Below are 64,989 nucleotides of genomic sequence, written 5' to 3' on the forward strand. Positions count from 1 at the left end.
AGAACTCATACAGCAATTCAGCAACGTGGCAGGATACAAAGTCAATGTGCAGAAATCAGTGGCTTTCTTATACACTAACAATGAAAATACAGAAAGGGAAATTAGAGAATCGATTCCATTTACTATAGCACCAAGAACCATAAGATACCTGGGAATAAACCTAACTAAAGAGGTAAAGGATCTGTACTTGAGGAACTACAGAACACTCATGAAAGAAATTGAAGAAGACACAAATAGATGGAAGACCATTCCATGCTCTTGGATCGGAAGAATAAACATTGTTAAAATGTCTATACTGCCTAGAGCAATCTATACTTTTAATGCCATTCCGATCAAAATTCCACCGGCATTCTTCAAAGAGCTGGAGCAAATAATCCTAAAATTTGTATGGAATCAGAAGAGACCCCGAATCGCTAAGGAAATGTTGAAAAACAAAAATAAAGCTGGCGGCATCACCTTACCTGATTTCAAGCTTTATTACAAAGCTGTGATCACCAAGACAGCATGGTACTGGCATAAAAACAGGCACATAGACCAGTGGAACAGAGTAGAGAGCCCAGATATGGACCCTCAACTCTATGGTCAATTAATCTTTGACAAAACAGGAAAAAATATACAGTGGAAAAAAGACAGTCTCTTCAATAAATGGTGCTGGGAAAACTGGACAGCTATATGTAGAAGAATGAAACTCGACCATTCTCTTACACCGTACACAAAGATAAACTCAAAGAGGCTGCTGCTTTTTAAGGAGACCGCAGATCTGGGGAGAAGAGAATGGAACTAGGGTAAGTTAAATGCCACAGAGCTTGCTGTTCTTACTGAGATCCAGCTCTTTTATTTTTTTTCCACCTTAAACAAATGCTCAGATTATGGCAAGATATTGATTACTTTTCAGAGTTCTAGGAATATGGATTTTGACAACTTTTGTTAGTTTTCTAGATGCTTTTGTGGAAGAGTGGCTTTTTGGAGGTCCTCACTTTGCCATTTCAGAATTTTCTCTGCACAGGTGAGATTTCTAGAATGAGAAGGGACCTTAGTGTACAGTCTTTGAATGTGTGGTTAGGGCACAGAGAGCCCAGAGACTTGCTACGTAGCCACAGGAAATGTCTGACACTGGACCGCTGGTGCTTCTGCTCTGCCTCAGTCCCTCAGCTGCTCTCCCCCATCCTATAAGTCCAACAAACATTTACCGAGCATCCACTCTGCCCCGAAACTGTTAGGGATGGAGCCTGAGTGAGCAAGGCACAGCTGCCTCCAAAAACCTCAGTGTAACTGGGAGAATATTTGGATAAAGGAAATGAAAACTTTTGAATAAACTCCTTGGAGAATGGAGGAGGGAGCAACCAACTGGCTGAGAGTCAAAAAAAAATGTCACTGAAGAGTTGACATTCAGACTGGTTCTATCCCGTGTCATGAGATACTTCTTACAGAAAAAAGAAGCATCTATAAAAACATGACAGTGACAAAGGACCTAGTCCGTCTAGGAGATTGAGAGGAGCTCACTTGTTGGGCAAAAACATTAAAAGATGTGACTGATGAAGCGAGCAGGTTTCAGATCACAAAAGTTATCATACGCCCAGCCAAGGAGCAGGTCCACACATAAGGGCCTGCACAGTCCACACGCAGAGGGCGCCGTTCCCCTAGACTGCCCGCGAAGGCCCCCAGGGGTTGTAGAGTTTGGGCAGCCCATCAGAGGATTTATAATGATCTTATAGTTAATAGGGAGAATCTATTGCTCTGTGATCCAGCGAGGAAAAGATCAAATTGTCTAGAAGAAAAACTGTATAAATCACAAGTTTTTGCCTGAAAGGACTGTAACAGCATTACAACTACCATTTAATCTATTACATGCCAAGTGTATGTAGTGTACTATATATATAGTACTATATATATAGTATATATATTATATGTATATACACGTATACACGTGTATATATATATACGTATATATATAGAGAGACCCACATGCATATTTGGTATTCACAGTAACTACAAACACAAATATATATGGTCCTCTCAATTAAAGTGCTGATGTATCAGACAGTTGAGGATAACTTATGCTGCATAACCCAAAATCCCAAAATCTTAGTGGCTCAGAACAAAATAGGTTTGTCTTATTGCATGTCCATCATGAATCAGTTGGGACTCTGCATTATGTCTTTGGCACCTGGATGTAAGCTGACAGACCTTTATCTGGGACATTGCTGATCTCGTGGCAGAGAAGAAAGAAACATGTTGAGCTTGTGGAACTTCTGCTATTTTATTGAGCAAGTGACATGGCCATTCTTGGATATATCAAGACGGTTATCCATAACTGTTCCATGGATCCGAGTACCACAAGGAGAGACAACCCAGAGAGGGATAATGGCTCTTTTGATCAGTTTCATAATTTACCAAAGTAGGTATTATTTAATTCTATTTTTCAGATTAGGATACGAGTTGAAGAAAGTAAAGTAGCCTATTTAATTCACAGGCAGAAGTTAATAAATGGTAAAACCTTGAACTGAATTTAGGCATGGCCCGCAGTCCACCCCCTTGAATCTTTAATGTTGTTTTAGGTACCTCAGAGCCCTGTGATCTCTTTGGACCTTTGATGTATTTGGACTAAGAGAGACCTCTGTTCTGACCCTGACTGTTGCAACAGGCATCATCAATGATTCCATGCCAGCCCCTGAAAGTGGCCCTTTGCATTCGACCCTTTATTCTTGCTTAATTTCTTATCTGCTTTAAAGGCAGAGGGAAAAGTTCTTAACTTTTCAGAGCAGAACACACAGCTGATAGTGAATGCACAAAAACACAGTGTGACCCAAATAGTACAAAATACCCATCCAGGGACATCAGCCTATTCTTAAGAAATAAGCATGGGGAAAAGGAATAGGTGGCCCCATTTCAGAAAGCCACCTGGAAAATGGAACAGACACAGTGAGGTAAGAACAAGCCTGCACTCCTCCTACCTTGTTCCTGAAGGACTGTAACAGAAGTTGGCATGAGGACTGAGAAATAGGTCATTGGAATCAGGTGAAAAGGACAGAGGGGTAGTGGCAGAGATCTGATTTGGAGTGATAGGTCTAATCTAGCACCCGCCCATAATGATTCTACCTTATTTTATTAATTCACTATTTTTTGAGTCCTATCATGTTCCAGGCACTGTTCTTGAAAAAGACAGATACTATTCCTGCCCTCAAGGAATATATTAGTTAGCTACTGCTGAGTAACAGTGCATCTGAAAACACAGTGGCTTAAAACAATAACCATTTAACTCCTAAAGCTCTGGGTGGAAGTTTAGGCTGGGTTCGGCTGGGCAATTCTTGTCTCAGCTGGGATCATTCATGCGTCTGCATTCAGCTGCTGGATATGCTTGGGTCCAGCTCATCTCAGATGGTCTCAGCAGAGCTCTGGGGGTCAGCCAGCTGTCACCTAGGGATGCAACAGCAATGACTGGACTGTGTTTCTCATCCTCCATCGGGTTACACGGGTTTGTTGAAATGGTGGTAGTAGAGTTCCAGAGGAGCAGGCAGAAGCACACAAGGTTTCCAACTTGGGGAAAAAGACCTCCCATATGGTTTAGTCCAGTTTGGCAGGTGTTTTTGTGTTTGTTTGGATTGGGGTTTGACGTCAAATTCCATGGACCATCAGTGTTACTTGACCTTCAATTTTCTTCCCATTGTCTTCCCTCAGCAACTACATGCAGAATGAGCAAGATTCTGGCATTTCTGGTTCCCTACTATAAAATACTGTATCAGGGCTCTGTTGAGTTTAGGCTGGTAATATTTGACCATTCAAAAGCTGACCATCTGTTTGCCAGAAAAGTTCACACCCACCCCATAGTTAAACCCTTGAGGAAAGATGCCTGATAGAGGAATTGAGGCAAACAGATACACTTAAGGATGGAAGATAAATTCCACATTGTTTCCCAAACATGTTCCCCACATTTAATTGGTAGTGGTCACACTCTACTTGGTCCTGATTCCAAAGCCAGTGTAGTATTCCCTTAAGTAAACTACAGAAACTGCTTCCTTGTAGAAATGTGCATATAAATAGGGAGTACTAGCTGCCTGGCTGACTTCCCAGAGGGCCATTCTAGGGTGAGAGCAAGGTAAAGCTTGGATAGTGCCACCAAGTGTGACAGCGTTTGAGGGCAGCCTCTGGCTGCCCCAGGGTCCAAATTCTAACTCTTATCAAACATTTGGCACCACTGTGACCTGAGTCACCTCTACAGGCTAGAAGCAAATCCATGTCTAAAGAAGCAAGCAGGAAAAAGGCAGATTTCAGCTCTAATTTTTCTGATAAGCTGTATGGTTTCCAAATCACTCAAAGTCCATTCCTTTAGAGGAAGAATCATTATCTGCTTTTCATCTCCTGGATGAAAAGGTATATCATTCACAACATAACAGATCTGCTCAAGGCTCCATCAGAGAAAACAGCAAGGCTGGGATTTGGATTGTGCTTCCTCTTGAGTTCAATCATGTTCCATTTCATCACCTCCCTTCTGAGTAGGTGCCAGTGCCTTCAAAGACACCACACTTTTTGCTTTCCTTTCTCCTCTCCCTGCCCGACGACTTCAGACATCAGGACCGAGGGACTGCACAGAGTCGGTGGTTGACTGGGGAGATGGTGATGCCTGTTCTGTACTTTAAGCTCAGCTTCTCATCATTGGGGGCCCTGAAGGTAAATTTTTGCACAAGGGAGGTGAAGAAAATAAACAGCTCAGACTTGGCCAGCTGTTCTCCAAGGCATACCCGCTTTCCTGAAAGGCAAAAGCATAAGACAAGTCATCTTTCCATCTGGTGTGGGTGCCCATCCGGGACTGATATCTCCTACTTGTTGCAAAACCTAAGCAGAAGAAGGGGCTGGTAGGCCCCAGAGCTTTATGTACAGAGGCTCATTTAATCTGACAACCGTCCAGGCCAAAGTGTAAGTCTGGACTCAAAAACTCCCAATGCTTTCAGGGGTCAGGCAGCTGCCCCACAGGGTGAAGGCACAGGGTGTAGGACAAAAGAGGAGGGAGGCCTGGGTTGACCTCAAAAGTGGAACTGTTAGCTGAAAGGCTTTTCAAAAATCAGTTAGCAAACAACATTAGCAGACAGCAAAACAAAAAACTCTGTGTTGATTAATTTTTTCATTCCTTAAGACTGTAGAAAACTATAAGCCAATAAATTTCAGAGCAGAGTTTCTAAAATGCAAGATGTCTTTCCCTTATGTCGTGTTTTCTTCCCTCATGACTGTGGGTCTCGTGGCCATGGATGGCCCTCTACATTGGAGTTTTCTCGGGCTCTTTCCTTGAATAGTCCTTAAACATAGCAGTCCTTCTCCAGTGGGGATTTTGCTTCTAACGGGGGGGCGGGGGTGTCCCTTGCCGAATCCCTTGGCCCACAGCTGGCACCATTTCACTCCTTGTTATGTGAGGGAGGAACTGGAGGCAGAGGGAGATCCAGTTCAACTCCTTGCGCCTTCTAGCCACGTGATTTGGACATCGGGGGGAGTGTGTGTGTGTGTTTACAATGGGAACCTTATTTTAGGGGCACCTGGGTGGTTCAGTCAGTTAAGTGTCTGACTCCTGATTTCAGCTCAGATCATAATCTCAGGGTCATGAGATCAAACCCAGTATTGGGCTTAAGATTCTCTTTCTCTCCCTCTGTCCTCTACTCCTTAAACAAAACAAAACAAAACAAAACAAAACAAAACAAATAAACCCACACACTAAAAATGGGAACCTTATTTTATATGTTGTGTGGGCTACACACTAAATCCAAATAGATCAAAGAATTTAATAACTTACATTGAAAAACAAAGTAGGTTAACACATCACCTAGATAATAATAAACATTCTAGCTATAAAATAGCTTAGCATTAACTTCCTCTGGTTAATTCTCAAAAAATGGAAGAATACAATTTAAAAGACTACCTTTATTTTTTATATTTTATTTTTTTTTATATTATGTTAGTCACCATACAGTACATCATTAGTTTTTGATGGAGTGTTCCATGATTCATTGTTTGCAAATAACACCCAGTGGTCCATGGTATATGTACCCTCCTTAATGCCTATCACAAGACTACCTCTCAATAAAAACATTTTGGATGGTGGGATTACTAAAATAGCTTTCTGCATATTACAGTTCTTTACTGTGATACTTTCCATAGCATGCCTTTTATTCTGAAACACTTTTGAAGTACAGAAAACTTTCAAGAATAATACAAAGAACTTGTTTCTTCTGAGTTATTTATTTGAAAGTGCCTTGTCTACATTACCTATGAAATCTTTAGTATGGATTTCCTAAAATCGAGGACATTTTCTGACATAACTACAGTATAACCACAAATTCAGGCAAACATTGACACATTGCTATCATTTTGCCCCGGAGATCCCCAATCAGATTTTGCTATTTGTTCCAATAATGCCCTTTATTGGAAAAGGACCAGTTGAGTATCAACTGTTGCATTTGGCTGTCATGCAAGTGACAACTCAGCTGCCATGTCTGACATTTTTTTTCTTACTGAGCTTTTCACTTTAATTCCGTGCAGTATTGTATTAGTTTCAGATGTACAGCATAGTGATTCAACAGTTCTACACATTGCTCAGTGCTCATCATGGCAAGTCGCTCCTTAATCCCCATCACCTATTTCAGGCAACCCCCCACCTCCCTCCCCTCTGGTAACCATGAATTCTCTATAGTTGAGTCTGATTCTTGGTTTGTGTCTCTCGCTTCTTTTTTTCCATTTCCTCATTTGTTTCTTAAATCCCACATATGAATGAAATCATGTGGTATATGTCTTTCTCTGACTAACTTATTTCGTTTAGCATAATACCCTCTAATGCCATCCATATTGTTGCAAATGGTAAGAGTCCATTCTTTTTTATGGCTGAATGCTATTCGTGTGTGTGTGTGTGTGTGTGTGTGTGTGTGTGTATCCACACCAGGTCTATATGACTGGCTTTTTTGAAGACAACAAACAGATTACTTGGTGAATGCCTCTCATGTTTCCTCATGATTAGATTCAGGTCGTGAGGTCATGCATTTCTGATAGGAGTAACACCAAAGTGAGGCTGTGTTCTCATTTTCTTCTATTGGGTGGTACACAGTTTTGATTTGTCCCGTTATTGGTGGTGTTAGCTTTGGTCACTCGATTAAGGTGGTGTCTACCAAATTTTCCCCTGTAAAATGATTATATTTCTCTTTGTAACTAGTAAATACTTTAAGACTATGTTAATGAGCCATTCCTCACTGACCTTTCATCCACTAGCTTCCATTGCTATCTCTTGGCTAAATTATTTATTACTCTGATGGTTGCCAAGTCATGAGCTTTAAAATTCCATCATTCCTTCCACATCTATTAGCTAGAATTCTACTAAAGGAAATTCTTTCACTCATACCCACTTTTCTACCCATTTATTTATATCAGTATGAGTTCAGAGATTCCTATTTTTATTCAAAGTGTTATAATTTGTTATCACTATTTGTTTTGATGCTCAAGGTATTCCAGATTTGGCTATTAGCTGCCCATTCAAGCTGGTATTTCCTTAACTTTTGGGGCACAACAGTGTGTTTCAGGCTCATCTTACACTTTCCCTTTCCCACCCTAGAATAAGCCATCTTTCTAGAAGTCCAAATTCCTTTTAGTGGATAGTGATATCTAGAAACCAAGATCTGGGCACTGGCATGCTTGCTGATACCAGGGTTGTGCTGTCTCAGTGCACATCAGAGGCTAGAGCTGGGGAATCTGTATGTCTGCACTGCGAGTATATATTTAAATATATGTATATGTATCCATGCTTACATCTATATTTATTTCTATATCTGCCTACCTACCTACCAGAAATCTGAGTTCCTATCGATAAGCTCTGGTTCCAACTCAACACCACAGAGTTCATTCTGTCTTCTCTCTTTCCCTATTTGTAACTTCCTCCCATTATTACCAATAGGTTTACTTTTTGGATCTGTATCCCTTGTATACGACCCATCACCACCACAGCCACCCTGCGCAGACCCCACCTCATCCCACTTGTGCTCGGACCCCCACTCTAGGGTCCTCTTCCTTGCAGCAACCTCCTGCAGCTTCACTACTGCCATCTCTCTTGTGTGTGTGTGTGTGATAACTTACTTTCTCCCTCAGTAATACATATTCACCACAGACTTCTTTTTCAAATGCATGAAAAAGAAAGGCATAAAGAAGATGATAAAAGATGTAGAAGATGGTTATAATCCCGTAATCCTTACAAGAGCCCTTGTTAACATTCTGACATATTTCCTCATGGTCCTTATGGGGATCCCCCTAGAAACTATAACTATAACTATATATAACTATAACTTGTATAATTCTCTGTAGTTAATTCTCTGTGCTGCATGTGCTACTTTGTATTTTCCCATGTAATCAAATACTCTTGAAAACACATTAATGTATGCATGCCTCCATTTTGTCCTTTGCCTAGAAGGGGCCGTTGAGGAAATAAAATTAGGTAACACCTGCAGAAGTGTTGAGTAAATGTAAACGTGCATTATTTGGGGCCTGTGTTTCCTACCAGCATGTGTCTCATTCATCTCTGTTCCCTCTGTCTTTCTCTCTTTACCCATCACACGTAGCATGATGAGCAAATTTGTTAAAATGGTACCTAGGCAGCTGTCCTGTGAGTACTAAGATTCTCCTAGAAGAATCCATTCATGATGACAAAACCAGACCCAGATAGTCAGAAACCAGTAGTAACCAGCTGTGGGTAGTGAGCAAACTCATCTCACAGAGCTAAATTTTTCCCCCTTGTCACATCCATGAAATAATCTCTCCTCGAACTGTATCATGTGGCCAGCTGGGCAACGGTACTAAGAAGAGGACAAGCAGGAGTTTTCAAAGCATGAAAATGAGGACTGCTTGCTTTCAAAGCTTCCGCCCGGATCACAGGAAACTGGCATCTCCTTGGTACTCCCACCACCTGGCTGTCACCAACTAACAAGGTCGATTACTTCACTGGTAAAATGAGAGAGATGACCTAGGTGTTTTGGGAAAAGTTCTTCCTAACCTCATCCTCTATGACCAAACGATCTTATTTGAAAAATAAGGAACCAAACTCTTGCCTTTCCTGAAGCTGCCTGCTGCCATGTCAGATCAACCTGGAAGGACTTCAGTGAGGAAAAGAAAATAGGAATTTGCCAAAATAGCTTCACAATATTCCCTCGTTATGTACAAGTAGTAATTTCACACATGATCTTTCCCAAGAAAAAAGAAGGGACCGTCCATATCTCTCTTAGGGATGCTCTCTCCAGAAAGTGCTAGACCAAGAAGCAGGAAAAGCAACTGTGTGCCAAAGATGGGAGTGGGGTGGGAAAGAAAAAAAACAGTGTGCTGACATTTTCTTAACTCGTTGGATTTTTTAGATTTCTGTTTCTTCTGTTCAGCTAACTCACATTCTGTCATCCCTCCTGTGGGAATCCCCAAATTGTTTGCCTTCTTTGAATTTCATTCTCCTCCATCACAGGGATAAAACTGACTGCAAACTGGCTCTAATTCCCCTCTTCTCCATGTACTCACATGATCTGTAATGTGACTTCATACCCTTTCCCACCAAAAATTATAGTTTTTTCCACTCCCTTAGGTGGGACTGAGTTTATGACTTGCACTGGCCAACAGAATGCCGTGGAAGCGACAGAATGTTGGTCCCCAGCCTGAGCCTTAAGAGACAATTTATGCTTCCATTCTCTCTCTCAGGATCTTAACACCAACATGTAAACAAACCAGGCTAGCTGCTACAGAATGAGAGGTAATGTGGAAAGCTTTGTTGTTTCAGCTGTGGTCATCCTAGATCAGCTGTTCAGCCAGCTGACCTCCTAAACACACAAACAAACTCAGCTAAGACCCAGCAGAGCTACCTCGCTGAACTATAGACTTGTAAGCAATAATACAGTTTTAATAACTTATTGTCTTAAGCCACAGAGTTTGTGGACTGTTACACATGCGTATGCTAACTGATAGGTGTGGGATGAATTCTTAATCAAAGTGGAAGGGCCTTTAAGTGGGACGATGAGTTAGATTCCAGTTGTGGTGAAGAGAACAGTAGACCAGAAGTATAAAACCTTGAGTCTTGAGCCCCTGTTCTGCCAATTTCTGGGGCACGGGATCTTGGATAAGAAACCTCTCCCTTATTCTTCATTTCCTCATATTAAGAATGGAAATACAGCTCACTTTCCTGTCTTAATTATTAATAACTGGGTTGCTGCAAAGATTAAGTGAGATCATGTGCTTGCAAATGAAGTCTGTAATTAAGAGGGTATGATAAATTCTCAATAGCAGGGCACCAGTGAGGCAAGAATAATTATAATCCTTGAAATTTACAGCTGGGACTTGGTACTGAAATACAAACTTTGAAGCTACTGTAGACAGAAGACTGGAAGATATTCTTACATCTCATAGCAGCTTTCCTATTAGGGAGGACTTGTCCAATGTGGGCAAAGATGACATAAATGAGGTGAAGTAAGACAAAGAAGATCTAATCAGAATCCGTCCAGATACACTCAGGGTGGTGTGCCCCTTGAGCTTCAGGTCATACCACTTGGGTTCAAATTCCAGTTCCTCCCCTTGGAAGCCTTGGTGTCATCAGCAAAATGACAGTGGACCACACATTCAATTTCTATTTATTTTTAAGTCAATGATAAGCAGACTATCGTGTATTCCATTAGTGAGGGCTCTGTGTAACGTGTAGCAGGGAGAAGAGGAGGGGGAGGGCTAAGAGAGGGACTCTAGATGCAGACACTCCTATTTGTTTATAACTCACCTACTGAGAATGGCAGAAAGGTCTCCCTTTTCTTAAACTGTCCATTCTCCAGAAAATGCTCCGGATTGAACGTGTCGGGGGTGGCCCATTCTGCAGGGTCCCTGTGCAGTGCAGTCAGATTGGTCAGGATCGTGGTGCCCTGGAGAAGGCAGCAAAGACTCAGGCAAGGCTTGACCCACACAACACACCTACTCAGAAGAGTAGCAGTCCCCTGACTCCCACACCAGGGGCTGATCACACCCCACCCCACGGACTCCCTCCCCCTCCCCAACTCACTGTCTTTCGAGCCCAGTCCCTCTCCCACTCACCCTGGCCCCTGCTCTTTGTGATGGGACAGCTTAAAGTGATGGGCTTGCGGGGCATTTGACCAGGGAAGTGTAGATTCTATTGTCTGCAGAAGGGATCTTCCTACAGGGACATATCCATCAACAAGAGAATAACACACAGCTGGCTAGTCAGTACTGTCACATGAAAATCACCCAGCCGCTCAGGGAAGTGACAACTGCGGCAGCTCTATCCAGGTAAAAGATATCTCCTTCATCTCATTTTCTCCCATTCTCTTCCCTCCAGGGTCTGGTACACTCCATAGGAGGTTGAATAATAGAATCAGGTACGTCGGTGAAAGGAACCACTATCCATTCAGGTACATAGCAAGAAACCCAGGAGTCTTCCATATTGCCTTCATTTCCCTTTTTTTGCCTTCATCCAATCCTTCAGTGAGGATGCTCAATTTTTCTTTAAATGTCTCTTGATTCTGTCGCCTCCATTCTATGCCCACCCCTGCCTCTTACCCTGGGATACCAGCTGCCTTGCTTATACCCCTGCAGGAGCTATCCACCTATGCCCATAACCTCTCCCCTTTTGATCTGCTCCACACTCTAAAAGCAGAGTGAGCTTTGAACAGAATTTAGTGATGCCACACCCATCCACACACCCACATCTTGAATACCTTTCAGTAGCTTCCCACCACCCTTAGCTGAGAGACCCAACTGCTGACCACCCCCCACCCCCCCACCGTTTGGACCGCTCTCCTTCTACCTGCGCTCACACTACAGAGGCCTCCTTTCAGTTTCTCAAAAATGCTATGTTCCTACTCACTTCCAGGGCCTTTTACAAGCTCTTCACCTTGCCTGGAATTCCTTTTTTCTTTATCACTGAGCTAACACTCAATCATCCTTTAATCCTCAGCTCAAACACTTCCCTTTGGAAGCCCTCTACTCCTAGTTCCAGCTGGCCTGTATCTTTATGGAAACCAGCGAGTTCTCCCAGCCGAGCATTTATCATGGTTTGTAAGTATATACTTGCATGATTACTTTATTCAGAGATGTTTTCCTACATGGGGGCCTTTTAGATGCTTAATGGACATTTATTAAATTACTAAAGAAATAATGGCTATTTTGAGCATTTTCTAAACACTACATGAATGATCTCATTTTATCTCCACCTCTGGAGTAGTTTTAAAGTTGTACGGATAAGTCAGTCAAAGCTCTATGAGACATGAAGTGACATGCCCAGAGTCATGCAGTGGAAGGAGGTAGAGCCATGATTTGTTCAAGGTCTAGTTTATGTCAAAGCCATGGCTCCATACCTCTATAAGATACAGTCAGTGAGATTTCTCAGTTACCATGGTCTTTATTAAAGCTGATATTAAAAATCAGTGGTAGAACGACTCTGTTGAGCTAAACAAATTGCTAGAAAAATGCAAACAGCACCTGTGAAATAACTTAGACCTCAGCCTTCACCCATAAGATGGCAATCAGTAAGAAAACAGTGAATGGAAACAGCTGTAGGAATAGGTATAGGAATGGGTAAGCGCCTCCGGTTCTGTCCCCAGGTAAGACACATGCAGAGGGACCTAGACAAATTGGAATGGATCCACAGAAGCTGATCAAGACCTTAAGTAAAGGAACTCTTATGTGCAGTGTGCAGAGAGGACACCAGGGGGCCGAGCTGTCGCGGAGATCTTAAGACTGGTGGGCAGCTTGAGAACAAAGTTTCCTTTGTGAGGAAATTGAATCAGTAATCAAAAATCTCCCCACAAACAAGAGTCAAGGACTGGATGGTTTCCCAGGGGAATTCTACCAAACTTTTAAAAAAGAATTAATACCTATTCTTCTGAAACTGTCTCAAAAGAAAAGAAATAGGAGGAAAACTTCCAAACTCATTCTGTGAGGCCAGCATTACCTTGATCCCCAAACCAGACAAAGATAATAATAAAAAAGAACTATAGACCAATATCACCGATGAACATGGATGCAAAAATTCTCACTAAGTTGCTAGTAATAGGATCCAACAGTACATTAAAAGGATTATTCACCACGACCAATTGGGATTTATTCCTGGGCTGCAAGGTTGGTTCAACATCGGCAAATCAATCAATGTGATACGATACATTAATAAGAGAAAGAACGAGAACCATATGATCCTCTCAATAGATGCAGGAAAAAAAAAATTTGACAAAGTACAGCATCCTATCTTGATAAAAACTCTCTGCCATGTAGGGATAGAGGGAACATAATATCATAAAAGCCACATATGAAAAACCCACAGCAAATATCAACCTCAAGAGGGAGAAACTGAGAGCTTTTCCTCCAAGATCAGGAACATGGCAGGGATGTCCACTCTTACGACTATTGTTTAAAATGTACTGGAAGTCCCACCATCAGCACCAGACAACAAAAAGAAAGAAAATGCATCCAAATCAGCAAAGAAGAAGTCAAACTTTCACTCTTCGCCTATGACTTGATAACTCTATGTAGAAAACCCAAACAACTCCACCCCAAAATTGCTAGAACTGATCATGGGGATTCAGCAAAGTCACAGGATATAAAATCAAAGCATAGAAGTCAGTTGCATTTCTATACACTAACAGTGAGACAGAAGAAAGAGAAATTAAGGATCCCATTTGCAATTGCACCAAAAACCATAACTTCCCTAGGAACAAGTCTAACCAAAGTGGTAAAAAATCTGTACTCTGAATACTATAGAACACTTATGAAAGAAACCGTGGAGGACATAAAGAAATGGAAAAACATTCATGCTCATGGATTAGAACGAATATTGTTAAAATGTCTATGCTACCCAAAGCAATCTACAGATTCAGTGCAATACCTATCAAAATGCCATCAGCGTTTTTCACTGAGCTGGAACAAACAATCCTAAAATTTGCATGGAACCAGAAAAGACCCCAAATAGCCAGAGGAATATTGAAAAAGAAAACCAAACCTTAGGGCATCACAATGCCAGCCTTGAAGGTCTATTACAAAGCTGTCATCATCAAGACAGCATGGTACTGGCACAAAAACAGATGCTTAGATCAATGGAACAGAACAAAGAACCCAGAAATGGTCCTTCAATGACTCTGTGGTCAACTAATCTTCAACAAAGCAGGAAAGAATATCCAATGGAAAAAGTACAGTCTCTTCAACAAATGTGCTGGGAAAATTAGACAGCCGCATGTAGAGGAATGAAACTGGACCATTTTCTTACATCATACAGAAAGATAAACTCAAAATGGATGAAAGACCTCAATGTGAGACAGGAACCCATCAAAATCCCAGAGGAGAACATAGGCAGTTACCTCTCTGACCTTGGCGGCAGCAGCTTCTTGCTAGACACATCTCCAAAGGCAAGAAAAACAAAAGCAAAAATGCTTTATGGGGACTTTACCAAGATCAAAAGATTTGCACAGCAAAGAAAACAGTCAACAAAACTGAAAGGCAACCTGTGGAATGGGAAAAGATATTTGCAAATGTCTTATTAGATAAAGGGCTAGTATCTAAAATCTACAAAGAATTTATCAAACTCAACAGTCAAAGAACAAATAATCCAATCAAGAGATGCACAGAAGATCTGAACAGACCTTTCTCCAAAGAAGACATATAAATGGCCAACAGACACATGAAAAAATGTTCAACATTACTGGGCATCAGGGAAATACAGATTAAAACCACAATGAGATACAACCTCACACCAGTCAGAGTGGCTAAAATGAATAACTCAGGAAACCAGATGTTGGTGAGGATACAGAGAAAGGGGAACCCTCCTACACTGTTGGTGGGAATGCAGGCTGGTGCAGCCACTCTGGAAAACAGTATGAAAATTCCTCAAAAAGCTGAAAATAGAGCTACCCGACAACCCAGCAATTGTACGACCTGCTGTTTATCCAAAGGATACAAACCTAGTGATTTGAAAGGGCACATACACCCCAATGTTTATAGCAACAATGTCCACAATAGCCAAAATATGGAAAGAGCCCAGATGTCAACAGATGAGTGGATAAAGGTGTGGTATATATAAACAATGGAATATTAGCTATCAAAAAGAATGGCATTTTGCCATTTGCAGCAACGTGGATGGAACTAGATGGTGTAAATGGTCTCAAATGTCCCTTCATTCTTCAATATTCTATAACCCCATGATTATGAGGCAGAATTTTCCACGTCTGGCAGGGCCCTAGAAACTCCCGCCTGGCAAAGCAAAGGGCCCCACGACAAAGTCTGACCAAGAATTGCTGCTTGTTGTATCCGCACAAAGATCCATAATGCACATCACACGGTTAAAAAACAAAAAACTGAGACATCCCACAGCAAAGAAAAGCCAGTCTTTGCCTAATCATACTTGACCATGGAATCCTCCTTCCCCTCCGTAATACCTGTTAATGTCTAGTTGAATTAACGTTCCAAAGACCACACATAGGGAAAAAAGCCAGTATTATTCAGGTGTAACACAGCACTCTTCACATGTAAACGATTCCCTAGGACAAGGGTATGGGTCACAGTTTCTACCATTTAAAAAGATGGGCTTGAGGATCTGAGGCCGGGAGTCCCTGGTTACCTTGGGCAGGTAGTATCCAGCAAGCGTGGTATCACCTGTCACTTCCCTGGGCACGTTCAGGGGGATGATGTTTGCCATTCTCTGCACCTCGTGGATGACAGCGTTGGTGTAGGGCATGGCCTCTCGAGTGGCTAAGCTCGGCAGCTGTGACTGACCAATCACCCTGTCGATCTCAGCTTGGACTTTTTCTGGAAAAGAAAGTTCTATTATTCTATTATTCCACAACCTTTCTTAAGCCTGATTAAGCTGAAGAACGAAATAATCAGGATTAAAATGACTAAAAAAAAAAAAAAAGAAAGACAAAAGGCTAAAACTATAGCAGGCATTATAGACTCTGGTTTTTCAGGAGATATTTCAGAGTGAAAAGTGGGCCTAGATTTAGATATATCTGGTTGCAAAGTCTTGCTCTGCAGCATTACTGCTGCAAGTTACTTGAACTCTTTGAGCTTCTGTTTTCTCTTCTTAGTGAGGATGATCTACATTCCTCTTAAGGAGATCTTGAGATTTACATGAACTAGTTTAGGTGAGCACCCAGCAAGTCAAAGAAAATGATAACCGTACCCCAATATACCTTTTTCCACTCTTTTTTTTCTTTTCTACAATAGTAGAGATTTTAGCAGGACTCCTGGTTGCCCAGCTATAGACTACATTTCCCAGATTCCCTTGTGACTAAGTGTGACCACATGACTATGTTCTGGTCGACAGACTCTGTGTAAAAGGGATGTTTTTTTTTTTCAATTTATTTATTTTCAGAAAAACAGTATTCATTATTTTTTTACCACACCCAGTGCTCCATGCAAGCCGTGCCCTCTATAATACCCACCACCTGGTACCCCAACCTCCCACCCCCCAAAAGGGATGTTTAATACTTAAAACATATCCTTAAAGGAAGAGTATGCATTTCCTTCTTCCCTTCTTCCCTACCTCTTCGAGGAAAGGCAGCCCTTTAGGTGAGCCATCTTTGAGAGTGCAGACAAGGGCATCATTCTAGATACAACAGAGCAATATGTTGGGAGGACCTTAGAGCCCAGAAGGCTCTGCAGTGTCCAGCTCAGGCTTTTTTACTTTAGAGAGATATAGATAAAGTGAATTTCTTTCTCACTGGCCATTTAAAACATTTTTAAACTTGTGGTAAAACATATGTGACATAAAATTTACCGTATTAACCATATTTGAGCATACAGCTTAAAGATTTTATATATATATATATATATACACTCATATGTGTGTATATATATACTATATATAAATATATAAATATAAAATATATAAAATATATAAAAATATATAAAATATACACATATAATATATATTATATATATAATATATATATGTATATGTATACATATATATATATATATATAAAATCACACTGTGCAACCAATCTCCAGAATTTTTATCTGGAAAAACTGAAACTGTACATCCATTAAACAACAACTTCTCATTTTCTCCTATCCTGAAGCCCTTGGAAACCACCATTCTACTTTCTGTTTCTATGTATTTGGCTACTCTAGAAACCTCATGTAAATGGAACTATCAGTATATGTCTTTTTGTTACTGTATTCTTTAACTTAGCATAATGTCCTGATGTTTCATCCCTGTTAGAGCATGTGTCAGAATTTCCTTCCTGTTTAAGACTGAATAGTTTTGTTTATCTAGTCTTCCATTGATGGACACTTGGGTTGCTTCTGTCTTTTAGTTGTGGTGAATAAAGTTGCTATGAAGATGGGTATAAACATCCATCATTTTAAGCTATTGTTATTTTAGAGACCTTATTACAGAAGCCAAATCTATAACCTAATGAGGTAGCTTTTCAACTTTTTGGAAAATATAATTCATAGTTCTAAAAGCATTTTACATCATGACTAAAGGCACATAAACACAAATATACACACATGTAAAACATACTTCTATGTATAATTATGGAAAGAAATAGTTTCATGAACAAACTTATCCTTACTACATGGCAAGTACTCTGATCTTTTCTATTCTATTTTTATTTTAGGAAAAAATGTTGGTCTTGGTCTACTAAATTGATTTTATATCCCATTAACAAACTGTTACCCACAGTTTGAAAAACTGTATCCTAATATCCCGTCTCTCATATGCTCAAACTCTTCTGGGTCCTAGAGGGAAAAAAAAAAAAAAAAAAAAAAAAAAAGATTGCAACCATCACTGCTTTGAATGGACAACAGTCTTTGGGGAAGATACATGAATAATGTGCAATCAGCACAGCAGTGGAGGCATATTATGGCATCTCTAGAGGAAGAAAATAATCCTAATAATACTAAAGTCATCTTTAAAGGAAGTAGTTTCCTTCAAGCATGAGGGAACATCTTAGAGGCGGTTGTATTTGAGCAGATTTCTTCAAGCGCCATCTGGTGATTTGCCATATAGAGAAATTGGGGAACTACATAAGTGGTAAAGGGAAGAGCAGTCCTGATGGCAGAGGCATAAATAAGGACAGTGCAAAACAACAACAACAACAACAACAAAAACCCCAAACCTCAAAACCAAAACAAAACAAAAACGAAAAAACAACCATGTAATTTAGTGAGACCACCATGCAGGGTGGGCGGAGCTGAAGCTGTACAGACAGAATGAGGCACATCAGAGGGCGTGATGTGCCAGACTAAGGAGTTTGAACATTATCCCTAGGGAAACAGAATACATTACTTACAAGGACGGAAGGCTATAACCAGATTTCATGTAAGGATGTCGTCTTTTCCTGGAACTCACCACAATGTCAATTGACTCCACTGACTCCCCTCTAGACTCTGGGTTTCCTGAGGGCAGGGACTTTGTTATATTGCTATGATGTGAACCCACCCGAATCCAACAGAAAAACTGAAGACGGTACCTGTTTTCAAGCATCACCTCATGATTGTCCTAGCTTTTCATTCTACCATGCTATCTTCTAGCCCCAGCTAGGGGGCAGTATGCTCCAGGAGGTACCATTCTGTCTGGGCCCAGGGACACTCCTGACATGCTCACCTTGGATTTCTGGGTTGAGGGCCAAGTAAAGCAGACCCCAGCGCAGTGTTGTTGAAGTTGTCTCGGTTCCAGCGAAGAAGAGGTCCAGGGTGCTATAGATGAGATTTTCTTCATGGAAACTTGATGTAGCATTGTCCCTGTTCTAGAAAGCACAATGTTTATTGGTTTATTCAGTTGGTTCCTGGTTGCTACAATACACAGGGGCTTCACCCTAGGGTGAGAACATGAAAGAAAAGATCCCTTTTGGCCAGCTCAAGAGGTAGAGGCTTATTATGCAATATCACTAGCATCCTCCTGCCCCAAGTGCTGGAAGCTTTTGTTGGCTTTGGTGGATGAAAATGAAGATAACTTTTTCGTTTATGCTTATAATTTGGGAGAATCTATTAGTACAGTGGAAAGAGAAACAGCTTAATAGAAAGACCTGGATTCCAATATTAGCTATATCGTTGTGAACTATCTGCATGACCCTGGGGCAAGTCACTAATTCTCTCTGCACCTCAGTTTCCTGTTTCAAAAAAGAGTAATGAAATACACATGCCCTTTAAGATGGCATTATGAATTACATGAGATATAAAGAGCATGTAACAAATATTCAACACATGCTTGTACTGATACCAGGAAGAATAAACTGAACTCCTCTTATGTAAAACAATTCTCATATTTCCCTGTTAATCTCTTCCTTTCTAGGTGAAGCCAAGAAAGGTTGATTCCATCAACCTCACAGCCCTCCATCATCTTTGTCCCCTTCCCCTGGAAGCTTCAATTTGTCAACAGACCTCTCAATGTGTGGCTCCATACCTGCAAAACATATAGAAAGGAAAGTCTCCTCCTCTGTGGAGAGATCAGTGCTTCTACTAATGTTATCCAATATAGTGAAATAAAAGAGGAGGTGGATAGAAATCCACCAATCTATCAACCCCAAGAGGAGGCTCAACTAAGCTAATGAGTGAAAGATTATGACACTGATGCCTGGATGTTCGTTGACCACAGGGTTTACTGTGCTGAAGGCAGTCCCCTCAGTGTGGCTTTTCCCTGCATCTTTCCTATAATATTGGAAAGTGGATGGTAGGAAGATCAGGGAGGAAGGCAAAAGTCCCACCCGGGCCCTGAGCTTGAACTCTGGCATCCAGCTTAGCTCTTCTTGTGTTCTGCGCTGGGGGCTAAGGGAAGGGGCAGTCAACTGGGCACAGGTCCAGCTAAAAATGAAAGAGTCCTTTGAAGATTATTTGTTAGTTTTCCTTTTATATATAGCTCCTTCAGATATGGGCAAAGCATGGAGAACAGAAAATGAACAGGTAGTGTTTGGGCATCTTCAAGGCCTCAAACCAAATATTGTTCAGCCCCTATCTTTATTTCTACTTACCTTGTCAATCCTGAGTAAATGCTGCTCTTATACGCTATGAAAGGCTGCCTCTATATTGACTGCCCTGTGGTAAATTAAGTAATGACCCACAGAGGTATCCATATCCTAATCTCTGAAACCTGTAGATGTTACCTTATATGGCAAAAGGGACTTTGTGGTTATGATTAAGATTCTTTTTTTTTTTTTTAAAGATTTTATTTATTCATTTGACAGAGAAAGAGAGATCACAAGTAGGCAGAGAGGGAGAAGCAGACTTCCTGCTGAGAGGAGAGTCTGATGCGGGACTCGATCCCACCACCCTGAGATCATGACCTGAGCTGAAGACAAAGACTTAATCCACTGAGCCACCCAGGTGCCCCATAAGTTAAGATTCTTGATGCAGGACGATTATTATGGATAATTCAGAGTAATTACAAGAGTCTTTATAAGAAAGAGGCAAGGGGGTCATAAAGATAAGATATAAGAATGATAGCAGAGAAGAGGCTACATACTGGCTTTGAAGATAGACAAAGTGGCTATAAATCAAGGCAGCCTCTAGAAGGAAAAGTCAAGGAAACAGATTCTTTCTTAGAGCCTCCGGAAGGAACCAGCCCTGCCAACACCTTGATTCTAGCCCAGTGAAACTGCTTTCAGATTTTTGACCTCCAGAACTGAAAAAGAATAGATCTGTGTTGTTCAGAAACCCCAGGTTTGTGGTAATTTGTTATAGCAGCAATGGGAGACTAGTATACCCCCATTTGCTCTTTAAGAACAAAGAAACAAGTTTGGTTCCCTCACCTTTTCTATTTCCTTGAGGTAAGCGTCAATAAAATCTCTTGGTTCAGCAGGATTCCAGTCTCTCCTGTGGGTTTCAGTCATATGAGCAATGAACAATTTCAGTTTCTCCCAGTTGCTAAAGAGTGTTTGATGAGGTCCAGGAAGAAAATTCATAATCCATGGAAAGAGATTGTAGAGCTAATTGAGAAAAACAAAACACTCATAGAGACAATCTAATGTCCATTTTTTAAGGCAAAATAATTGATCATCTCTGTCATTTATTTGCTCTTAAAATTTGGGTCGCCTTAACTCTTCTCTCTCATTCTCTTCTCACCTGCTGGCAAAGCATTTCAGCACTCCATCCGAAGTGTATCCACATCTCGCTGCCCCAGCCATACTGTCCCCTAGTACAAATCACCAGCATTTCTTACGTGGGTGCTGTGACAGCCTCCATCAGCTTCACCGATTCCATTCTTTTTTTTTTTTCCAATTTATTTATTTTCAGAAAAACAGTATTCATTATTTTTTCACCACACCCAGTGCTCCATGCAAGCTGTGCCCTCTATAATACCCACCACCTGGTACCCCAACCTCCCACCCCCCTGCCACTTCAAACCCCTCAGATTGTTTTTCAGAGTCCATAGTCTCTCATGGTTCATCTCCCCTTCCAATTTACCCAAAAGCACATACCCTCCCCAATGTCCATAACCCTACCCCCCTTCTCCCAACCCCCCTCCCCCCAGCAACCCACAGTTTGTTTCGTGAGATTAAGAGTCACTTATGGTTTCTCTCCCTCCCTATCCCATCTTGTTTCATGGATTCTTCTCCTACCCACTTAAGCCCCATGTTGCATCACCACTTCCTCATATCAGGGAGATCATATGATAGTTGTCTTTCTCTGCTTGACTTATTTCGCTAAGCATGATACGCTCTAGTTCCATCCATGTTGTCGCAAATGGCAAGATTTCATTTCTTTTGATGGCTGCATAGTATTCCATTGTGTATATATACCACATCTTCTTGATCCATTCATCTGTTGATGGACATCTAGGTTCTTTCCCACCGATTCCATTCTTAACCCACTCCCCACAGAGCTCCCAGAGGCATCATTTAATAGTTCAATCAGATCATTTTCCTCCTTGGCTCTCAATCCTCAAGTGACTTTCCATGACTCTACATCATTCTCCTGACATAGGCTCTGCATGCACCAGCCAACCCCTCCTTGCTCACACACACACACACACACACACACACACACACACACCCGTCTCCCTCTTTGCTATCGCTCCCTGCCATCCTACTCTCTCTTACCCACTCCAGTGTAGCACTGCTGGCCTCTATGATGACATCAAGGATGTTCTTGTTTGGGCCTTTGCATTTGCTATTCCTTCCAGCTAGAACGCTCTTCCTCTGAAATCTGTAGAACTCTAGCCCCTCATTTCATTAAAGTGCTGCTCCAAATATCACCACCCTGGAGGGGTCTTAAAACCTAATGATCCTATAAGAACCCCTGCCACCCTCTCTCCATTCCCTTATCCTGTTTTATTCTCCTTCATGGTAATTATCACTAATATGTGTGTGTGTGTAAGATACATATATGTGTTTCATGTGTATGTATTTGCCTGCCCTGCTATGACATAAGCTCCATGTAGGTAAGACATTTTACTGAAAGAAAGCACTTTTAAAAATATTTTCTCTAATAATATCTGGTAGAAAGGAGCAAGACAAAATGGAAAGTCACCTAGACTTAAAATGAGACAGATATAGGTCCGTTAGCTCTGCTGCTTTTTAACTATAATATTTTGGTGGTGGGATGATACAATTCATTGATCCTTAGTTTAAATAGCTGCCAGTGGGGCCCTGGGATTATTCTGGTGGCTGGATGACACGAGATCCATATAGCACCTAGCACAAAACCATGGGCCACTATCTGGATTTACTTACACATTCCCATGTCTGCTTGTATACACCATGATGCATCATTTCATTTTTAAAGGGTTTTTTCTTTTTTTTTAAAATTAACATATAAAGTTTATATTTGTCCATCAAGATGCCTGGCCTATTTTGAGACTCCAAGAAATAATTAATAACCTTACCCTACTGCCCCTTCTTACCCTCTCAGGAATTACTTTTCCTTGGGGAACATCATCTGGGTACCCACTGAACTCTTATGACTTTCTGTCTTAATAGGACTGGAGAACATGGAATTATTGAACTAGGACTGCTGTGATTAGAAATGAGAACAAGGAATTCAAAATAGCTTTGACAATAATAATAGCTCACATTCATTGCATACTTCAAATGTGTCAGGAATCACGCTAACTGCTAACTGCTAACTGCTAAAAGCTAACTGCTTTATTGGTTTTGAAGCGATGGGTCCATAAAGCTCCAGGCAAAGATGTTTGTCAGGAATAAATAAAAATAAATCCACTTTTAGATACTAGAGAGGTGGCCTTAACAGGGCCACTTCCCATAGAAGTGTCTTCCAAATCCAGGAAAGTGGTTGAGAGACCAAGAAGCTGAGCAGTTTCTGACAGACTCACAGACTCACAGACCCAGAGGGACAAAATGGAGAGCAGGGTCCGCCAAGGAAAGGGTGATGTTTGAACCCCAAAGGTCTATAGCCTATGGAATGAGAAGATTGATAATGTCAAGTGTGGATGGGCAGGTAAGTAGTGTAACTGCTTTGAAACCTTTAGACATCTTTTACGTCCAGGTATAAATTCAAGAGAAATGAGTGGGCATGTCCACATGAACAAGGGTACAAGAATGTTCACAGCAGCTATTCATAACATCCCCAAACTGGAAACAACCCAAATGTTCATCAATAGAGAATAGAGCAAGAAACAGTGGCATATTCATACCATGAAATACTATTCAGAATTTTAAAAAGAAAAGAGCAACTGACACAGATAATCTGCAAACAATCTGCTGAGGAAGAAGCCAAGCACAGAAGAGTACTTCTGGGGCCAGCAGAGTGGCTGGGTTAGGGAGGGACATGGAGGGGCGGGACCCAAAGGCAGTGGCAATATCCTGCTTTTAGATAAAATGACATGGATGTATAGGTATATAACATGGACATTTTATTCTTTGCATGCATGTTAGAAATGTTCTTTGTATATAGTCAATATTCAATAATATTATCAAAAAGCACTAAAGTCAACAGATTGATTTCAAATAAGTTTGAGGGCGCCTGGGTGGCTCAGTGGGTTAAAGCCTCTGCCTTCGGCTCAGGTCATGATCCCAGGGTCCTGGGATCGAGCCCCGCATCAGGCTCTCTGCTCAGCAGGGAGCCTGCTTCCTCCTCTCTCTCTGCCCGCCTCTCTGCCTACCTGTGATCTCTCTCTCTGTCAAATAAATAAAATCTTAAAAAAAAAAAAAGAGTTCAAATAAGTTTGAGTTGAAGTCAATTATAAAAGGTGATAACTTTAGCTTAAACAAAAAGATGATATTTAGTTGGAACCCATCTGTGTCTGACATCAGCTCCAGTATTCTTGTCCAAGATGCAGAAAGAGAACCCCTTACCTGGCATCTCATTGATGCCTCTAGACACGTGACCTCATCCAGCAACCTCAGCAATTCCTGAAACTGTTCATCCTCATACTCAAAGCGCTTCCCAAAGGTGATGGAGCAAATAATATTGGAAACTGCATTGTTCATCTTGAAGTGAGGGTTGAAAGGCTGTCCTGGAGGTGGAAGAAGAGATGAATCCTTTGATTCGCTTGTTTCTGTTTTCTACTGAGAGTCTGCTCTTCATGACATTTAACATAATGAGTATAGATTTGCCTGGGAGGCTCTGACCACAGCCCCCTACATAGGGTCTGACATACAGCGAGAACTCAGTCAATACCTGGGAAGTCATACTAATGACCAGCATTTAAAATCAGTAATGTGTTTAATACCAGTCTTCTTGTGCGTGACCCTAGAGCTCCGTGAAGGCAGGTTCATGATTGGTTGGTCAGTGTAATATTCTCAGTGCCTAGCATGGTGCTGTGCACAAGGTAGGTACTTAGGCACTTAGTAAGTATCTGTTCAGTGAGTGAATGAATGAGTCACAATCTCCTGCATCTGTCCTGGGAAACAACTCACCATTCTCTTCTTCTATTGCCTGGATGAGGTAATGGGCTTCCTCCTGAATGCGTTCCTCTATGCTTTTTCTTCCTAGACCAAAGTTTCTTAGTGTCGCCAGGGTAAACCTTCTTTGCTCCTTCCATGTTTGGCCATTGGACATGATCAATCCTGGGAAAAAAAAAAGCCAACATTATGATATTCTTATTCTGTTATGTAAATATATGGCAAATGGTATGGGACTACGTATTGGTGGGAAGACAAAGGGCATTAAGCCACTTGAAAACTATTCAGGGAAATAATCCCAAACTAGTGGATATAGTAGCTAGCCTCATTGCTGCTAATGCAGAGACCTGAGTGTTTTTACTGCACTATGTAAGTTAGCATTTATCAGAAACTTTATGAGATGGGTATAACCCTTACTTTGCAGGGTCACAATAACCAGCTGAAGAGGCATTTCAGGTCTGCTGGATTCCAAAGTCCATGCTTTGATTACTGGTCACATAAATATACTGAAATATTTGTTTTATGCTACATACTAAGAATGCACTCATGGATAAGATAAAATACACACTCATAAGGAGGCAAGGTTTTCAAGAACATCTTATCTAAACTGGACCTTGAAAGATAAGGAATGACTCAAGAAAGCAAGGAAGAGTGACTATTCCATGCAGAAAGAATAGCACACGAAAAGATAAAGGAAAAAAAATCTTGTTATATTCAAAAATTCATTTGTTTTACAACACAGATAAGGCCACCCTCCTTTCTTTTCTTCACCTCCAGAGAATACTCCAACTCCTCTGAGTGCCTGACTTTGGCCTCCACAATCTGCATGAGATAGCCATCTTTGTCAAATCCAGGGAAACTTTTCAACCTTACTTTTCTTGACCTTTCAGCAGTATGAGGGACTTTTCCCCTGAAGCCTTCCCTTCCAGTGGTGCTCAGGGCAGCACACCCTACAGATTTTCCTCCTTTCCATATCTATTGCTAGCTCATCCTCTTCTATCAAATTTTGAAATGATGGAGTTCTTCAAGATAAGCTATAAAGCCTCTTCTCTTCTTCCCCAAAACCCCATGCCTGGGAAATCTCATCAACTCCTAAATTTTTAAATAGCATCTATTGGGGCGCCTGGGTGGCTCAGTGGGTTAAAGCCTCTGCCTTTGGCTCGGGTCACGGTCCCAGCATCCTGGGATCAAGCCCCGCATCTGGCTCTCTGCTCTGTGGGGAGCCTGCTTCCTCCTCTCTCTCTGCCTGTCTCTCTGCCTATTTGTGATCTCTGTCTGTCAAAAAAATCTTTAAAAAAAAATTTTTTTTTTAATTTTAAATAGCATCTATTGTTAGTGAATATTTATTCCTGTCCCTGAGCTCCAAACACATACACCACTGTTTGACTGGCTTAGACTACATAAACGCCTTTCAAACTCAGCATATCCATGATTAGATTCATGATGTTCTCCATGCAACTCCACACCCAAGCTAAACATCTGTCCTACTCCAAATATTCCTCCTCTCTATTGTCTACCCACTTGGTGTCTGCATCACCTCATTCAGCTTTCGATCGCCACTTAGGTCATCATATCTTACTGGATTTACCCCTCTGAATACCTTAAATTCGTGAATCTTCACTGCTACTAACCTGGTCTAATCTACTCTATTGTCATTTATTGCCATCTCCCTAGTCTACACTGCAACCTTTTCTAACCTAAAATGCTACCATAGTCTCTTGCTCCCTGTATGCCATTTTCTACAGGGCAAACTACATAAGATTTTAAAATGTACAACATAAATATGGTGATTCCTTCATCTACTTAAAACCAAGAATTTCCATTTTTATTAGCATAAAACCCAACACACTTAACAAGAACTTGTGTGAACAATTCCTGGCCAAGCTCAAGAGGTCCCTATTCCTTCCGTTATCTCCATTTAATCCCTGCACTTGCCACACTGGCTACCTTTTACTTCCTCAAGTTCACTGATCTTCTTCCCACCTCAAGAACTTTTTCTATTCTAGTCTATATGCCTGATTGCCTCTTCATTTTGTTAACTTGATTATCATTTCTCTACATTAGCTTTCCTTGAATCCAAGGACTAGGTTAGATGCTACTAATAAATGCATCCTGTACATATCTTAATAAGACTGATGCTTTAAGTTATGAGAGCTAATTGATGCGGTCTTTCTGAATAGAATGTAAGTTACCTAAGGACACAGATTTTATCTGCACTATTCACTGTTGTGTTGGTAGTGCCTGTAGGTAGTGCCTGGTAGTGTTGGAAGATTAACTATATCAAAAAGGAATTGGGAAGCAACTGAAAGAAATGGTGCTTTGGTAGAGTAATAGATTTGAGTTATCCATTTAGATTTTTAAATGTTTTGCATTTATTATTTTTTAAAATGAATTTTCTAAAAAATAATTACTGAAAGTAACTTAAGAAATAACACAAAAACTTGAATATATATATATATATATAGCCAATAAAGAAACTGAAAAAACATTTAATTTATTTTCTATTTTGGGGGGGTTTACAGAGATTTTATTCATTCATTCATTCATTTATTATGTTCAGTTAGCCAACATACAGTAGTGTTTATATCTATTAACGACAATTTTAAGTATTCTTGCCAAAGTGTACTTTGGCACAGAATGGAAGGTTTAAGATGCTGTAACAGCCCTAACAAGAAAGCACTGAACTAGAGGCAAGAAGAGGGACTTACATAAGCAGCAGAAGGAAGCAGAGCTGCATCGATTTGCCTAGGGGAAGAGATTGGAGCAGGAAGCAGAAAGAGATAACGAAAATGCATTGCCTCTTTTTCTGCCATCACTGAGTAATGCAATTACTTGTTCATCAGTGTTTCCAGAGTGAGTTCAGGCAGGAGACCCAGCTTCTTCTAAATCCCTGACAGAACCTGCCAGGTTCTCTAAGAGGTGCCTTCAGTAGAGAATTGTGGGCATCCAGCATCCAGCTTTCTTTAATTTCCAAAATTTTATAATGGGCCTGCTCCATGAGAGTGTTGGAGAATTATAGCCACAGAGCCATCTTTAACAGATCATAGACTATCGAACACAGCCATCTTACATTGGTTAAGAAACTTACCTTTGCTCTTAAAGATACGTCTTCGGACAGGAGTCACAGGGCGGTTCACAAAGATTTGGTTCTGGTCGACAAGGACTTCTTTGATCAAGGGCAATCCAGTTACGACAACTACAGGTAAGTCACCAAGCTGCATGCTAAAAATGTTTCCATATTTCTTCACAAGCTGAAAAATAGTCACAACTGAATATGTACATGTCTGTGTGACCGGGAATGGAGGGGGTTTGTGTAGCTGGGGAAGATCTTGTACTGAGGAGGGTCTGTGTGTACCTTGGCATGATGGGAACATTTCATCTCTGTTTCCCTTTCCCCTCCTCTCTACTAGAGTTGGATTGAATCCACTATAGGATGCGGATGTTCTTTATAAATATTTATTCATATATTCAACCTATACAACTTGAGTGAGCATCCACTACTCTCCTAAGAACAAAGCATGAAGATGTAATAAAACAAACAAACAGGGCTTTATAAAAAGGATTTCTTGACTAATTTAGAATACCCAGAAAAGATGTTTTTGGAACTGCTAAAAATCTCAGGTTAAGCTGAAAGACTTCTAATGAACAATGTGCTTATACAGCCTAGAATCTCAGCTTGTACTGGGCCTGGACACAGGGCCCCATTAGCATTTACTGAAAGGAACTCTTCCAGAGTTTCGGCTCTACCAGCTCTCTGCCCATGTATATTTCTAGTCCAAAATAACTGGAGCAGAAACTTTCACAGCATAGTCAACTGTGTAATCATAGGTCAAATGACCTCCCAGAACCCTCTTATCCACTATGGTGGTGTCTAAAGAGAGAGTGGGAGGAAGAGAACGGAAGAGTGTGTGGTGTGTCACAAGTATGCACAAAATATGCAGGTATGTGCAAGTGAGCTGGATGAGAGTGAATGGCTACTAATCAAGGTATTTCCTGACTTGTTCCTACAAGAGATGACTCTCAGTAGACCCTACCCCTGCCTCTCGTTCTCACGTGCACTGTGCCCATAATCTTGCTGATCACTTTACAGGAGGTAAATGTGTAACACGCTGGGCACCTGAGAACGTTGTAGTGTAGAGCATGCTGCCCAATGTACAACAATCACCAAGTCACTACACAAACAAGAGAGCAAGAGAACAAAAGAGGTTAAAAATATGACTCAGGAGGCTAAAATAGGCTTAATATCAGAAAGGAAGATAGAAAAGAGAAAAGAATTCACACAGGAATTATAAAAGGTGAACGAAAGTAATAGGAGACAGGAAACTTAAGACAAATGGTCAAAATTCCAAATGTGGGATTAAGTACTTATGTAATAAGGTGGAACAAAATAAATTTTTAGAATGAAGAAAAATTAGAAGGGAGGGTTAGTGAGATAACAGCTTGAACCGTGATACCCACGAGGCAGACAACTGGGAGAGATTCTACTTCTTCTAAGTCCTTAAACTCAAAAACCCACAGAACAAAGACACAAAGGAAAATAAAAAGAGTAAAAGTGTAGCAATTCTCATTTCCCAGGCAGAACAGAAGGTTGACTCCTTCCAGATATGACCTGCCCTGAGCAGTGTGTGTGTGTGTGCATGCACACGTGTGTGCACACGCACATGTGTGCACAAATGCACATACCATCCTAATAGACAAAACAATGCATGCTGTTTCTATATGTTAATAAGGTTTAACACCTTTTCCCCAATATATGCATTATTTTTTAAAAAGATTGTTTATCTCTTCTAACCATTTTTTAATTGGGAAGTTCAACTTTTTTACTCACTGGTAGAAGCTCTAGTAAAAAGTTACAAATAGGAATATTTTTATTTTATTACACAGGAGTCTGGAGAGATATATACCAAATCTTATAGAGTGGCTGCTCAGCATGTTTGGGTATGTGTGGGGGGCTGGGTTGCCATAAGGAGGGGCAAGATTCTCTCCCTCTCACTAAATAGTATTCTTAAATATTTTCTTAATGTGTTTGTATTGCTTTTGTTTATTTTTATTTTTTAAAGATTTTATTTATTTATTTGTCAGAAATAGAGTGTGTGAGCATAAGCTGGGGGGAGTGGCAGGGAGAGGGAGAAACAGGCTCCTGCTGAGCAAGGAGTTCCATGCATTAGTCTATCCCAGGACTCTGGGATAATGACCTGAGCAGAAGACGGACACTTAACCCACTGAACCACCTAGCCATCCCTGTATTGCTTTTATAGTTCAGTATTTCTATCTGATAAAGAAAAAGAATGAAAGAGAGAAAGAAGAAAAGAAAAACAGGCCTAAGGAAATAAGGAATAAAGCAACATTAACGATGGGTTCCTACTCTATTCTGAGTCACAGAATCCTTTGAAAATCTAGTGTTAATATCCAGGATCTATAAAGAACTCCTCAAACTCAACACACACAAAACAGACAATCATATTAAAAAATGGGCAGAAGATATGAACAGACACTTCTCCAATGAAGGCATACAAATGGCTATCAGACACATGAAAAAATGTCCATCATCATTAGCCATCAGGGAGATTCAAATTCACATTGAGATACCAATTTACACCAGTTAGAATGGCCAAAATTAGCAAGACAGGAAACAACATGTGTTGGAGAGGATGTGGAGAAAGGGGAACCCTCTTACACTGCTGGTGGGAATGCAAGTTGGTGCAGCCACTTTGGAGAACAGTGTAGAGATTCCTCAAGAAATTAAAAATAGAGTTTCCCTATGACCCTGCCATTGCACTATTGGGTATTTACCCCAAAGATACAGATGTAATGAAAAGAAGGGCCATCTGTACCCCAATGTTTATAGCAGCAATGGCCACGGTCGCCAAACTGTGGAAAGGACCAAGATGCCCTTCAACGGACGAATGGATAAGGAAGATGTGGTCCATATACACTATGGAGTATTATGCCTCCATCAGAAAGGATGAATCCCCAGCTTTTGTGGCAACATGGACAGGACTGGAAGAGATTATGCTGAATGAAATAAGTCAAGCAGAGAGTCAATTATCATATGGTTTCACTTATTTGTGGAGCATAACAAATAGCATGGAGGACAAGGGGAGATGGAGAGGAGAAAGGAGTCGAGGGAAATTGGAAGGGGAGGTGAACCATGAGAGACTATGGACTCTGAAAAACAATCTGAGGGTTTTGAAGGGGTGGGGGGTGGGAGGTTGGGGGAACCAGGTGGTGGGTATTAGAGAGGGCACAGATTGCATGGAGCACTGGGTGTGGTGCAAAAACAATGAATACTGTTACGCTGAAAAGAAATAAAAAATTAAAAAAAAATCTAGTGTATGTCATGGATCTGCTCTTATATTAAAGAAGCTCCACAGTCTAAAGGAGCACACGGGAATATAATCAGTTCTTCTTTTTACTAATCTGTACAATAAGTCATTCAATGGGGGCAAGTTAGGAAACACATAGGGGGACCAGGCGCCAGGACAGGTTCCTGGGAAAAGAAAGGAGATAGAAGATAAGGCTCCTCGTTTGAGTAAGGAGATAGGGGACAAAGCTGGCAAGGCGATCTGAGCTAGATGGAGGAGGCCCTTCATGCCAGCTGAAATTGTTTAAGTCCTGTTTGTAACTGAAACTCTGGAGATGTTTGAATAGGAGACACAATGGAATTGAGTATTTAAGAGCTTGGACTGTGAAGTCCTACAAATGTTTGAATCCAATTGTGAGTTTCTGTGTGATTTAGGGGCAAGTTATCTGACTTCTCTGTGTCTCAGTTTCCAAATCCATAAAATGGAGGTTATGGCAGGATTAGCCATAATACTAATATCAATAATCAACTTCTGTATTGTTATTGATATATTTGGGAGCATATTTTAGCAAAGGGACTCTGGTAAGGTACTGACAAAGCAATGAAGGGGAAGAGGCCAGAGAGTGGGATAATGGAGCCCATCCAGTGAGGAGGCCAGAGAAGGTATGCCTGCTATACAACACAGTGGCTTTCCTTTAATTTCTTGCTATCAATTTTTTAAAAAAGGGAAGAGTGGTATAGCTACAGAAATAAGCATCAGCTGCTAGGCACTCTGACAACAAACTAATATTCATGGGGTTATGTGATTTTTTTAAACCATCCTAGAAAGCATTTTCAGTTTTCAGAAAAGGAGGCACAGAGATTTAGCACTGGGGGAATAAAGTTTGGGCTCTTTCTAACTCTTTCTTTAGTTTTCATCTTTAAATGGAAGGATGAAGATATTCTCCCTTCTTCTGAGTGATGGCACTCCCTAAGAATTGAGGAGCCACATGACTTCCCAATCAAGAATCACATTACCCAGCTTCTCCTGGTGTAGACAATGGTACAGGAGTAGTGGTGATGGAGAACACATGTTCCCCTTCTGGATCTCAGCCTTAAATGAAAGCTGCTTGCTCACTACCTTCCTTACTCCCCTTTCTACAGAGCAGAACTCAGACACAACGGGGCTGCAGGACCAGCGCTACAACGTAGAAGGAACTGGAGTTTTTGGATGATCTTGAGATATAAAGCAGCCTCTCACTCCTTGACTTCCTGCCTACATCTGAACTCATTTGTGGAATAAAAGTAAGTCTCTTTTTTACATTTTTTATACATCTTTTTTTTTACATTACTGCATTTTTAGGCCTCTGTTATAAACAGCTTAATGTGTATCTTAACTAATTCATTTATCCACCTTATCTACCATTCTCCCACCTTAGTCCAGTTAAGTTTTCTCTTATTTTGATAAATGCTCATCTAATAGGTCATATGGCTATGATAGAGAAAGTTTAGAAAATAGGGGAAATAACACAAAAAAAGTTCCCATTATGCCTTTTAAACAGGCTAGTTTCGTCACTGTGCTGTTGCTATGTTTTAGCTCATGCCACTTCCTCGGGTTTAAAAAAAAAATCTCCTGTCCCCTTAACTCCACATGGCCACTTGCCTGACATGCATTTAAAGCTCAGCCCAATTTATCCCAACATTCTACAAGAGTTTGTCTCTAGGGCTTCCCACTCTCTGTGCTCTCATCTCCTGATACCTCATTTGGTTACCATGAGTCTACACCACACATTTCATCATACACTGTTTTGTGTTGTGGCTGTCCTATGGTAAACACTTCATAAATGTGTGTTAAATCAATGAATCCATTATCCTCTACCATGAAAAGTCAAGTGGTCTAAGTAGAGAATGGGTGTAGGAGTCAAGAAGCCTTGGATCTCATTTTGCCATTATCTTTGCTGAATAACTCAAGCAAAAGACTTTATTATTTTCAGCCAGTTTCCTCAATGGCAAAATGGACCCACCCCAAGAGAATACCTGACTTGTGTGTGTTTTTTTTTTGTGTGTGTGTGTGTGAAGATTAATGAAAATGAACATCTAAATCCTTCTACAAGACCCAGCAAATCGTTGGGACTTAATGTTTCCCAATTGTTGGAATGTAAAATTCATTGTAACTGAATGAACCATTTGACTCCATTTGTTTTACAACCAAAAGTATAAAAAATGCGAACCTATATGGAGTAAAATGTAACAGTCTGACTTGATGAGAAAACACCAGACCATGGATTAGATCCTAGCCTCAGTTTCACTACTAGCCAGTTTTATGACAGGTAAATCATTTACCCTTTCTAATCAGCTCTATCTTAATGGTAAAAAAAAGGGCACAGATCAAATTTCCCTTCCAGACAAGATTGAGTAAAAGAATTTCCATTTTACTCCTACTAATCATTACTCTAATTAGCACAGCAAAAATAACTCCAAGAAAGTACTGTTTTCTCTAGCCAAAGTGACAGAAAAAGCTTGTCCAGGTAAGACAGAAACTTTTTAACCTTTCTCCGTCCCTATTCTGGAGACAACAGCATGAAAAAAGGTGTGATTCTCCCCCACCCTAATGGGTGCTGCATGAGTGGGAAACATGGATGGGAACTTGTCTTTACCCAACCGATCTTTGTAGTAATGAGGTGATGCCCCTTGCCTACCCAGTCTGTGAGCTGAACTGTAAATTTCACCCCCGAACTAGAGGGGTTAAGAGGAAGAATTCTTATTTCTACACTTTATCTACAGAAATAAGGAGATGTTCCTTCCCCATGGAGCATATATGGATAGATCTCTGACTTCCATCCTCCCTACAGTAAGAAAGAGGCTACCCTACCCAGAACTGGGGGAGGGGGTGGTCTTTTGTCCCCATTCTCATTCTCCCTAGCCTGTACTGATGAGAATGTGGAGATGGAGTCCTCTGTGCGTGGATAACACATAAGAGGGGAAGATTAGAAGCGCTGAAGAGGGTTTATAACTTAAATTGGCATTTGAGCCACAATCCACAAAAGTGAGCTTCTGACCATAAACAGGTTGACTCTCTATCACAATGGAAGAATTTACATGTCCCAAGTCATATAAAATACAACATGTCCAGGACATATTCCAGAATTACTCACCTTACCAAGAGCCAAGAAAATCTGTTTGAATGAGTTGATACCAATACTGAGATGACAGTGATGTTGGGATTATAGGAATAAGATGTTAAATCAGCACAATGTTTCAATAAACAATTACAAATATTCTTAAAAAATTTAAAAATAATTGGGGGGCACTTCACTGGCTCAGTCTCTTAAGCATCTGATTCTTGATTTCTGCTCAGTTCATGATCTCAGAGTCATGAGATTGAGCCCTCCATCAGGTTCCATGCTCAGCACAGAGTCTGCTTGGGATTCTCCCTCTTTCTCTTTCTCTCTCTCCCCTCCTCTTCTCTTCCTCTGCTCCTGCCTACCCTCATAATAAAAAATATGTTTTAATTAAAAAATCTTAAAAAAATAAAAAATTAGGAAATCTTACCAAAGAAATAAAAGATATATATAAGAACCAAAGGGAAAAATTAAAACTTAAAAATACAATAACCCAAACAAAAACCTCAATAAAGCAACTCAGCAGCAGAACAGAAATGAGAAAGGAACCAGTGAAACTGAAGACAGATCAATAGACTGTATCCAACCCGAACAACACAGAGGAAATAGATTGAAAAGAACAAATCTGACCCTCTGAAACCTATGTTAGAATAAGAAAAGATGTAACATTTGCACCATCACCATCCAAGAGTCCCAGAAAGCGAGGAAAAAGGATATGGAATTAAAAAAAAAATTGAAGAAATAATGACTGAAAACTTCTTGAATTTGCTAAGAGATCAAACTACAGATCTAATAACCCAATAAACTCAAAGAAATCAACACCAGGACATTCCATAATCTAATCTCTGAAAACTAAGAGCAAAAAAACTGGGGCATCTGGTTGGCTCAGTCAGTTGAGTGTCTGACTCTTGGTTTCAGCCCACATCATGATATCTTGGTCATGGTATCAAGCCCCAGGTTGGACTCTGCACTCAGCTTAGATCTGCTTCAGATTCTCACTCTCTCTCACACAAAAGATATAACCTAATAAAATCTTAAAAAAATAAAAGCAAAAAAATCTTCTTGACATCAGGCAGAGAAAAACAACTTATTACTTTTGGGGAGGAGCAATTCAAATCACAGCAAATTTCTCATTTGAAATCACAGAGGCCTGAAAGAAGTGGTACTACATTTTAAAACACTGAATGAAAGAAATTGTCAATCTAGAATTCTACGTCAAATGAAAATATACTTCAGAAATGAAGGCGAAATAAAGGCATTTTTAGGTAAAGGAAAGTTAAGAGAAGTTTTTGCCAGCAGACCAGCTCTAGAAGAAGGGCTAAAGAAAGTTCCTGATGTAAAAAGGAAATGATACTGGTAGAAAATTAGGAACTTTGGGAATGAAGGAAGAGCAACATAAAGGGTAAATTGTTAAATATAATAGACTATTCTCCTCTTGAATTAAAAAAAAAACGTGTTTAAAAGTTAAAAGCAAGTTTATAATATTGTCTGATGTGGTTCTCAATATATATAGAAATAATATTCAAGATAATTATAAAGCAGGGAGAACGAAAGTACCTACTGGTTGTAAGGAATCAATATTATACTTGATGTGGTAAAATGATAATACTGGTAGATTGTATTAAGCTACATGTGCCTCTTATAATCCTTAGGCAGACACTTAAACACAATCCAGAGATATACTAAAAAGCAGTATAAATAAATTACATGGAATTCTTAAAAAAAGTTGAAGGGTGCCTGGGTGGCTCAGTGGGTTAAACCGCTGCCTTCGGCTCAGGTCATGATCCCAGGGTCCTGGGATCGAGCCCCGCATCGGGCTCTCTGCTGAGCGGAGAGCCTGCTTTCCTCTCTCTCTCTCTCTCTCTCTGCCTGCCTCTCTGCCTACTTGTGATCTCTGTCTGTCATATAAATAAATAAAAAAAAATCTTAAAAAAAAAAAAAGGTTGAAGTGACCCACAGGAAGACAGAAAAGGAGTAATATGGGAATAAGAAATGGGAAAAATAGAAAATAAATAACAAAATGTCAAGCTTACGTATTAACTTATCAACAATTACATTAACTATTATGATCTAAATCCACCAATTAAAAGACAGAGATTGGGACACCTGGGTGGCATAGTCAGTTATATATCTGCCTTTGGTTCAGGTCATGATCCCAGGGTACTGAGATGGAGTCTCACATGGGGACTTGCTCAGCGGGGAGTGTGCCTCTCCTTCTGCTTACTGCTCCTTCTGCTTGTTCTCTCTCTCTCTCTCTCAAATAAGTAAATAAAATCTTAAAAAAAAATAAAAGAGATTGGTAGAATTTAAAAAAATGATCCACCTATATACTGTCTCATTTCAAATAGAATGATACAAATAGGTTAAAAGGGAAAGAATGTAGTACACACCATGCAGATAATCATCAAAGAGCTGGTGTGTCTGTATCATATCAGCAAAAGCCTAGGCAATGAAAATCATGGGGGATAAGGAGATATATTACATAATAACAAAAGAGTCAATTCACCAAGATGATATTTTAATTTTAACATGCATCTTCCAAATAACAGAGATGACAAATACAAAAAGGAAAAACTACCAGAACTGAATTGAGAAATAGACAAACCTGTAATTATAGTTGGAGACTTCAACATGCCTCTCCTTGTGATTGATAGAATCCATAGGTAAGAGGTCAGGGTATAGAAGGGCATAGAAAACCATACAACAGGATCATCCGATGAGATCGAATTGATACATACAGAACACTCAGCCCAACAGTAGCAGAATACATATATTTTTTTCAAGCATGCATGGGCCTGTATGCTGGGCCATAAAACAAACCTTAACAAATTTAAAAGACCTGAAATTATACAGGATATGTCCTTTTACCATAGTGACATCAAACTGGAGATCATTAATAGAAAGCAGGAAAATTTCCAAATACTTGGAAATTAAACAACATATTTCTTTCTCTTTCCTAAAGAGATTTTAAATAATCTCTTCACCCAAACTCGGGCTCGATCTTACAACCCTGAGATCAAGAGTCACATACCCTACTGACTGAGCTGAGCCAGCCAGGCACTCTTAAGCAACATCTGCCTTTCTTTCTTTCTAAGATTTTATTTATTTATTTATTTTAGAGAGAGAGTGAGAGAGAGCATGAGAGAGAGAAGGTCAGAGGGAGAAGAAGATTCCCCATGGAGCTGGGAGCCCAGTGTGGGACTCGATCCTGGGACTCCAGAATCATGACTTGAGTGGAAAGCAGTTGCTTAATCAACTGAGCCACCCAGTCACCCAACCCATTTCTTAAACAAGGGTATAGGTTTAGGAGCCTAGCTTTAAAATTGTTACTGATCCTGTCACTTAGTGTTTCCTGTCACTTAGTGTTCCCAATTGGGTATTTCTCCAAGAAATTGATAAAACCTTCTCCACCTGTACTTGAGTATAGAAGCATGTGTTTCAAGTGCCCAGGGTACCTCTAGGAAAGGGGGAACAAATATTTGTTGTGCACCTACTAAAAGCCACGTTTGATCACTGACAGTTTTATTTAACCTTCACAGTCACCTACTTACCACAGCGTTGTCACTCAGCTAGGTAGTGACAGATAACAAAGTACCTAGCTGAGTGACCGGAAACCAGCTGAGGATTTTTGAGAGAGGGCTGGATGCTGGAGGGAATTTTAAGGAAATCAGAGAGGACAGTTAGGAAACCCTGGTGGGACATGATTATAAAAAGGTTGAAAGAGGCTGAGTTCAGAAGAGTTCCAGGCCCTCTGGGTGGCTCAGTGGGTTAAGCCTCTGCCTTCGTCTCAGGTCATGATCCCAGGGTCCCGCGATCAAGCCCCGCATGGAACTCTCTCCTCAGCAGGGAGCCTGCTTCCTCCTCTCTCTGCCTGCTTCTCTGCCTACTTGTGATCTCTCTCTCTCTGTCAAATAAATAAATAAAATCTTTAAAAAAAAGAAGAAGAAGAGTTCCAAGTGGATCCCTAACTCTGGAAGGTAGTAGGAAGCACTATGAAAATTTAAGCAGAGGGACACTTTAAAACAAATTACTTTAGTGAGCGGGGCTATCAGGGAGAGGAGACGGAAAGGGAGGGGCTAAGTTACTGACAAGTGGTGAGGATTTAGGGAGTCCTGTATCATTTTACACTCAGGAAATACAGCGAAGAAGGTAAGTACCGCTTCCCCAAACCCCCACTCCCACGACAAAAATATTAAAGAGGACAAAGTGATCCTATTATAAACCGGATGTTGCAATAACACTTAACAAGATACACAACTAAATGGGCTAGAGACTGTAACGTGTCTGGCACCCTTAAATAGTAATCAGTGAATAATATTTCACTTCTAGAAAGGACAGGTGTAATCATACCACTAGACAGTGAGGAAATCGAGGCTCAAAGCAGGATTTACCAAGAAACCTGCATTCGCTGCACAGCCACCCAGCCTCCCGCCCTCGATCCCCGGGATGGCCCCTGTCCTGCAAGTCAGGGTCCCGGCACAGCCCTGCACCTTCGCGCGCTCCTACCCGCTCAATCGTCAGGTGAGACTGCTCAAAGTCCAGATGGAAGAAGTTGCCCACGAAGGGCAGGGGTAGGGGACCTGGCGGGTAGTTCTTTGGGCGCCGTCTTTTGAGGAAATCAGCAAAGAAGAGAAAGGCGACGGCACCCAGCAGGAGGGTGCGGAGGTGGAGCACCGCCCAGACAGTGGCCACCAGGGAGCCCACCGCCCCAAGCATAGCTCTCTCTTTCTCTTGCTCTGCGGAGCTCTGAGCTGGCGACGTCCCTGCCGCTCCCGGCAGCTGAGCTTGCAGGACCGCCTGCTGGCCCCGCCCAACTCGCCCCGCCCAACTCGCCTCTCCCCACCGGCCCCCACTCTGCCCCGCCCCTGGCGCCCTCCCCCGCTGCGCCCCGGGTGCGAACTCTGTCCCCGCTGTTGGCCCCACCCGCCGCGTGCAGCGCCCAGAGAGCCTCCCTCTCCCCTCCTTCCTTGCCTGGACCCCAGACCCCACGTCAGCCAGGCTGCCCTCCAGAAGAGGTCTTGGAAAAGGCCAGGCTCGGAGCGTTGCTCTTTTCTGTTTACGAAGCTCGTCTCTGAGACCACGGAGCGTTTCCACATCTCTGAGAGCACCACAGGCATTTGAGCTCTGTGTTTTTCAATCACCCTCCCTCATCCCACAGTTAGAATCTTGCCAGGTAAACAGTGATGCTATCAGCAGCACCTGGCATTTCTTGAGCGCCTTAACTAAATGCCAGGTGGCACATCGCCTCTGTGCATGAATCACTTAATTTTGACAAAAGCAGACAGAAAATGCTCTTCTTAGCTCCATCTTACAGTTGAGGAAACTGAGACCTAAATGTTAAGTGGCAAATAGGTCGTGAATAAATAAATCCACGGGTCTGCCACACATCTGAGCAAGATACTGTATCTGTAACTTTTTGAAGATTGAAAAGCGTTACATCAAGAATTGCTTGGGTGGCTCTGTCGGTTAAACCACGCACTCTGGATTTGCCCACAGGTTCTGATCTCAGGGCTGGGTGTAGAGCCTGCCTAAGATTCTCTCCCTCCCTCTTCCTCTGCCCCCTGCCCTCAAACAAACAAACAAACATATAAATAAATAAATGTATATACACACTTAAGTATATAAATAAATGTATATACACACATATGTATATAAATAAATGTATAAATGTATAAACATATTAATAAATTAAATTTTAATTTAAAAAAGCATTACATCAAAGCCCCTAGCCCTGAGCCTAGTCTTTAACAGTTGCTTAATTAACACTGTAAGGTGTCTTCCTCCTCCTTTTTGGTTTGCCATGTGAGATTCCTCCTCTGAAGCCCCAAAACAGTGTTAGAGCCCCAGGTTCCAACCTTCCTTGCCATCCTGCGTCTCCCCATCTGTGAGGGACTCAAATCATGAAACACAGTTTTGAAGTGGAATAGCACACACGCATAGTCTTAACATACAGATAAACAGTCGCATAAAATAAAATAGAATGGGACAGAACAGAATTGAAGTCTCTTTTCTATCTTTCCAAAACCAGGACCTCTTCTCACAGACTATATAAATGAAGTGTTGGACTTTACCTGAAAGCCACAAAAATTGATGTTTAGCTGGATTTATAATAAGCTGATTTAAACTTCCATGAGAAGAAAAGTTAAGACCGCTTATTCAAAAACAACAACGAAAAAAAAAAACAAAAAACAAAAAACAATGAAACCTCACCTTCTAATTTGCTTCTCATCACTTTCCAAAGCAAAGTCTAAAGTCTATGATTAACATTGTTTTCCTATAATGAATACTTTCAGGGCATTGTGTAGCATGTGGAAAGTATAAAGAAAAAGCAAGACATTTTTTAACTTTAAGAACTTATTACTATTAATACAACCTTCCGTAGCTGAGTATTGTTCCCTTCTTGTTCCATTAAGTCAAAATACAAACCGGTACAGGTATTTGGTTCCTAATGTTTTAAAATGTAACATAACCTGTTAAAGTATTTTGCATAAGTTGTGTATACCTCAGGTTCAAGTTAATGGCTTTGGGTTTGTTCTAAAGAAAGTGAATCGGGGCATCTGGGTGTCTCAGTGGGTTAAAGCCTCCCTGGGTCCAGGGATCAAGCCCCGCATTGGTCTCTCTGCTCAGTGGGGAGCCTGCTTCCTCCTCTCTCTCTGCCTGCCTCTCTGCCTACTTGTGATCTGTCTATCAAATAAATAAATTAAAAAAAGAAAAATAAATAAAGAATAGTGAATAGCACAAACATTATTAATATCCTTAGTTATAGCCACATGAGATAATTATTGGCATTGGCGTTTAGTGCCACTTTGTGATTTTTCTCCTGTGTTCTGTCTTGTACTAACAAATCTTCCAAATCATTGATTTGCTCTTAAAAAAAAGAAAAGGAAAGAAAACAAGAAAAAGGAAAAAGCTTGACATGTGGCTTTTGTTGTTGTTGTTGGTCAAATCATTTTTTTACTTGGTCAAATCACACACATGGAAACATGTAAAGCAACTAAGTATAAGTAATATAATATACGATACATAACGATGTATCAAATTCTTAGTTTTACTAATGGGCACAGTTGCACAATGAGAAATTTTCAAATTATTCTCTTCATTGGTCCTTATGTCAATAAATTCCTGAATAAAGTGGTAAGCCACTAATAAGTTAATCGGTAATTATGATAACAGCTATCAAGTGATTTTTTTTCAGCATTAGTTGAAAGCTGTTGTGAATCCTGTCTATCCAAAGAAGAAACACTCTATAAATATTAATAAGTTATTCAGCTAGAGTATTTTTAGATATTAAATTACATGTCAAGCATTTAAAGTGAATTTGAGATTATGCATAAGGCCTATTTTCTAAACAATAATGATAATTTCTTAATTTGAAAATTCTCTATTTTAGGAATTAGAATAGTTTGAGACTTTTAAAATTTCTGTTACTTGTCTTGTATCTTCTTCCATGACATAAGTACATGGACAATTAGAAGATACAAATATTTTTCAAATGATTTTAAGGATTTAGTTTAAAAATGATTGATATGATGCATTGTTTTTACTAAGATATAATTTAACTCATCATATCTTTTTTATTTGCTTAGGATGCTTTTTTCCCATTATCTGAAATTTGAAGGCATTTCTGTCATATTGCAAACAAACTTAAATGGACAAAAAATAGTCATGTGTCCTGTGTTAGTATATCCATAGCACCCTGGAAATCTGAAGTCTAATCTAAACTGGCATGTTTTAAAATATTCAAGAAGAAAAAAATAACTACCTTAATACCAGCCTTTTAGATTTCATGAAGATTTTGGTGAGGAATAATAGTACATAATGTAAATATTGACAAGACTTTAAAAGTTCCTTTAATGAAATATAAAATACTCATTATTTACAGAGTCAGGCAGAGGAGATCAGTATTTAACATTGGGTAGTTTGTGTCTTGTGTTTATATTATAGTATTCAAATTACAAGTATAACAGTTTAATATTTGCTGATATGTTTATATAGAAGTAAATCTTAAATATAATTATAAAGCTTTTCTAGTGAAGAAGTAATGATTATTTTCAAACAAAAATTGAAGGGATTTGCTGCCAATAGAACATCCTTACCAGAAATGTTAAAATAAGTTCTTCAGAAAAAAGGGAAAACATAGAGGTCAGAAACTCAGGTCTGCATAAAGAAAAGAAGAGCATTAGGGAAGAAATAAATGAAAGTAAAATAACTTTTGTTTTTCTTATTCTTAATTAATCTAATAACATCAAAATAAAATAACATATCCAGTGATTATAGCTTATAAATAAGAGATATAAATGAAGAAAATGTTTTAAGAGAAGGAAGTAAGAAAACTATTAAAGAATACTTGCACTATCAATAAAGCAGGACAGTGTTATTTAAAAGTGGGTTTGGGAAGCTCTATTTTGAATTTCTTAAGGAATCTCCACGCTGTTCTCCAAAGTAGCTGCACCAACTTGCATTTCCACCAACAGTGTAAGAGGGTTCCCCTTTCTCCACATCCTCTCCAACACACGTTGTTTCCTGTCTTGCTAATTTTGGCCATTCTAACTGGTGTAAGGTGGTATCTCAATGTGGTTTTAATTTGAATCTCCCTGATGACTAGTGATGACGAACATTTTTTCATGTGTCTGATAGCCATTTGTATGTCTTTATTGGAGAAGTGTCTGTTCATATCTGCTGCCCATGTTTTGATATGATTATCTGTTTTGTGTGTGTTGAGTTTGAGAAGTTTATAGATCCTGGATATCAACCTTTTTTCTGTACTGTCATTTGCAAATATCTTCTCCCATTCCGTGGGTTGCCTCTTTGTTTAGTTGACTGTTTCCTTTGCTGTGCAGAAGGTTTTGATCTTGATGAAGTCCCAAAAGTTCATCTTCGCTTTTGTTTCCTTTGCCTTTGGAGACATATCTTGAAAGAAGTTGCTGTGAAAAGAAGGGCCATCTGTACCCCAATGTTTATAGTAGCAATGGCCATGGTCGCCAAACTGTGGAAAGAACCAAGATGCCCTTCAACGGACGAATAGATAAGGAAGATGTGGTCCATATACACTATGGAGTATTATGCCTCCATCAGAAAGGACGAATACCCAACTTTTGTAGCAAAATGGACGGGACTGGAAGAGATTATGCTGAGTGAAATAAGTCAAGCAGAGAGAGTCAATTATCATATGGTTTCACTTATTTATGGAGCATAACAAATAACATAGAGGTCATAGGGAGATGGAGAGGTGAAGGGAGTTGAGGGAAATTGGAGGGAGAGGTGAACCATGAGAGACTATGGACTCTGAAAAACAACCTGAGAGTTTTGAAGGGGCGGAGTGTGGGAAGTTGGGGGACCAGGTGGTGGGTATTAAGGAGGGCACGTATTGCATGGAGCACTGGGAGTGGTGCAAAAACAATGAATTCTGTTATGCTGAAAAGAAAAAAAAATAAAAGTGGATTTGGATCTGTTGGACATGTATGTATATTGTAAACTCTATGGCAACCAATTAAAAAAAAGAACTATAATTGATATACTAAAACAAAAGGGTAAATGGAGTTATTTAAAGTGCTTGATTAAAACCAGAAAAGGCAGAAGGAGAGTTGAAGATAAAGAAACAAAAATCAAGAGCAATGAGTAGAAAACAGTAATGAAGATGGTAGATATTAATCCTACTATATCAATAATCACTTTAAATGTCAACGGTCTAACTATACTAATCAAGAGTGTCAGAGTGTTAAAAAAAGATCTCTTTTAGATTTTTTAAAAAATTATTTATTTATTTGAGAGACAGAGATCACAAGTAGACAGAGAGGTAGGCAGAGAGAGAAGAGAAGAAGGCTCCCTGCTGAGCAGAGAGCCAATGCGGTGATTGATCCCAGGAACCTGGGATGATTACCCGAGCCAAAGGCAGAGGCTTTAACCCACTGAGCCACCTGGGCACCCAAATTTTTCTTGTCAGTGTATAGAAATGCAACTGATTTTTTATGTTGATTTTATATCCGGCAACTTTGCTGAATTCATTTGTTAGTTCTAGCAGTTTTATTTTTTTGTTTTGTTTTGTTTTGTTTTATTTATTTTTTTGGTGTGGAATTTTTAGGGTTTTCTATATATAAGATTATGCAATTATGAACAGAAATAACATTAGTTTTTCTCAAAAAAGAATAAAACACAGGAATAAAGCAAGGAGGCAAAGACTTATGCACTGATGACTATAAAACACTGTTAAAGGAAATTAAAGAAGACACAAATAAATGAAAGACATCCCATGTTCATGGATGGTAAGACTAAATATTGTTAAAATGCTCATATTACCATTCAGATGATTCAGTGCAATTCCTATCAAAATCACAATAATATTTTTTATAGAAATAGAAAATATAATACTACAGTTCATATGGAACCACAAAGAACCCCATGTAGCCAAAACAATCTTGACACAGAAGAGAAAAGCTGGTGGTTTCACATTTCTTGATTTCAAAACATATTTAGTAATCAAAATAGTATGTGGCATAAAAACATGCATATTGCCCAATGGAATATCATAGCCCAGAAACAATTCCACATGCATATCTTCAAGTGATCTTCGACAAGGGTGCCAAATGATCTACACATGGGGAAAGGGCAGTGTCTTCAATTCTTCAATAAATGGCATTAGGAAAACAATCTACCTGCAAAAGAATGAAATTGGACCCTTATCTTACATCATATACAAAAATCAATCCAACGTGGACTAAAGAATTATACATAAAACCTGAAACTATAAAGCTTCTGTAAGAAAGCAGAGGGGATATCTTCATACTTACCTGAAAGTGCACTTTTGAGAGTTAGAAAAAAATGCATTGACTATTCCTTTCACATAATTGGTGTTCAGATAATTATAGTTAAGAACTTCGGTGGAATGTATCCACTGATCCGTGCAGATAAAATTCCATACTTTTACTGAAAACCTGGTAGGTATTAGATAGTTGGGAACTTGTGGCTGAATCGGACTTAATTTTCATAACCCTCTCTATAAAGAGAAATTATGGGGCACCTGGGTGGCTCAGTCATTAAGTGTCTGCCTTCGGCCCAGGTCATGCTCCCAGGGTCCTGAGATTGCTCTCCCCCTGCATCAGGCTCCCTTCTCAGCAGGATGCCTGCTTCTCCTCCCTCCTTCTCATTCTCCTGCTCCCTGCTCTCATTAAAAAGACTTTAAAATCTTTTAAAAAATAAAATGAAATTATCATTCCTTTTTTTACTGATGGTCCAGTAAGTTCAGAGCAGGGAAGTGTTTTGACGGAGCTTACAAAGGCAGAATAAGTGACACAGTCAAAATAAGAACTCTAGTCTTTATTCAAAGACCTGTACTCATTATTTTCTAATATAACGTATGAGAAAATTGATTGCAGTAACTTCAGAACAGGTACTAATGAGTTGTTTGTCACTGGAATCATTCAAAGAGAAATTAGAACAGGATTGCTGGAGAGAAATATACATGTCAGGTGGAATGCTGGATTAAAAAAGACTTTCAGACTCTCCAACTCTGAGATTCTACAATTTTAGGGGTTCTCCAGGGAAAACACAGACTGTGGAATATAGTTACATACCATTTAAAAAATTCTCTTATTTTTTGTTCTTTGCAAGTGATGGGTAGGTTCCATTTCATAAAAGATAAAACCATCCGTAAACAGGATACTCTAATTTACACACAACTTTCTAATGATTGACATTCAGTTTTTTTAATTCCACAAAAACTGACCATTTTTCTACAGCAAAGCACAGTTACAATGCTTCTCTTATTTATGTGAATGTGTGGTGAGTAGACCCTTTTGGCCTGGGCTTGTAGTGTAAAAAGCATTACACTTTTTTGAAGTCTATCATACACACAGAAAAGTGCACAAATCCTAAGTGCACAGCTCAATGAGTTGGCATAAAGCTAACACATCCAGTATAATTAACACATAAAACAGGAAACAAAATATTACCAGCAATCTGTCCTCTGACAATTTCCAGACATTATCTCTTACCCAGGGGTAAATTTTACCCTGGCTTATAAAACTCTGGATTGTCTCATGCTTTTTGAACCAAGCTGCACTCCTCCTGGCCTTACTCAGGAATCAGAATTCCAAGAATGATTTAGCTAGCTGTTTTTGGACCGAGTTTTGTTCTTATGTTTGATCATCTTACTAACTATATCGTCTTCAGAGTCTGCCTGCTTGTCAGTTTTCACATAATGCCCTCAGACTCTGGTAGTTCAGCTTGGCTCCTTCACTGCTCCCTGGCAGGGTATGAGCTAAGTTCTGAGAATATTAAACACTGTCACAAAAAAAAAAAAAAGCCAAAAAACAAAAACCCAAAAAACCCCATGGTGACTCTAATCTTGTGGCTAGATTAAAGGAACACACCACACCCTTGGCATTTAACTCTTCTAATCCCGAAATAAGAATTTTAATCCTCTGGTTGCCTATATGCAAAGCACCTTAAGAGAATACTTTATATTATTATTTCATTGAATCCTTCTAGCAGACTTGAGATGTAGGTGCTATTGTCCTGACTTTTTAGATTAGGAAACTGAAGTTTATAGATGTGAAATTGCTTGTTCAAGTTCAAAATGCCAGAAAAGCAAAAAATCAAATCCAGCTCTGTTTGAGAGCAGAATGAGTGTTGTTTTCCTGAACTGTATGTCAGGAGGGAGTTCCTCTTCCCTGGATCACCTGTGAACACTCATTCTCAGCTTCTAAAGCCTCCAGACTTCTTGCCAGCCTCCTTCCTACCCAGCCTAACCCATCTGATTTAGAGTCCAATTACCTGCACAAAAAGCACTTTGGTTCCAGGCAAGCCTGACTTCACACTTTTCTCTACAAGTCATATTTATTTTCACCTTTACCTCTTGCCTGGAGTGCCCTTTCTGCTTCTTCTAAACATCTTATTCATCTTTCAAGCCTCAATTTAAGTCCTACTTGCTCTGTGATGTTTTATACTTTTGTATCATGCTCTATCCTACCATTTACTTTTTTCCCCTCCAATCTTTCTGCTTGGGCTGAAATTCTGCCCAAACATCAAAGGCCAGGCCAAGGGCAATTGTTTTAGGACATGGGATTAAATCTTCCCTCATGGATTTTTGGGGGAGGTCATCAACAAGATGTGATTATCAGCTGACTTTAGAGCTGGATCCAGGCAATTGGAGATTCCATTTCTACCCTCCTTGTCCTTGGAATGTACACTTGATTGTCATCCGTGTTCCCGGAAGCTGCCCCAAGAATACAACCTTAAAAGAAAGCGGTATTGAGACTATCTGGATGGTATACATGACTGAAGCTAGTTAAGGCCTCTATCTATGCTTTTAAGATTTGGCAGGTAGGTATGGAAACCTAATCATCTTGTGGCCACCAAAGGCAATTCTGTTTTAGATACAACTGCAAAAGCATACACCATGAAAGAAAGAGTTAAGTTGTACTACATTAGAACTTAAAAACTGCACTGTGATATTCTTAAGAGGATGGAAAGGCAAGCCACAGACTTGAAGAAGATATTTGCACAGACCATACTCAGAAAAATATTTCCAAATATATCCAAAATATACAGAGAATTCATAAAGCTTAACAATATAATGCAATTACAAAATGGGCAAAGGATCTGAATAGACACTCCACCAGAGAAGATACACAGATAGCAAATAAGCTTATGAAAAGACCCTTAACATTGTATGTCAGTAGGGAATTTTGTACATTTGAACAATATCAGGGCACCTAAGTGTCTCAACCAGTTAGGCATCTGACTATTGGTTTCAGCTCAGGTGGTGATCTCAGGGTTGTGGCATCAAGCCCTGCATTAGGCTGCGTACTCAGCAGGGAGTCCGCTTGAGATTCTCTTTCTCCTTCTGCCCCTCCCCCCATGCTCTCTTTCTTTCTCTCTCTCCTTCTAAAATAAATAAATCTTTAAAAACAAAATAAAATACCAACACAAGCCTATTGCAAAGGAAAAACAAAAAAGCAAACAAACCAAAAAACCACCCAAAGACCAAAAAACAAACAAACAACAACAAAACAATAAAAATCTCCCACTAAAACAAAAACTGCAATACCAAATGGTGGTAAGGATGTGGAGCAACAGGAACTCTCATTCATTGCCGATGCTAGTACAGAATAATATAGCCACTGTGGAAGACAGTTTGGCAGTTTCTTACACAGCTAAAGATAGTCTTACCTTATGATCCTGCAGTCATACTCCCTAGGTATCTATCCAAATGTATTGAAAACTTATGTGCACACAAAAGCCTGCCCACACATATTTATAATACCTTTATCGTAATTGCCAAACAGGGGTGCCTGGGTGGCTCAGTGGGTTAAGCCTCTGCCTTCAGCTCAGGTCATGATCTCAGGGTCCTGGGATAGAGCTCCGCATCAGGCTCTCTGCTCAGCAGGGAGCCTGCTTTTTCCTCTCTCTGCTTGCCCCGTCTACTTGTGATCTCTATCAAATAAATAAATGAAATCTAAAAAAAAAATTGTCAAACCGTAAGAAACTAAAATGTCTTTCAAAAGGTGAATGACAAGCAAATGGTGATACATGGATAGAATGAAATATTATTCAGCAATAAAAAGAAATTAGCTATCAAGCCAAAGAAGACATGGAAGAAACTTCAATTTGCTTGGTAAAAGAAGCCAGTCTGAAAGACGAGATATTACACGACATTCTGGAAAAGGCAAAAGACAGTAACAAGGTAAAAATTTCCCAGGAGTTTGTTGGGGAGAGAAGTGGGAAATGAACAGGTAGAGAGCACAGGGGATTTTTAGGGCAGGGAATTTATTCTGTATGATGTTGTCATCGTGGATACATGACATTGTATTTGTCAAAACCGGCAGAACTATACAACACAAAGAGTAAACCCTAATGTAAACTTGGGACTTCAGTTAATAATAACAATGTATCAATACTGATTCATCAGTTGTAACAAATGAACCACACTAATTCAAGATGTAAGATGTTAGTAACAGGGGGCACTGAGGGAGAGAAGGGATATACAGAAACTCTGTAGTATCTGTTCAGTATTCTGTAAACTTAAAACTGCTCTAAGAAAAGTCTTTTCAAATTACAGAACTTTTCATTGTGTCAATGCTAAATTTTCTAAATGTGATAATTTATTATGATTATGTAGGAACACCCTTCTTTTTAGTATATACATGCCATAATTTCTCTTGAAATTATGATGCCTGTAATTAACTCCCAAAAGGTTCAGAGCAACAGAAATTGGGGAAGGGAGAGGGGGAGGTAGAGCAGGGGAGAAAACAGGAACACAAATGCAGTAAAAAGTGAAAAACTAGCAAATCTAGGGGAGGATTCGAAGGGAGTATTATGACCAATTCTTTCATAAGATTGAAAAGGGAACTATAATGTAAGAAAAGAGAATTAGGTGAAAGGTTAAGGACACAAGGTCTATTCCTGTAGGGTTTTCAGGAAATCCTTTAGCCTTTCTGAGCTATACTTTCTTTAGGACAAAAATGGAGACCAGCAATTCTTAATTATCTTCCTTGAAATCGTAGGGCAACTCCAGTGAGGTAAAGAGGGTGAAAATGATCTGTGAAGTATCTTTATAATTTTATCTTACATTCCTACATTCTTTGTAGGAATTTTGGAAACTTTGGAAAGTTATGGGAAACTTTGGAGTTTCTCTCTCTTCAGCATTTACTTTCTGCAGCACTTAGTTGACATTCTCTGTACACCAAAATTATGCAATTGGAAACTTTCATAAAGTTTCCAGAACAAATGCTCCAATTCATTCCGTCACACAAACACACTTGTGCCCATGCAAATGTTATTGATTGCATGCACTTTTAAGTTGTTGCCTACCTTTGCTTTATTATTTTAGGGTTCTTTGCTTTGTTCTATTTAGTTTTGAAATGACTTACAAATATTATTGATCCATCATGTCTGATAAATTCAGAAAAATTAGAGGGAAAGATGGAAGTGTTAATATGATAAAGGTATTATTTCAGTAGCTATTAGAGATAGAAACTGAAATGTTAAAAATGAGGTATATTGCATATATACGTGGAATAAAGTATTCGATTCTTAAGAATAAAGAAACAATCATGTAAGAAAAAAAGAAAAACCCCAAAATCAATTCTAGAAAACTTACAAAGGGACAGGATTGGAGAACTAATTGAAAATTCAGAGAATAGGCTTCAAAACAGGACAAGATCTGGGACTGGATTAAAACTTGTAGGGGAAGAAAATAAGTCCCTTTTTTCCCTTTAAGGTTCCTTGATTGACCTAATAATTAAATTGACAGAGGCCAGATTAACAGGAGAAAAAAATAAATAAATTTTGTACACAGGAAAACCCCAAAGATATTAAGCTCAAAGTGACCAAAGCGGTCAGCTTTTATACCTGTTAGACAAAGAAACAATAGTTTGTGAAGAACTGACAAAACAAAGGGGTTTGTGTTTGGGATGGCAAATTAGTGAAAAGGTTACAAAGTTTGTTTATCCAGGCTTCTTGGTCCTGAATTTCCTATAGCTGGCAGTAAGAATGCCTTACACCCTCTAGGTGCAGGAAGGGCACCCTTCACATGGGAAATTTATTTTCTGCTTTCAGGAGGCCAAAGGAGATTCAGAGTGTCTTTCTTGCATTGGCTGTTTCTTCAGTAATTTTCATTCAAAATAATAAATATGTGAAAGTGAAATATTTGAGGGCAGCCCACCCCGAACCCCATTAAGGCATCTCTAGGCATCTAGGCTTCCGGTATCGTTCCGCCATTCCATCTAGGGCTGCTGCTGGAAAGAATGAACTCTACCCCTTTCTCCTAATCTTTCAGGGCTTCAAAATTTGAGATTCCTGCTGGCCTGGCTTAGGTCCTGAGCTTGCGCCTCAGCGAGGAGATCAGGTGCCTTGATTTATAATCCCATTATGATGCTGTATCATGGAGAAGTTGTAATTTCCCAAAAGAAAATCAGGTGCTATTAAGATATAAATGATAATGGATGCGAAAAGTTCCAAAATTTTATGTATATATGTGTTATATCTATAAGATATATATATATATATATGATTTATATATATGCATATATACATATATACACATTACTATATATGTAGTACATATAAAAGACATATAAATATACACACATTTTCACACTGACGTACATAACAATGCATACATATTCCTGTAAATACATTGCATCATGCAACAAAGGACAAATGTTTTCAGGTGATAAGAATCAACAAGAGCGGGACGCCTGGGTGGCTCAGTTGGTTGGACGACTGCCTTCGGCTCAGGGCGTGATCCTGGAGTCCCGGGATCGAGTCCCACATTGGGCTCCCAGCTCCATGGGGAGTCTGCTTCGCTCTCTGACCTTCTCCTCGCTCATGCTCTCTCTCACTGTCTCTCTCTCAAATAAATAAATAAAATCTTTTAAAAAAAAAAAGAATCAACAAGAGATGGCAAAATAGGATGGATTAAATAGAAGAACAAGGACACAGGTGGATGTGGCTAGAGGGTTGGCATCGCTGTCTGATGCCAATTTTATCGTAATGTTAGTCCAGAAAAGGTTAGGAGTTACGTTCAAAGGTTGTCAAAGTAAAATACAAAATGGAGGCCAAATTGAAAATTCCCTGAGCATACAATACTGTTTAAGCCATGTGACCAACACAAAATCTAGCTTATTTCATGAACATAAGCAAAAGTTAACTTGGGTTATTCTTTGTAAATGCCTCTGATACTCGCTAAAGAAACTTGAAATCATTTTCCTGAAATGCTGTAAGGTAATCTCTTTTACCTCTCCCTGCTGTCTGGAATCCCCCACTGAAAGACACGATCATTTGTAACAGTTAAATAGCCTCCTCATTTTGACTTCTTAAGCCATTCTCCAAAGACCTGTCTCCAGCTTCACCTCAGCTCTGGGATGGAAAGCTCCCCCACTGTGAACTGTTATTACGTGCACAGTGAACTCATAATACCAATTTGCTGATCTGGTTTAATTTGTACTCTTTTTGGAAGTTCAACAAGGTGAAGCCTAACGATACGGTGGCTGATAAAACTTGTTACACACCCTAGACAGTGACCAGGGACTAAGGACCTTTCACCCTGCCCTAGACTGCAGAGCGGGGTGAGGTAATGCAGGCGAGCACTGCGCGTGCTGAGGAATTTCATTCGTTTATTGCTCAACAACTATTCGTTGAACATTTATCATGGGTTAGTATCTATTCTGGGCACTGGAGACACAATGAGGCAGAAGAGAGATAAAACCCTGGCTTACATGGATGTTATGTTCTGCTTGAAGGCAGATGATGATAAACCAATAATAATAATAAAAAATCAGCCCAAAGCACTAGTCAAAAAAAACAAAACAAAACAAAAAAAAAAACAAGATAACAAAGGGGCCAAAGAACAGGACTAGTGGTTACCTGAGGCTTAGTGGCCTAGGAAGTTCTCCCTAAGCAGGGAGTTTCCATCTGATGCTAAACTTTTTTTTTTTTTTAAAGATTTTATTTATTTATTTGACAGAGAGAAATCACAAGTAGATGGAGAAGCAGGCAGAGAGAGAGAGAGGGAAGCAGGCTCCCCGCTGAGCAGAGAGCCCGATGCGGGACTCGATCCCAGGACCCTGAGATCATGACCTGAGCCGAAGGCAGCGGCTTAACCCACTGAGCCACCCAGGCGCCCCTCCATCTGATGCTAAGAAGGAGCCTGAAATGCTCCAGTTGTTGGGGACAGGAAGAGACTCCACGTAGAAGCACTAATGAGTCTATGATGGGAAGAATCTTGGTATATTTGTGTGTCCAGAGCAGAGTGAAGAGGCTGAAGAAGAAAAGGGGGGTGGGGAAGGGAGAAGTAGGGAGATTATGTCAGGCAAGGAATTTCTCAGTCAGGGTAAGAAGTTTAGGTTTTATGTTAGTTTTGATTACAAGCTATCGGGGCTTTTTAATCAAAAAGTGACATGATCTGATTTTTTTTTTTCCTGTTAAATGACCCTATCTTCCTTGAAGAAAATAGGTTTTAAGTGTGAGAGAGAAGAAGGGAGACTGGTTAAGAAATCATTGTAGGAAGCAAACTGGTAGATAATGGCTTAGCATGGAGTTCTAGGGGGAATGAAGAGAAGTACTAGGGATTCCGGGAAGTGTTCTGGAAGGAGAGTTGATAAGATGATCTTGGTGATAGAAAAAGAGTAATCAAAAATAATGATGACAAGATCTTTTGGTGTTTTACTCAGTCCACATGACCACACACTGAAGTACACGCTGTTATGAGCCCCATTTTACAAGTGAAGGCACAGATATGGAGGCATAGAAAGGTAAAGTATCTAATTTTTTATAAAGATTTTATTTATTTATTTGACAGACAGAGATCACAAGTAGGTACAGAAGCAGAGAGGAGGAATCAGGCTCCCCACTGAGCAGAGAGCCCGATGCGGGGCTCGATCCCAGGACCCTGAGATCATGACCTGAGCTGAAGGCAGAGGCTTAACCCACTGAACTACTCAGGTGCCCCTAAAGCATCTAATTTTTTTTTTTTAAAGATTTTATTTATTTATTTGACAGAGATCACAAGTAGGCAGAGGGGCAGGCAGAGAGATGGGGAAGCAGGGAGCCTGAGCAAAGAGCCTGATGTGGGGCTCGATCCCAGGACCCTGAGATCATGACCTGAGCTGAAGGCAGAGGCTTTAACCCATTGAGCCACTCAGGCGCCCCTAATTTTTAACAATAATAATAAAAAAAAAACCTAGCTTAATGTTTTGATTGTAGGTAGTGGTGTTATTTGTTAAGATGGGGAAAACTCAAGGAAGATTGGGTTTATAAAGAATTCCCTTTTGACCATGTTAAATTTGATGTATTTATTGACTATCCAAGTGGACATGTCAAGTAGACAGTTGAATGCTCAGGTCTGGTGTTCTGTGAAGAAGTGTATTTAAATCATGGGATTGGATGATATATATCACCAAGGAAGAGTATGTCTGGAGGAAAAAATAGGTCCCAGGAGAGGGTCTTGGGGATGCCAACGCTTAGACGTGGAAGAGAGAAGGAACAAACCAGCATCCTGAAGTAAATACAAGTCAGGTGGAGAAACAGAAAAAGGCTTTCATAATTGCTGGCACTAGGAGAGTTCTGAAAGTGCAATTTTTTTTTTTTTTTAAACCAGCGTATAGATTGGTCATGAGAAAATAGGCATGGAGGAAGAGGGATATGAGACGGGGATGGTAAGGAGAGGAGCCAGTGGTTCTTGGAAGTAGGGCAAACAAATCTGGGCGAGTACATTCAGAAGCTGACGTTTTGAGAGTCTCCAGACAGTGTCAGCAAGTCTGGATTTCTTTCCATGATTTTAGGTTAAACAAGCTCCTGCCGAGGACTGGCCTCAAGAGGACAATGAGAAGAAAGATCTTCCGTTAAGGAAGGATCCGTGGAGGTAAAGTCAGATCAGAACAAAGAAGGCACACTTGGAGTCGTCATGGTGGAAATCACTGCTCATCTGAGCGTGTCCCCGTGGAGTGGCGAGAAATCCCGACTGGGGCATGCTGAAGGGCCAGGAGCTGAGGAAGGAGAGGCCCTGCCCGGGGCTCGGTGTTGCGTGTGTAGCTGCGTAGGTCTATGTGTGCTCGTCTCCTGTTCATGGACACAGTGTTGCTGGCCATAGATAGGATCCTGATCCCTGTAATTTTCAGGTACTGACATGTCTCGGCAATCATTTTATGTAAGGACGTGCAGATCTAAGTAGTTTTTAAAAATTACTCCTACGGACACTGATGCTGTTTCTAGCAGCTGGATTATAAACAAGGCTTGGAGAAGGCGCATGTAGTCGCATTTTAAAAATTCTTGTGTGAATATGTCTAAGGGCTAAATTCATACAAGTAAACTAATTGGATCAGAGTAGGTTCATTTAAATACTGATATGACCGGTTTTTCCAGTCTCTGTGACCTATGTAAAAGGGTGTCAGTTCACCTACTGACTTGCCAGCTTAGAGCTGATGGTTATTTGCTAATTGGATTAATGAGGAATGATTGTGTTTGACTTCAGTTTTGTTATTATTATTATTTTTTTAAAACTTTATTTTATTTTAGAGAGAGAGGGAGAGCATGGGGGAGGTGAAGGGAGGCAGAAAGAGAGAGAGAGAGAGAGAATCCTCAAGTGGACTCCATACTGATATGGACTTGATCTCACGACCTGAGATCATGACCTCGCCAAAATCAAGAGTCAGAGGCTCAACCAATTGAGCCACCCATGTGCTCCTATTATTTTTTTTAAATTACGTTACTTTTAATGAAAGTTAAATTTTTTAATGAAAGTAATGTTGTGACTATCTTTGTAGAAGACATTTACATTTATTTTTCTATGAAATCATGACCTTCACCCAGTTTTTTTCCGATTGGTTAGTTGGCTCTCTTCTTAACTAACTTGGGTATACCATAATACATTAAGGGAAGTAAACCTTTATCTATTATTTACATTGTTAATATTTTCCTCACATTGTTCCTGGTCTTTTGACTTCGGTTATAGTATTTTTTTTTTTTTACCATATAGAAATGTTTGTTTTTTAATGTACACAGTCAGAATTACCAATTTTTTTCCACCCCCAGGGCTTTCCAGCTTCATGTCATGCTTAGAAAAACCATCCCAAATGTGATAATATAATATAGTTTCCCCACATTTTCTTTGACTTCTGCTATGGTTTGGTTTTTACTTGAATGTTTTTGACCCATCTGATGCTGATTTTCCTATGAGAAGAAGGTGTAGCTCTTACCTCATGTTTCGCCAGAATGACTATCCAGTTTGCTAATTAATTTGTCTTCTTCCTACCAATCTGAAATACTCTTTTTCTAAAAAGTAAAATACTGGGGCTCCTGGGTGGCTCAGTGGGTTAAAGCCTCTGCCTTTGGCTCAGGTCATGGTCTTCAGGGTCCTGGGATCGAGCCCTGCATTGTTCTCTCTGCTCAGCAGGGCGCCTGCTTCCCTCTCTCTCTCTGCCTGCCTCTCTGCCTACTTGTGATCTCTGTCCATCAAATAAATAAACAAAATCTTTAAAAAGATTTTTTAAAAATACTCCTTCTCCCTCCCTCTCTTTAACCACTGTGTCTACCTGCGCTCATATGTACGGACTTAACGTTATGTGGGCTCTCCGTCGGTGGATCAGTCTATTCCCATGCTAGTAGAAGCCTTTGTTTATGAAATTATAGAAGCTTAATTATTTTCTTCAATAGAGTTTTAGTCTTATTCCCCCTACTCCTCAACTTTCCTTTATTTCATATTTTTTCTGGCTTTTCTTTCCATTTTGATTTTCATCATGGACTGGGGAGCCTGCTGACCTCGCCAATTACAAGGGACATCTTGGTGGTAACCTGACTCCGTTGTATTGAGCCATACCTCGCAGAGCCTTCCTGGCTCTCCGGCCTGAGGAGGCCATCTTTCCCGGTTCTCAGGCAAAGAGCTTTTGAATAATAACTCATTTTCTTTCTTTCTAATGCTTCAGATGTTAATAAGGAAATCCAGACTACATCCCGAAGGCAATCATTTCTCCCTGCCTCTGCTGCTAACATCTTTTCAGAAAGGCTGGTCTTCCTGCGTCTGTGGCTGCCATTGGGGTGATTATACACTTTTAGGTTTTCGGGGTTTTTGTTGTGGTTGTTGTTGGTGGTTTTTAGGAGCTAGAACTTTATTGAATATACTGCAGAGGAGCAGCAAGCAGGACAGCAAAGGACAGACTGCCAGGAGGCCATGGTGGGGGGCTGTCGTTAAGGCGGGGGATGAGGAGGTATGGAGATGTATGGAATTTTTCTTTTTTGGTACCTGTGCCCCGGTTTAAGCAGCCTGGGGGGGGGCAGCTGGGGCTTATGGCTGTGTGGAGGTGGACCATCGAAGGAGCTTGTTTGTGTTCAGCCTGGTGGTCACTGTGGGCTTCCTCAGGTTTCCATGGCTCAAGCCCAAGAGGGCCTCTAGGTTCCCCTCTGACAGATGGATAGTGACAGATCTTTGGCATCTGGGTGCAAAGCTCATTTTCAGTAGCTGCCCCTTGCAGGCGGGGCGCAGTGCGCGTCCCTGCCCAGACCTGTGGGCCCACCAGGGCATCTGGGCGGTTGCAGATCAGAGCATGGTCTGGGATTGTATTTGCATGCTGGTAGGCAATCTGAGTGAAAACCCCTGGCGGCCAGGTCTGAGGGACCTGGGGGAGGGGCCCCTGTAACGGTATGGGCTGGGATCCTTGTCGAACCATCCTTTGTATGTAGAAGTGTTGGATTCTGGAAGAGAAAAATTCTACAAAGAGATTGAAGGGGACTAGTAACTAGGAGGAGGGGTATTGAGGCCGGGGGTCCTAAGAAGGGAAGAATCCAGGTGACACACGACCAGGTTTCTTTCCAGGAAAACCATTGCTGGGTTGCACGGTCCCGGAGAAGGAAGCTCCTCAAATGTGGAGAAGCGGAGTTTGGCTGCAGATCAAAGTGGCCGCTGGATCCTCTGGAACAAAGTAGAAAGGGAGGGTTGAGGAAGCAGCAAGGTGGCTGGGAGTCAGCCAGGGTCAGGAAAAGTCCCAGTCGGGCCCATAATGTGCGCAGACTGACCCTGGATGAGGGTCCACTGCCAAATACGCTGTACTTTGGGAACAGAGGCCTCAGTGCGGACAGAGTGTGAGAGGACAGGAAGGGGGTCCTTCGTCATCACAGGCATGGGCCGTCTGGCGTGTTCACCCTCAGACCTCCACACCCTGGCCAGAGATCTCCAGCTGTCTGAGATCTCCAACTGGACTAGGGTTTGGCCTCCAAAGGGTTGTAAACAGAAAGGAGGGGGTGGGAAGGGTCCCTATGAAGGGCCAGAGGGGAAATCCCTCACCCTTTCAGGCAAGGTTGGTGGGGCTGGTGCCCCCTGGGGCTTCAGATCCTGGCTAAGGAGTCAGCTTGGCAGGAAGTAGTCAACTCCCCCGGAGGGTCCTAGGGCTGGTCCACCCAGGGAAAGACATGAGAAATTCCTGGCGAATCCCATCAAAGTCTGGGGATGGCAGAAGGTCCCTGTAAGGGCCACCAAATGTGGGGGGACCTGACTGGGTGGAGACCAGCAGTATGGTCGGCGAAAGAACTCACTCAAGGCAAAACAAAGGAGATGGAAGTTTATTGAATACACTGCAAGGGAGCAGTGGGCAGGACTGCAAGGGAGAGACTGTGCCCAGAGCAGTTCTTTAAAAACCAAAATCAGGTCATACCATTCAGCTGCTCGGAGAGCAGCTGACTGGCTTCAAGCCTCGTGATGTCCTGAAAGGCCCAGTGTCATCTGCTTCTTCTCATCTCCCTGCCCTTCTCTGTTACCTGCCTCCTTTCAGCCTGCTGTGGTCATGCTAACACCTGTGAATGTGCCAGGCACACTCCTGACTCAGGGCCTTTGCACCTGCTCTTTTCTCTGCCCTCAAAGCTCTTTCCCAAGACACCTGCACGGCTGTGTCCCTAACCTCCTTCTGGTCTTTGCTCATTTTTGCTATCATTTCACAAAGGATTTTTCTGCCCTCCCTGTGTAAAATGACAACTTCTCTCCTTCCTGTTTCATTTTTCTTTAAAGCACAAATTTTCATTCTTCATGCTATATACTCTTATTTGTGCTTATTCTCTCTTCCTCTGCTCCCAACTAGGATGTTAATCTGTTTCATTCACTGTGATATCATTAGTGACTAGCACATAATAGATGCTCAATAAGTATTTGTTGACTGACTGTGTCAGCAATGAGGAAGAAGGAGGAGGAGGAGAAGAGGAATTCACATCTTTGGAAGTACAGAAAATAAAGCAATCTGAAGGAGACATTAACGTAGGTAGGTCAAATATTCAAAAAGAAGGTGAAGAGGTTAGCTCTCATAAGGTAAAAATAACATTTCTCACACATGGCAAAAAAACAAAAAAACAAAAAACAAAAAACCAAACCAAAACAAAAAACCCCCCAAAACGGCTCTATTTCCATTAGCGCCGATGGAACTCCACATGGAAACATAACCTTCCATGTAGGAACCCCTGGTACACGTGGTACTTGTTAAACACATTGGCATCATTGGAGGCATTTTGAACAGAGTTTTAGAAACTAATTTAACCCGAGGACGGTGAGATGGGGAGACGGAGGAACAGAGAAGAGGGAGCTTGCCTCAGGTTAGTCATCTGTAAGAGAAGAAGACAGGATTGGACCCAGATGACCTGTGCTCCTAATCTTTCTTATTGTTCTGTCTCTCCAGCTGCGTGCATTTCCCAACTGTACTGTTGGCTCTGGCCACGGCCCTGCTTGGGACTTAGCTTTCTCATCTAGAAGATGGAGGGAATGGGGTGAGGCTACGTGGTGTCCTGAATTTTGGGAAGCAAGTGGTGGTTATGAGGTCTGTCCGGGGCTGCAACGCCGGGTCTTAGGGGATGTCGTCTGTGCACTTTGAAAGCTAAAAGAAAAGAGAAGAATTGGGGCTGAGGAATCCCAAGGACATTCACGAGAATCCTAAAAACGCCCATAATTTCTGAAAAGTGCATTTTCCCCAAGACAAGCAACACAGAACTACTCGAGAGTGCGTGATTCTTGGGACGCTCAGGTGCAGTCTGAGGGCTCTTCGGAGCTGAGCCCGAGCACATCTGACATGCAATGGGTTGAGTCCGCCCCCCTGTGGTTATACGGTGAAATTACAGAAGTTCTGCCGCTGGGAGAACTCTTGCTCTGTCCTGGTTTCCTTCCACCCACGAAGCCCCCTGATGAAGGCTACTGGGGAGAATCTAGCTATGCCACTATTTTTTTCAGAGAACGTCCCTTGTTTAAACTCATCACAAGATAAAACTTCCATAGGGAGCATAGCATTCCTAGCCTTCTGTGATCTGAGGCCAGCTAACCTTTCTATCCTTGGTTCCATGTAAGGGTATTTTTCTGTTTTCTCTGCACAGGCCAGGCACACTCCTCACTCTGGGCTTTTGAATGTGTGATTCCATGGCCTGGAAAGCCCTTTGCCTCCCTTTATAATAGAGGAAATCTCCATAACCTCTCAAAACCCAGTTAAAAAATTCCAATGGACCCCTGCGTCCCTGCTACCAAGAGCCTGAGTTATTTTTAAGGGATGGAGTGCTTCTTTGATCTTGCATAACCTGGAACCTAGCACCAAAGAACCCACTAAGCAAATGGGTGCCCTCGCTTCCAAATAGTCTTAACTGCATTTTTCCCTAAGAGTTTTAAACAATGGAAAGAACTAATTCAGGCACCCTTACTTCCAACTTTGACTACTGAAATATCTTCTTAAATGGTTTCCCTGCTTCTTTTTTTTTTTCCTCCTTCAGTCATTCTCCGAACAGTTGCCAGAGTGAAATGTCCAAAAACTGACATTAATCGGCTACTAAGTTACAAGAAAATCTCTGCCGACTTCCCGTTACTTGCTGGAGTGCCCTTTGAATATTCTGATTATGCACATTTATTAGTAAAATTCTTTTCAGCATGCACCCACAACACAGATTTATTTACTTATTTATAAACCCTATTAGGTACAACTATAGTCATAAGTCATGTATGTTATGAAACACATAAAAATAAAACTTTAAAATAAGAACAATTCATACAATGTTTTAATTAGCATTATAAAGCATCTCACTGTATTAATAGTCACATTTTATGGTGAGAGCAATATGATTGGTTATATTTGATTATTTTTGAAATTTTTTATTCAACACCTTATTCTGTTTGGGTTTATTGGGACTCCATTTCATGGCTATTGTCATCAATAATAATAGAAGTTCAAACATTTTTTTCAGTATCCCAGTGGAGAGTCTTGTGCAACACTTGGTGGGAAAGAAAATCTATTTGGAATGAAAATCTATTTGGAAACTGCTGACCTAAAGAATGGGATCTGAACTCTCCAAAATGGCTTTCAGGAGTCTTTCAAGCTTGACACAACCCACTCTTCTACCCTGACTCTGAGGGCTGTCTCCTCTGAAATACTTGATCTCAGACCTTCTGGACAACTTCTGGGTCCCACGGGGCACCGCACACTTGCACATTTCCATGCTTTTGCATATGCATGAAGTGCCCTTGACCTCCTTTGTCTGTAGTCAGTTTCTAGACATCTTTCAAAAGTATGCATAGAAAAGTCATTTGTCTTTGAGCTTTTCCAAATTCCACCCCTGAACCCTAGAATCAATTGCTTCCTCATTTGGTGCTTAGATAACATCTTTACATTGTCCCCCACTCAGATATATACATACATATATGTACACACACTTGTGTGTGTGTGCGTGTTATAGATGTTTGATTTTTTTTGCCCAGTTTTCTGCAAGACGAGGGAAGAAACTATCTTTGACAACCTTCCTAGTTCATGGGAGGAGTTCAGAAAATGGTTTTATAGTGAATGAGTGGATGCCAATAATTACCATGAAGTCCGCAGACTCCATATGTCTCCCAAATAATTTCATCATGAGTAAACTTCAGTCACCTCCAAACACGGGAGAGGCAGATCCTAATCTCTGTAGTGGGACACCTTAATCTCCTGTGGCTAAAAGACTTCATTACTCTTCCTTTGCAGGAGATTTCTTGCCAGGGACTTTTCATACTGGCCCCAGTCATCCAGGAGTATTCTGCTCCATTGTCTATGTTTTGCCCTAGGACGGCTGCTATTATCTGTGCGGTGTTCATTTCTTTCTTTCCCTCCCTCCCTGCTTCTCAAACCCTTCCTCCCTCTCTCTTTCCCTTTTTCCCTCCCTTCATTCCTCTCCAACCCTCCCTACCCCATTGCCTTCCTTTCTTTCTATTCCTCCACCTTCCTTCCTTCCTTCCTTTCTTTTTTCTTTCTTTCATCATGTTCTCTATCACCTAACCTGGGAGGATTTGAGGGGAGAGGGGAGGGACATGGTCGAGTTCCAGAAACCAAAAAGGACAAGTAAGACTTTCTGACCATTAAGGACCTGCATCTTGGGCTGCACATTCTGTTGTCAGCTCCATGTCACAGGTGCTCTCCAAGGACCCTGAGCAGCTATGGACTCCATTTGCTGGAATCCTCTTCCTATGGGGTTTCAGATCAGAACTGGCCAGTGAGAGGCACTAGCAGGAGATTTGGAAGGACAAGCAAAAGGAGAAACAAGGGTCAGCTGCAGCCACAAGCCAGGGCAGATTAGGGGTTCTTAGAGGTTGTCCTGCAAGCTCTTGGCACCATTTGCTTTACTGCTACAGGCTGACACAGTTAGTGGGAACTTCCCAGAGATCGGTACCGGCTTTATGCTGAGCTCTTTAGAACTACCCCTGCAATTTGCAAGGCTGAGCCTTCTGTGACATTGGCTCTTCCTGACATTTGCTCCTCTAGCTGTTGCAATGGATGCCTAAGTCCTTACTCCCATAGAGCCAGAATATGTGGAGTTGAGTCTGTTTTAATGACCACACTCAGCCACCTCTTGTGGTATCGAGGTGTATGGAATGAGTTAGATAGTTGGGCTGTTGACCAGCTATATCAGGTATCTAAATCATCCCCAAAACAAAGGGGTTTGGAAGAATAGCATTTCATCATTCCCAGTTCTGGGGGTCAGGGCGTTGCGCTTTCCGAGCTCTGCAAGGATGTTCATCTCAGTTCCATGTCGTGCTGTTTGCAGTGGCTTGATTGAGCCTGGGAGGTCCAAAATGGTGCCATTTACCAGCGAGGCATGGATGCTGGCTGTCGGCTAGGACACCTCGATTCTCACCCACATGACCTCTCTCTCCATGTGGTCGGCCCCCACTCAGTCATCCAGATGGAGTTTCTTTCCCTGATGGTTGGCTTCCAAGAGGAGAGAGCAGAAGCCACAAGGCTTCTTGAAGCCTAAGCCTTAATTGGTACAGGATCACTTTTGCCATATTCTCTTGCCTCCTTAAGAAGGGAAGAGAGGCAAAGATACTTTATAGGGAGTAGGGGAGGGAACATTACAGCCACATTTGAAAACAGTCTCCACGCTAGCTGAGAAAACTGAGACACAAAGAGGTTGAATAACTTTCCCAAGGTCACTCAACTAGAAGTGCAGGGCCAAGATTTGACCCCGATCAATTTGACCCCCATGTTTATGTTCTTTACACAATACTGCCTTACCAGTTCCCTTTCGTTTATCCCTAAGGCTTTTCCTGATTATGTGTCTGTGTGTCCAATTTCCATGTGGCTTTCAAGGCCCAAGAAAAAAAAAAGATGTGACCTTATCTATTATTCTAACCTTGAAATAGTGTTTCAACTCAACCCTCCATGGCATTTCTTTAAAGGTCCTTCACTTTAAAAAACTAAAACAAAAAACTGGTCTCTATTTCATATAACTAAATCAGACACTTCTGAGTGTCTAGTATTTCAGTGTCTTTGGTTTTTACTTAATCCTGAAAGAACCCTGTGGCTGGGCTTGCTTCTTATTTGCCTCTCTATCTTCTGGATCATATAGCATGAGGTCTAGAATATCAGTTAATTAACAAATACTGAAGGAAGAAACATGTGAATGAGCCCACCCTGCTTCTTAAACACCATTCTAGCCTCTCTGTGCACTGGGAAATTCTGGTCATTAAAAGTAAGCTCTAAGAGGGGCGCCTGGGTGGCTCAGTGGGTTAAAAACCTCTGCCTTAGGCTCGGGTCATGATCCTGGATCCTGGGATTGAGCCCTGCAATGGGCTCTCTGTTCCTAGCAGGGAGCCTGCTTCACCCCCCCCCCCGCCCCCGCCCGCGCCTCTGCCTGCCTCTCTGCCTACTTATGATCTCTGTCAAATAAATAAATAAAATCTTTAAAAAAAAAAAAAAAGAAAAAAGTAAGGTCTCAGAGCCTGGGTCCCACTCTTCTTAGTCACTCAGGACGCTCCTGGCTTCTCCCTTGATCTTGCTTTTCTCCCCTTCCATATCCAGCTAATTTCTCCCCCTTTGGGTTAGCCTCATAGCTTTGGCTCCTTTTTTACATGATGGCTTGACATTCTTGGTCTTGACCTTTAATGACCTCTGAGAACCACTTTGGACTGGATCTCCTTTCTTGCTTCCCAGGTCTGTCATTGAGACCTTGGTTTTGATGACTCCGTTATAATCTTCACAAGAACAGGGACAGTGTCTGTTTTGCTCACTCTTGACTCACTACAAACACAAAGTTCAGAAAGTATGATTGTCGTTTGAACTCACTGGTGCCCTAAGCCAGGTCCATCCTGGTCCCTGATGAGACGCTGCTTGAGATGGAGTGAATGACAGATGCATATAATGAAGTGCCCTGGGGCGGCTTTTGTGCTAGGGAGGATCAGGAGGACAGGTTTATAAGACGGGCTTCCCATGAGCCAATAAGCTGAATAATTTCGAGTGAAGCATGCTTAACATAGCCATAATGAACCCTGTGTCAGAGGGGCCAACCGGTTGCCAATTCTCTATGCATATGGTGCTCTTTTCTTGCTAAACTTCCCTGGAGCTCCTTTGCTTATTTAACTTTCCTTAATAACCAGCAGATGGCTTCTGTCTGGGCAATCATCAGCTGGTGCTTAGCAATGGCAGATTCAAGAGGAGGCATGGGACTTGTTAGGGGTGGGGGAATCCAGATGCCGACACGCAGAATGCCAGGTGAAGTTATCAGGCATTGTCTAATTGGTGTTGGAGGCAGTGAGGACAGCTGAGGGGGTATTAGCAAGAACCCTAATCAGGGAGCCAGGCAGAAACAGGGAAGGCCACGGAAACCAGGAAATCAGGAGCAGCTCCGGAGCAGAGAATAGTTCCTTTCTTTTCTGAGCGCTCATTGTCCAACACTGTGACTACACAGACAGGTATGCAGTCAACGTACCGGGAACATGAACGGGGACCTGCCGTTGATTCCATTCAACAAATATGGGCTGAGATCCTAACTGGGTATCAGGCTCCATCCAGTGCACCCAGGCACTTGAGATACAGCCGTGAACAAGACA

At 40.9% G+C, this 64,989-nt stretch overlaps 1 protein-coding gene across 1 annotated transcript; it reads right to left on the bottom strand.

Annotated features, from left to right (window-relative positions):
• Nucleotides 1-2,239: 2,239 nt before the first annotated feature.
• LOC122900029 (cytochrome P450 2J2) lies at nucleotides 2,240-38,973 on the bottom strand. The gene is made up of 9 exons (XM_044238344.1): nucleotides 38,697-38,973; nucleotides 27,874-28,036; nucleotides 24,801-24,950; nucleotides 24,237-24,397; nucleotides 20,733-20,909; nucleotides 18,593-18,734; nucleotides 15,599-15,786; nucleotides 10,763-10,901; nucleotides 2,240-4,747 (listed from the first exon to the last, which is right to left on the bottom strand). The coding sequence occupies exons 1-9, from the start codon at nucleotides 38,904-38,906 to the stop codon at nucleotides 4,569-4,571; spliced, it is 1,509 nt and encodes a 502-aa protein (XP_044094279.1). The 5' UTR covers nucleotides 38,907-38,973; the 3' UTR covers nucleotides 2,240-4,568.
• Between the last annotated feature and the right edge of the window lie 26,016 nt (nucleotides 38,974-64,989).

The sequence above is a fragment of the Neovison vison genome, chromosome 2 (genome assembly GCF_020171115.1).
Source record: "Neovison vison isolate M4711 chromosome 2, ASM_NN_V1, whole genome shotgun sequence".
Lineage (NCBI taxonomy): Eukaryota > Metazoa > Chordata > Mammalia > Carnivora > Mustelidae > Neogale > Neogale vison.

Coding starts and splice junctions, on each gene's coding strand:
- LOC122900029 (XM_044238344.1), bottom strand. CDS start 38,906: ATGCTTGGGGCGGTGGGCTCCCTGGTGGCCACTGTCTGGGCGGTGCTC. Junction 28,037..38,696: donor CTCACCTGACGATTGAGCGG/GTAGGAGCGCGC, acceptor ACTATTTTTCAG/CTTGTGAAGAAATATGGAAA. Junction 24,951..27,873: donor ACGTATCTTTAAGAGCAAAG/GTAAGTTTCTTA, acceptor TTTTTTTCCCAG/GATTGATCATGTCCAATGGC.